Source organism: Phocoena phocoena, chromosome 1 (genome assembly GCF_963924675.1).
Source record: "Phocoena phocoena chromosome 1, mPhoPho1.1, whole genome shotgun sequence".
Classification (NCBI taxonomy): Eukaryota; Metazoa; Chordata; class Mammalia; order Artiodactyla; family Phocoenidae; genus Phocoena; species Phocoena phocoena.
The window spans coordinates 109,570,946-109,643,034 of NC_089219.1; the positions used below are offsets into that span (position 1 = coordinate 109,570,946).

Genomic DNA, 72,089 nt, shown 5'->3' on the forward strand with positions numbered 1-72,089 from the left:
GTTTCAAATACCACTTCTCCTAAAATATGGAGCAGTGAAAATGTTTGTGAGGTGGTGATGATGGTGATTATTAATTCCAATTTAGTCTAGTGTTATTCTTTTCTGAGAATTTCAAGACATTCCCCATAACCAGAGATACCCTGACATGTTACAAAACCAGTCTGATGATTATTGACTTAAAAGCTCAAACACTGGTGAGAGCTAAATACTAATTAAACTCGAAGTAATAGCCAACCATAGAAAACTGGGCAAACTTAAAAATGCTTTAAAAAGAGAAGAAACTTCCTATAAGTTTCCCTTTAAGTTTCCCCTTCAGTTTAACTTACGTCTTGTTTTCATCTTAGCACAAAAGACATGCTGGTCACCTTCCTCTGAATATTGCATCATCAAATGTTAGTGGTTTGCTTTCCCTGTCATCCTACTCTCAGGCTGAATGATTCTAGATCCTTTCACTTTTCTTCTTTTAGACTCTGTGGAATTTGACAACCTGCCTGATCTCTGGAACTGGTACTGGCCCCACCAGAGCCTTAATCTAGGGACCTTGAAAGGAGTGAGACCAGAAACCAGCAAGCCACCTCAGGCCACTTCTAAACAAGGATATAGCCAATTAATTGATGGCTAATTGCTTTAAAGTTCATATGAAGAGGACTCTGGTAGCTATGAAAGTGAAGTATTCAAGCAGTTTTGGAGGAATCCCAGTAAGCCTTTTGTCATCACAAACGACACCTGCTATTTGTCCAGGTAAGCCTCAGAGAGGTCCAAGAGCCACCTGGAATATGGGGTTTGCGAGAATGTGGCTATTACTTTGAAGAAAAAATCTACTACCTAGTTTTCAAGTCCCAAAGGTGATACAAAGAGCATCATTTGGGTGCCTCTAACACAAGATCTTGACCCTTCCCTTTCCAAGGTTTCATGACCTAATAAAATATTTTATTTCAATTAGGCTAAAATTTTTTGCATTGCTTTGGTTCAAATTAACTCAGGGAATTTTAAAAAACAAAACTGATTTGGTTTCCTGCTGAGTGAAAAATTTTAAATCTAGTTGTGAAGGGAGTTGCGGCAAAGTAGTGGTTTTAGGTTTAGTGTTTGATTCTAGACACTGCTTCCAGCCCTTGCTACAGAACCACATTGAGAAGGGAACGCCTGTAATTTAGTTACACTCCCACAGTCAATGGAATTTTTCTGAGGTTTAAGAGGTAAGCAAGAGCCTTTGACAATTAGGAAACTTTCAGAGATTTGTCCAAGGTCCTACAGAGTGAGTGATCCATCTGAGATATCATACACCCCAAGGTACGCGCAACTGTATGGTTCCTATTTTAGTTCTGAGTTTGAAGACTCAGATCTTCTACTGCTTGCTGTGTAATCGGGTAAATCACTACACAAGTCTCGGTTTCTTATCTATAAAATGGGTCGAATATGCCACATGATCCTGGGTTCACTGTTAGTTTCGTGTGGGTTTTTTGTTTTTCTTTTTCATAAGGATCCAAAAAGGAAAGGAGAATTTCTGCTTCCTCGCTCAGCGTCAGCGTCTTGAAGTGCCCCGCCCTCCCATCCACCCCCGACCCATACCCATTTCCCACACCACCCACCCCTTCCTTGACTTTGTGCGTCAGAATACTGTTCTAGTCCAGACTCTACCGCGATGTGATACGACGTCTGGCAACTCCACATCTCTGGGTTTTGGTCGCCACCCGGGACACTGGTACGGTCGGCTCTGACCCTTTCAACATGGCAGCTGGAAGTAGCTTGCAGGAAGAAGAAAGGTGTGGCACTGAAGGGTCACTTCCGCTTCCGTCGGCGCCAACGCTTTCGTTTCTCGTGCTACCGTGACTAAGATGGAAGCGCTTTTGGAGTCGCGGTGCGGACCGGCCCCTGGGCAGTTTTACCGCATCCCGCCCACTCCCGGTTCCTCTGTGGATCCGGCGTCCGCGCTCTACGGGGGTCCGATTACGCGCACCCAGTAAGCTCTCGGCGCCTTAGCCTGCGCAGGGGGAGGGACCGTGGGGCCTGGTGCGGCCGGCACGTTCTGGGAGCCGGGGAAGGCGAGGGGGGCACCCCGGGGCGCGCTAACGGCGGGGGAACTCGGGGAGGAGGGTCCCGGAGAATGAAAGGAGCCGTTGAAAGTCAGAGGCGGAACCCACAGCGCGGGAAGCGGGCTCAGGCTCTCCCCCCGCGCCGCTCCTCTCCAGACCACCCTCTCTGTCCAGGAACCCCATGGTGACCGGGACCTCGGTCCTGGGCGTCAAGTTTGAGGGCGGAGTGGTGATTGCAGCAGACATGCTGGGCTCCTACGGCTCCTTGGCTCGTTTCCGCAACATCTCTCGCATTATGCGAGTCAACAACAGCACCATGCTGGGTGCTTCCGGAGACTACGCTGATTTCCAATATTTGAAGCAAGTTCTCGGCCAAATGGTGTAAGTCATCTCGAGAATAGGAGTAGTTTCCAAGTGGGGAGGGGAATCCACTGTTTTTTATCCCCTCAGGAAGTTCTAGGGTGGAGAAACTTGAAGCTGCAGCAGAGGACAGGGAGACTTGGCGTGGAAGATTTGAGAATGTTTGCAAATAAGTAGTTTATTTTAGTTTAAATAGGGAAGATTGTGGTAACATCTTTTGGGGGTGGATGGAAACCCCGATTTCCGTTCTCCCTTTTTTCACAACCAATTGTTTTTAAGGATCGATGAGGAGCTGTTGGGAGATGGACACAGCTATAGCCCTAAAGCTATTCATTCATGGCTGACCAGGGCTACGTACAGCCGGCGCTCCAAGATGAACCCCCTGTGGAACACCATGGTCATTGGAGGCTATGCTGATGGAGAGAGGTTGACTTGAATACAAATAACTCACTTCCTTGACTACCCAAACTCTAGTGCCCGTGTAGTGTCTGTCTCTTCCCCCTGAGTGACTCCCACTTCTACCTCAGACCCCATGGTCCCTTCCTACAGCTAAGATACAGAAACCTAAGATGACCTATTGTGTCCTGTTAGCTTCCTGGGTTACGTGGACATGCTTGGTGTAGCCTATGAAGCCCCTTCGGTGGCCACCGGTTATGGTGCATACTTGGCTCAGGTAAGTAGCCAGTTGAGGGATGAGGGATAGAAGACAGAAGGCGGGGGGGTTAGTGGTTGTCTGCTTGTTCTACCCTTGAAATTCTGACATGAGGAACAGGCTAGGATCTGTACTGCTGGGCGGATGGTTTTCTTTTTGGTCCAGAGGCCATAATGACACGGTGGGGTATGTCCTGGAGGGAGTCAGTATACATGTGCTAAGAGAGGACACCCTAGAATTTCCCCTTCAAGTGGGTCTTAGCACAAGTAAGCAGAGTTCATTTTGCTGAGGCAGTAGGTGGAATGTCGCCTTTTCACTCATTTATGATTCTTTTCACACCGTGGATTTGCGACAAATCGCCTGGTATTCAGCTTGTGATATCTCCCATGTTCCCCCACCCCCGCACCCCCCCATATCCCTAGCCTCTGCTGCGAGAAGTTCTGGAGAAGAAGCCAGTGCTGAGCCAGACTGAGGCCCAAGAGCTAGTGGAACGCTGCATGCGAGTGCTGTACTATCGAGATGCCCGTTCTTATAACCGGGTGAGAAGTGTGAATAAGAAGTGATGCGGAGCTAATTGGCAGGCTTTGCAATCCCCGAGTCTCTAAACTTTGAAGCACAGAGTGCCCCATTTCTGTGTCTCCTGTTTTCACATTTGGGAAAGACCCTCCACTTGACCTTTGACATAAGGGTTGGCATTTTCATTGAGAGCTCTGCTTTCTTTCAGTTTCAAATCGCCACTGTAACTGAAAAAGGTGTTGAAATAGAGGGACCCCTGTCTGCAGAGACCAGCTGGGATATTGCCCACATGATCAGGTGACTGAAATTAAAATTACAGTAGAAGAGATAGTTGGGAGATCCTTTGGTTGCAGTAAGCTTGGTTTTTCTGGAGGTCTCAACCAAAAAATTCTCTGGGTGGCAAGGGTTTGGGCTGAGGATAGAGCTGCTTTTACGAATTGATTCCTCACTCTATGGCTTCACCATTTTATTATGATCTCTTCCTTTTTAGTGGCTTTGAATGAAATACAGAGGCATTATCCAGAACTGAAGTTGTACCCTTCTTCTAACTTTGAACTTGGCTGGTTCAAAGGTATTATTCTTTTGTAAAATAAATCCTTTGAAACACTTGCTGAGTGGTTGTACTGTTTGACTAGGTCACACCAAGAGTGAAACTGCTAAGTACTGCTGTGTGCCATCTCCCTCCCTGGTCAGAGAACCCTTTGGTTCTTGGTTCTGGTAGCATATATATAGAATGGTCTGCATGATAATACCAAAGACCCATTACTGTCTTCATCTGGGTCTGTACGGAAGGCTGCTTTGTACAGAAGTCAGACTTAATCTTTGTGTGGTAACATAATTAGCTTTTGTGTTTAACATTTCTTCAATGTTTTCACCCATGCACTAGTCTAAAATACAGACTTTCTGGTTAATGTTGGCTCTATATGTGATTTTAGTTAAAACATCATTTCAAAGATGGAAATGTAACATCTCGTAGAGCTGTATAAGGTTACTCCCAAACTGGAACTAACAAACAGCCTTGATCCCACACCTGTCCAACCTCCTCACCCTTCATGGGGAATACTAAGTAATTTCGACATTTAAGCTAAGTCTTCTACTAATTTCTAGCACTGTCAGAAGACCTCTTACAAGTATTGTGTTCACTAAGTCCTAGGTGTAGTGGTGAGTCAAATCAGTTGGGGTTATTAGCCAGTTCCATCACCAGGATGGCGTTAAACCCGAATTTAAAAAAACACCCTGGGTGATTCTGATGTATATCCTCTCTAAACCTCTTTTTGAGAAACTAGTATAGGCAGTAAACCCCAAAACTATTACAGGCATATCTTGTTTTTTATGCTTTGCAGATACTGCAGTATTGTTTTACAAACTGAAGGTCTGTGTCCACCCTGCATTGAGAAAGTCTTGGTGCCATTTTTCCAGTAGCATTTGCTTACTTTGTGTCTATGTCACATTTGGTGATTCTTGCAGTATTTCAAACTTTTTCATTATTTTATTTGAGATGGTGATCAGTGATCTTTGACGTTACTACTGCAAAAAAGATGACAACTTGCTGAAGGCTCAGGGTGGTCAGCATTTTTGGCAATAAAGTATTTTTAAATTAAGGTATATCATTTTTTAGACATACATAGTGTTATTGCACATTTAATATACTATAGTATAAACTTACATGCACTGGAAAACCAAAGAGACTGTGACTCGCTTTGCTATGATAGTTGCTTCACTGCAGTGGTCTGGACCCCAACCCACAGTATCTCCAAGGTATGCCTGTATAGAAATTCAGTGAGGTGAGAGCTGAAAGAGAAATTAAAACCCCTCCACTTGTATTACCCATGATTACAACTAGTAAATTCAAGCCAAAGAAAACTGTCAGCTTTCAATTTGAATCTTCCACACATTCAGTCTCAACACAAAGTAGTCAATAAATACTTGTTTATTGATTAAACTGAATTATAAAAAACAAAACAAAAAAAACTTCCTATACTACGAAGCCATGCGGGCAGAATCCACAAAGGTAACTTCCTGGCCAAAACCCAGCTGATCCACTGTTGGTATTATGGCCTTAAAAAAATTACCCATTGAGAAAGTCATACAGTGTGCAGAGGCCAGGAACCCAGCTCTGCTAAATCTGGGGCTGCTGCGGAGACTACCAAAGAGAAGGATTAAGTCACTGCAGATAGCGTTGACCATAGTTCTTGAACTTTCTGAAAAGCAAAGTTTTGACTCAAAAGTCCATATTCTGTCAAAATGGCATCAGGCAAAAAGCTGGGGAAGAGAAGCCCAGGTGGATCCTCAGTTCAGTTTTCAGATGCCATGGGTTCACAAAGCTGGCCAAGCTGTTTATGGAGGGGAATACTCCAGTTCACTATATTATAGTGTGCTCGGAGTTAAAAAACAAACAAAAAAAACAGATGAGGAGAAACAGGTGGTAACAAATGTCACACCTGTACCACCAGGCCCATCACATCTTGAGCATCTCCCAGTCTCTGAAAGCCTGCTCAATCAAATAGGGTCACCTAGAAAAAAACCACATTGTTTATAAATCCATTTCCCCTCATTTTTTTTAAATGTTCCACTTATGTACATTTTAAAGATGAACCATTTACAAGCCTGTGCAGGTTGCCTCCTTGGCTCACAGGAGGGAAACGTTGCAGAAAGCCTCAGGATGGACAGAAGTATAGTATAGTTGTGGGAAAGGTGGACCTGGATTTTTGCTCCTTTTCTCTGTGTGTTACAGTACGTTTCAGTTTATAGCCATTGAGTACATACAATTAAAAAAAAAATCCCTCATGCAAATTGTAGAAAAAATTTTCTTTCCTTGAAGCTGGCAGTGAAAAATAAAGATTCATGTCTTTTTCTTTGTGCACACCCCTATGTGTTTCTTCTTCATATCAGATTCTTCTCTAAGCATTAAGAGAAATAGGGGAAAGCCACAGGGTAAGCAGAATTTCAACAAGTGGTCTTTTTAAAGTTCAATACAACTTCTTGCACAATTAGCTGCTGGCTGGCGGACATGTGATCCCTTGAACAGGTATGCTGTCCACTTAACAGGAGGAAGTTCAACAAAGCAGGGACTGCCCCCATGGATTGCAGGATGAAGACCCATACACTGGGAATGGCTTCCACCCTAAGGTTCTGTGTGATCACCTCAGTACCTCTTGCTTGCTAATGACCCATGTATGATCCTTTGTCCAGAGTGACGGTGTGAGAATGGGGAAGGGGGCCAAGGATCACAGGTGCAAAGAATATTGGTTTTGTTGTGTTTTTGTCGGAGGGAGGGTGGTGAGGGAAAAAATCTACTCATCATTCTGGACGATTAAAGGTGGTTTCATGCATTTTTAAAGCCACAATTTTATATTTAAGAGTTGCTGTAGAAACCAACATCTCTGGAGAGGGAAGGAAAGAAAGGAGAAGGAAGAGAGAGTTCAGTGGGATTTTTTTTCCATTTTCATTTTTATATAAAAGTGTTAAGACCACAATGAAAAAACTTTTTTATCCATATATATATATAATAAACCAGTTTGTGAGCTACAATTTTTGTCTTTCCCATCTTCAGAAATGTTCTCACATTGACAATGGTTGGATAGCATCATGCCCAAAGACACTGGCCACACAGTAAAACAAACAAAACCCAGATGTACTATGATACAGTTGAGGTAAAAGGGGAAACAAAAGATTTAACATTCGCCCACGAAAGATTTTTTTTTTTCCTTTTTCTTGATTTTGTCAGAAAAATACCAAGCACAGTGATTTAAATTTAAAAAAAAGTCACAAAAACCTGTTTTTAGCAGAAGTGAATGACCAATGGGGCCAGGACCAGCTCATCGGCTCAGACGTGATCACTATCGGTTTTCCTAATAATCCACAAATCCACAAGGATGTATATAAGTCAACATCAGGGGGGAGTGGTGGCATAAAATTAAAAAATATAACCCAAATACCCCCACCTGGTATACCCCCCTTTACCTCTACCCTCCCTAACACTTTCCCACCCCCACTCCACACCCCCTCATGACCCCAACACTTAAATCTCCATCAGATCTAGGTCAGCTTCTTCAAAGCCATAGAAGGACTCGGTCTCACTTTCACCCTCAAAGAGCTGGTGAAGGCTTTCAGGCTCAACTGTCTCTTCAGGAGATGACCTGGGTCGGGGAGTGGAAGCTGAGGCCTCCTCAGACTGTTCCCCACTCAGCTTCAGTTGCTCCTCTAGGGAGGCAATTAGCTCCTCCTGCATGTCAGCATTTCTTGTAGGTGAGTTAATGTTGCCATCAGGGCCAGGCAGAACGCTGGCCACAAGGAAGGACCGCTGAACTAGCTCTGGACAGTCCCCAATGACACCAAGCACCTCAGCCAGCCAGACCAGCAGCAGCTGAAGCAGGACATCAGAATCACACGCACTGTCTGCCATTTCCCGAGCCTGCTCCTTCCACTTTTTGTGCAGGAAGTTCTTGACAGTTCGTTTGATGCATACATCTAATGGCTGGATTTTGGAGCTACAGCCTGCTGGGACAACTGCAGGCAAAGTGCTAGAGGCACTAAGCATGGCCAGCACCTCTTCTGACAGGTGAGTGCGATGACAGTCCATCACAAGCATGCCTTTGCTGCGCTGGCAAGCTGTGTGCTTCTGCCACACTCGGGTTGACCACAGCTCCATGATCTCATCGTCACTGTAGCCACTCTCCTTCGCCTCTAGCAAGATGGAGTCTGGCACATTAGCAGGCTGATCCATCTGTCCTCGGTAGAAAACCAGGGTAGGGAGGACAGTGCCATCTGCCAGAATGGCCAGCACCACATCACACCAAGGCTCCCCTGTGCCCACTGTCTGCAGGGCATTTTCCTTTCGGTCGTCACTGCTCAGTACCTCCGTATCCAGGAACAAGGAGATCTCATCAATAGCCACAATCATAGACAAGGGTAAGTCCTGGTTGTGAATCTGCCGTTGTACAAATTCAATGAAGAGTCCTGCATTCTCTGCCACATCCTTAGGTAGAGTGTGGGCCACAGCTCGCCGAGCGTGGGGAGTCAGGTGGTGCCGTAGCATGAAACGCACAGCCCACTCATAAGAGATCTTAAACCCCCCCTCCAAAGAACGTCCTATTTTGGTGGCCTTCTGGAACAAGGTCTCCTCATTTACAGGTAGCTGTTGCTCTCGCTGGGTCAGCACCCACTCAGCCAGTTTCTCTTCTGCCTCTAAGCTCAGATATTTGCCCTCCAGATTCTCCCCCTGTGAGGCCTGGAAGCGCCGAAGCCAACGCCGGATGCGTCGTTGGGGGTTTCGGAAGTGTTCAGCTGCCTGTTCCGTATTGCAGCACAGGGCAAACAGTACCACTCGAAGCTTCTTCACAGAAAGCTGCTCCTTCTTGCCAATCACACTGCTACTACCACCCCCTGATGCTGGCTCAGGCTCCTGGGTGACTGGGCTCCCTTCATCCTGGTCATCGACATTCAGACATTCCGCCCCCTCCGTAGCCAAGGGTGGAAGGGCTAAAGGCTGGGGATGAGTGGGGGTTGGTGGTGGGGTTGCAGTTGAGGCTGGTGACGGGAGTGCCTGGGCCATGGGAGCTGGTAGCTCTTCAGGCTCAGCTGGGGTGGCCCCCGCAGATTTCACAGTGGCAGCTTTAATAGAGGGGAAGGAAGGAGGAGGGTACAAATTCTTCAAGTTCCGGTCGTGCACTCGGTCACGAGTCTGGCCATGCCTAAAAGGTTAGCAACGAGAGGAGGAAAAAGCTCAGTTAAACTAGAAAAATGAAATAATAATAGTAATAGTAGTAATAATAAAGACCAAACATACTATAAAATAGAAATTAAACCATCAAGCGAGTTTCTGTTACCTTGAGTGAGATATCCAAGTGAGTCCTATGGGAAATAAAGACAATAAAAAAATGTTAGCTCAGTGAAGAAACAAACCCTCCGAAGAGTTCTTTAGATTTCAACCAAAAAAGCAAACCTGCTGCCTTCCCAGTCTTATATAAATTTCAGGTTAGAATGCTTCCAATTTGGTGAAGTGTATCTAAACAGTGAATGGGTCAGGCCAGGTAGAGATGCACCAGACTCATGGTATGACCTGTATCCTTAGCTTTTTTCCCTAATCCCCATCTCTCCTACTTACCCCGTGGCAGGATGCTACTGGATCTGTGAGAGGGGTTGAATACCAAATGCTTAGCCATGGCATCTCCAACAGAAGTAACAAAGGTACATGAAGTGCAGGCCAGCTTGATTCCACTAAGAAAGAGAGTCAAGAGTATATAAGACAAATGTAGCAGTGACACTAGAAAGAGTTAAGCTTTGAGGCTTAATAAAGAAAAAGAGTGTCCCTCCTTTCTACTCTCTGTCAAATTAATTCATATATCCACCCCCCAAAATATTAAAAGGGATTTAATGTAAAAACTTGAAAAATTAACAGACCATCAATAAGTTTTTTGTTACCTCACAGAATTTTTAAACAAAGCCAAATACTTGGGGCTCTTCCGTGGAACATGATTGCTGAGGAAGACAAACAAAAAGTGGTATGAGTTACGTGGTTCTGCTTGCTAAACTAGAGATCACCAGCGACTGACAATGCCCCAACAAAAGAAATGCCTCTTCACTCAATCCTAACCTCAACCCAAGCCTGTTTTCCTATCACATTAATATTTCCTATTAATATGCAAACGAATCATGGGGGTGGGGGGAAATCTATTAAAAGGCACATTCTGGTTGGGGGTGGCGTGGTGGTGACCAGGGTCAGATGCTACATTTCTAAGAAGCTCCAAATGAGTGCTGCTGGTCCTTGGACCACATTTTGGGTAGCAAGGTCCTACAAAATCAGAGCACAGACCATCAAAGCCAAATGGAGCCGGGTCTGGCCTCTTACCTGCTAGGACAGGTGGGCAAACAGCTCTAAAAGTTGAAGAAGGAAACCCCAGAAGCAGGGGAGGGAATGCACTGAGTTCTGGAGAACCTGAAATCCCAGATAGGAACATTGGTTTAATCCTGACTTACTTGATCATGTGGTTGGCATAAGCTCGAGAACAGCAGGTACTATAGCGACATAGAGAGCAGTGAACATAAGTAGGGAAATGGTTAGGGAAATCTGGGATCTCAAAGCTGCACTCCAGACATGTCTGCCGGCCCATGACACTCCTGTCAAGAAACAAGGAAAATTCTTATTACTGCCTCAGGGGTTCCTAAATTGTAGGCGATTTAGACAACAGATACTGCCTAAAAGGCTACCAGATTACACTAGCTATCAGGAATAACTGTGCCCACCCGGCCCCCAGCCTCCAGAAGAAGGCACTGACATTTTCCTAACAGCTCTCTTCTGGACGTTGCGCTGGACAGGGGGATAAAGGAAGACGGGCAGAGGGTCCGCTGAGGAGGCCAGTGGTGCTGCCTCCTGCAAGGTGCTGGGAGGGACATCACTGGAGGGTACAGGAACAGTGCGTGGCTGCCCTCGGGAAGCCCGGATTGTCACCTGTGAGTCAAGGGAAGGGATAATTAGACACTACCCACGTTAAACCTCAGAACGCGGAAAATCTCTATTCCTCCCCTTCTTGGATCTGTAAATAGAATGTCAACAAACCCTTTACCTTGGTGCCTGGTTTCAAACCTTCCAGCTGCTTGGGTTTACGGAAGGTTTTATGGTGCTGAAGTTTGTGTTCAATTTTGTCCTTGGCAAAGAGAAACTGCAGCCGGCATTTGTTGCAATGATAAACATTCCTCTTCTGAAGGGGGAATAAAAAGAGACAGAATCCTTTAAAGGTTCCCAATGAATTTTCTTCCCTGAGGAGAAGGTACATCATTGCCAATCGTATTCTTCCCACCCTTCTGCTGGTAATTTAACAGAGGAAAAAAGAGAAATACACAACATAACACCAAACCTAGTATTTTTTTATCTTTTTATATAACTTTATTTATTTTGAAGTAAAGTTACAAACCTATTATTGGGTGGTGAGAATCATCACCTCCCATGCTCCCAGAGAAAGGCAGACTCAAAGTCAGAATAACTAGGTCCTCAAAGCATCTCCCGCTGACTTGCTTTAACAATTTGGCTGAGTGGCTTACGCTTCACTTGCCCCTACTACTTTATCTTTACAGTGTGGATGGACAGTGCTACTACTTCTGGATATTCTTATTTCTTTTTAAATACAATAAATATGTACGTGGTAAAAAAAAAAAAAATCATACTTTTATTCTGTACTCCTTCATGTGGTAAGCTTGCCTTCAACTCCAACCGTCAGTCCCTCTCCATAGAAACAACTTGTTACCAAGTCTCTTGGGTATTCTTTCACAGATAGTCTATGCATATAACCATATAGCAAACACATACATCTCCAATCACCACCTGTTTTCCTTTCTCTTTCTTTAACAAAAATGATAGTCCTTTCTACACAGTGCTGTTTTTTTCCTCTTAACACATCAATGCATAAAGATATGCCTCCCTCCAAGGCCATTTTGAGGATTCAATCTGCCCAGTATTGAAATACGACATGTCTATGATTTTCTTCCCTAGGATAGCAAGGCTCTCTCTGTAACCTCAGCTGAGTTACAGGTGATAATTTCCATGCTACTATATGGAAATGCATTAGTGGTGGATTATCAGCACTCACTAGTGTGAGCCTAAGAAGTGCCTGCTTACAAGTAAGAGTGAGGGCACATGTGCACACACGTGAATGTTATGCACAGGTACACCCACCCATCTTGTTCTCTCTTCTGTTCCCTATGTACCTTCACTCTTCTCCTCCAGTGGCTCCTTTCCTGCAGTATTTTAAAACAAAGGCATACCTATTCCATCTTAAAAACAAAACACAAAAGCAACAACAAATTCTCCCTTGCTACCTCTTTTCCTGGATCTACCACCCTTGGTCTTCCCCTTCATAAACAAATTTACTTATTTTATTTATTTATTTTTTTGGCTGTGTTGGGTCTTCATTGCTGTGCACGGGCTTTCTCTAATTGTGGCGAGCGGGGGCTACTCTTCGTTGTGGCGCGCAGGCTTCTCATTGTGGTGGCTTCTCTTATTGTGGGGGCTTCTCTTATTGTGGAGCACGGGCTCTAGGCATGCGGGCGGCTTCAGTAGTTACAGCACTCGAGCTCAGTAGTTGTGGCTCATGGGCTTAGTTGCTCCGCGGCATGTGGGATCTTCCCGGACCATGGCTCAAACCTGTGTCCCCTGCATTGGCAGGTGGATTCTCAACCACTGTGCCACCGGGGAAGCCCTAACAAATTTATTTTTTAATTAATTAATTTTTTTCATAAACAAATTTCTTTAAATAAGTTGTCTCCATTTCCTTATCTCTCATCATTTGTCCCACTGAAATCTGACTTCCACCTTGCTAACCAACAAAACGGCTAAATTAAATGCTGGCCTCTAAAGTTTCTACCTTGCTGATACCTTCCTGTAACACCTGACCACACTCTTTTCTTCAAAATACTTTTGTCCCCTCAGCTTCCTTGACACCAAGACTCTTCTTGTTTTCCTTCCAGGACTATGGTCCTGGCCTTGTGGATAGAGACTTCAATGGTCCTAAGCCTCACCTTATTCTCAATTTGGGGTGGGGGATGGGGGTGCAGCATAGCACTTACAAGTTTAAAATCCACTGATTTATATAATGATGATTCCTAAGTACCTTTCACAATCCAGGCTTTTCTCCCAGGCCTCAGACCTGTATATCCAACTACCTATTTAAAAGTCAGTTATACTTGATGTCCATAGATACTGCTAAGTCAAGAATATCCAAACTTGGGACTTCCCTGGTGGTCCAGTGGTTAAGACTCCATGCTTCCATTGCAGGGAGTGTGGGTCTGATCCCTGGTCAGGAACGAATAAGATCCGGTGTGCCACATGGCATGGCCAAAATTTTAAAAAATAATAGTAATAAAAAAGAATATCCAAACTTATAATCCTCCCCTCAAAAATTATTTTCTCCACTGTTCCTATCTCAATAAACAGTCCCACCATTCATCCAATTACCGAAGACAGAATCCTGGGTACTAGTCTTAACTACTCTCTCACTACCTTCACCTAAATCCATTTCTAAATCATAGATATCACTTATCTTCTCAATATCTCTATCCTCTTTGTCCTCATTTCAAAAGCTAGTAGCCACTATCATCTCTCATCTCAACTACTGAAAAAGCCTCTGGCTTGTCTCCCTAACTCTAGTCTCAACCTCCTTCAATTCATTCTCCTTAGAGCAGCCAGTGCAATCATAACTAAAAGCAAATTTGAACACATCAGTCCAGGACTAAAAATCTCTTTAATGGCTTCCCAACAACTTATTATAATAAAAGTTGAAATTCCTTTTATATGGCTTACAAGATTCTCCATGATCTGTTCCCTAACTTCCAACCTCCCCCTGTACCCTACACACGCCAACCACACTGAACTTCAATTCCTTGAATTTCCCTGTCTTTGACAGCATTCTGTCCTTCTATCCCACTTCATCTGGCTCATCCTTACTCATCCTTCAGGTCTTGAACACCCCCTTTCCTAGAAGCCTTACTAGGCTCCCAGAATAGGTACATTCTTTTTTAAACCTTGTATTTCCCCTAACACAACATTCTTCTTGCTTTATTGTACTGTTTAATTGTCCTGTTTAACCACTAAATCTCTAGCATCTAGCCCAGTGCCTGGCACACATCACTGGAATTCAATAAATTTTTCAAACACATGTATATTATCTTCTCTACCAAAATTATTTGCTTAGCTCAGTCCTGGCCCCTGTATCCATAATTAAAAAATACGAACACGGAAATTGCTTGGTGCCTGGTACCTGGTGCCTCATGTAATGCTGTTGGAATGCATTGCCATTTTTGAAGACCTTCAAGCAATAAGGGCAGAGCAGGTGCCGAGTATCCTCATGGATCATCCGAAAATGGACATCTACCTCAGAGTAGAGTGAAGAGCGATACTGACACACCTGAGTCACATAAGAAGGAAAATAAGCTAAGAGTGAAGTGGACAACTGAGGCCTTAAAAAAGAGGTAGCAACAAAAATGTTAAGATACGAAAAAAAATTTTTTCCTAAATGTATAGAAATCAGATTATTTTTCTGACATCTTTTGCAGGGCTATGTTGGTGATAAATTCAGCCGTGAAATAAGATAAAAATGGGAAAGACAGGAAAGTCTGAGAACAGTCCATATTCTGACAAAGAGGAGTAGAGTTTTTTTTCTATCTCCAAAGGGCACATTCAGGAGACAGACACTCCCTTAGTACCGGTATATGTATGTTCCCAGACTGGGTTCCTCGGCTGCGTACATGCAGATATTCCTTTATGTTTTTCTCCTGCATGGGAAACCCTGAAAATAGAACCTGTGTTCACTATTTCTTCTGTATTTCCTCAGTGTTCCTAAAACTGAGTGTGTGCAATAGGTACTGGGCAATGTTCATTAGTGGATTCTTTGTATTTAGCCTGAGAGCAAAATGGCTAAATCTCCCTGGAGAAAAAGGCAATACCTGGCAAACATAAGGCATCTCTCCAGGCTTATGAGTATCCTTCATATGCTGGAGAAACAGTGGCTCACTCTCAAACGCCCACTCACAGATCTTGCACTTGGCTGTAAGAAGAAAAATAATCAATAAATCCACCTGAAAATAAGACCAAAGTCATGCTGACTCATAATCTTTTTCTCTGACTCCTGTATCTTCATTTTCAATAGTCAGTAAATTATGAAGTCTCTTCTAGTCTTTCTTTAAAATGGTTCTGTCTCAACATTTTTGCTGCTGATTAAAACTATCCTTCTGTCTCTAGCTCAGACTTCTTTACCAAAGTTCCATTCTAGATTTTGAACTCTTTACGAAACATAATATTCTACCATCTACTCTAACTTAATTCAGCATCCTCCTGCTTCCCATCATTTCCTTTCTCACATCCCACCTCCTCCTGAACTCAAAACTTTGGCATTATCTGATTCCAAACCCGTGTTCTGTCACCATTATTTCAAAATGCATCAAGGAATTGTCACTTCTGCATTCTCACAGGCAGAAACTTGGTAGAAGCCCATATGATTTCTTACTGCTAATCAGCTGGCTTCTTAATACCTCCTATCTCTCCAATACAGTATCTATTCTTTATATACCATTGCCAAATGAATTCTTTTAAAATACTACATTACTTCATCCCTCTGCTCAAGGATAGACAATGATTATCTCCTGTGAATAATTCAACATTTATTGAACGTTTACTAAATGAGAACAAAGAAGGATTTGTCCTTAAAAGACTGACAATATGAACAGAACTTCTTGACTTACAAGTTACTGTGTTATTTCAGTATTAACTAATCTGAGATAATTAAACTTTAAAATTAGCCATTTTATCAAGCTTTTATAAGGCTGCAGTTCTAAATTTTTGGCAAAAGTTTTGTTACATATTTTGAATTATACAGGCAAAATAATGATAGTTATTTGCATTTTTATTACCATTACTGAAATTATTTTCAAGTTTTTGCAAACATGAAAATTGTAAATTTGAAGCTCTAAGCGCTTATTTATTGGACAATGTCTAACCCCTGCCCCGTACCCCCAAATGAGTGAAGCTGATATAAAAAACAAAAACCAGGGGTCTGAATCTGGGGTCCAGGGAAGAGGTCTCAGGGAACCCAGGTAGCCCCTGAAATTGTCTGCAAAAGAGTAAAATGTGTATTTTTCTGGGAAGTTTTGTGTTTATTCTCAAAGGTGTCTGCAACCCATTTAGGACCACTTCCTAGAGGTACATTAGATACAAGAACAAGATAAAGAAATTAAAAATTCTGCCTAGAATGAGGAAAAGCTGATATACGAGCTGAACCTTGAACGAGTGGTTTGCCAGACAGAGGAGACGAGAGAAGAACGTGAGCAAAGGCATGGTATTGCATGGCATGTTTGGGAAAGAGTAACTAGTGGCATGACAATATTTTCTCCTGTTTTCTTCCCCCTCACCTCTCAATTCAATTTGTTAATCTTTTTTTCTTTTCTAGAACACTTTTAAGCATTGGTGTTTCCCAACCTTCTGTCCAGGCTTTTCTTATTCTCTATGTTTTCCCTGGGCAATCTCTTTTACCCTCAAAGGCTTTTCCTACAACCTATACATCCGCTCTATTCTTATAGGTGTCACACATCAACATTTATTAAGCAATTTTTAATGCATAAACACCATACTAAGATTTATATATATTATCTCATACAAAGAAAATCAGTGAGAAACGAACCAAAGGCATCAGTGGATTTAAGAGATCTCTAGTAACCTTTCACACCTATTGGAGTTGATGTCAAAAAAGATTTAAGAGGAAGAATTAACTGATTTTCCAAAGTGGCTATCCTAACACTGTCCCTCCCAGCACTATCACTCTCATCTCCCTAACACCTACCATAGTCTCCTGCCTTGAGAAAACAGGCATGAACTACTACAGCTTTTGCTTCCTGTTTTCCAAATTTGGAAGGACAGATTCCTTATGCCTTTCTAAGGCTCATCCGATCTCATCATTCCACGTATCCCATGACTTTATCAAGCAAGTGGTTCTCCCTTTCTTCAGTCTTTTTCCATAGAACCCTCCTGACACCTGAACACGATTAATCACCCTGAAGCATCCTTCCCTCAACCCTATCTCTTCCTTAGTCTATTGTCTTTAAACAAGTGTGAAGAAAAACATAATGCTATTAAAAATTGTACTGTTACCATAATTAAATATAATAATCCATTGATGTTTTGGAGACAATTCAGGAAACTTGAAAATGAAGATACATAATATTAAACATTTATGATGAATTCTGTTATGTCTTGACAAACATACTATGGCTATGTATTTTAAAATGTCCTTACTTTTCAGAGATACATAATGAAGTATTTAGGAGTGAAATATCATTATGTCTATAATTTAGTTTAAAAACACTTCAGAAAATAAAAGGAAAAGAAATTTTCAAAACTAAAAGGAAAACAATTGGTCTCAAAATATTAACACAAAAAAAATAAGCTACTTTCAACGAAGGATCTGCCATGGATGCAAAAAAAAAGGGAGTTATTAAAAAAAAAGGGGGGGGGGGAATTACAAAAGAATCCAAGAATAAGATTGATATATACTAAAGTACAGAAACGGTATTTACCTGTTTGGATCAACAATTTCTCAGGTTTTTCATCAGTGTAAATTTTAAGTCATAAGATACTCAAAAATTAATAGTCAAGGATAAAAGAGTGGTAAGCCAAGAGAAGAAGATTGATGAGGTGCTGCACTGTTTCCCATTAGGAAAAATTTATCTTTTTATGTACAGTACATATATTAAGTGGAATAACAAAAACACACCCCACCAGATTCTGTATAAAAGTAGATGTTTTCACTGGGGATTCAGATGAGTTATCTGGGCTTCCCATGACTGACAGTGAAGAATTTTGGGTCCTAACCTAGACCAAGTTGGCTACTCTGCCACTACACTGTAGTGTTCTGATGTTTGATTCCAGTATCTACTCTACTCACAAATGATTAGCCCAAAGTTCCACAGTCTAATATGGTAGCCACCAGTAACATGTGGCTAGGGAAGACATGAAATGTGGTGAGCCCAAACTGAGATTTGCTGTGGTGTAATAATACACACCATATTTACAAAGAAAAGAAAAAAAAGAATGGTAAATATTTCATTAATTTTAAAGTTCTGATTACATACCGAGATGATTTTATTTTGGCTATTCTGAGTTAAATAAAATACACTATTAAAATTAATTTCGCCTTTAAAAAATTTTTATTTCAAATGACTACTAAAAATTTTAAATTACATATGTAACTCATTATATTTCTGTGGACCAGCACTAGTCTGAGCCACTCATGGCAATCCCATTTCCCTTGACAATATGGCCAAGGCTAAGAGATATAAAGGGAAAACAATTCTGTCTTGTAAGAAACAGACTTAGAAAAGACACAGGAAGATATGGTCTCTTCTTCATCTGCACAATTTTACATCCGACTGTATTCCTGAGACTAACGCAACCATCCTGCTATGAGTCAGAGCCAAGAGAACTGTTGAAAAGTAGAAGACTCGCATTCTGGGCTTGAAGCTTACTCCACCTTGAGTCTTTTCAGTTAAATCATATAATAATAGATGTCCTTAACACTTAATCCATCTTTAGTCAAGATTTTTAATTTGCAGCAAAAATTTCTGTCTTTATATGTTTCCTATCACCTAAAATCTTTTCTTACTACTTTCCATCCATCTAAATCCTTCTTGTATTTAAAGACCCTAAAAGTTTACGCATTATTTTCTGTGAAATCCACGAGGATCTTTTCCCTTCTCTGAACTATTTCACCTATCACTGGTACCATACAATGCATATGTTTACAGCAAATATATTGTCTTGTTCTCACATTTTCCTATAGTTAAATAATTTTTGTCTCTTCAACAAAACTAGAAATCCCTTAAAGGACAAAAGAAATATTCTACAAGACTGCAGTCAAATCCTCACAATTTCACCTTATTAGAAGTGTATGCTCTTAAGCAAATGACTAAATGTTTCTGGGCTTGTATTCAGCCTGTTTCTCATCCGTAAGATGTACAGTGTAGCTAACACTCCAACTCATCTTATATCTCATGAAAGCACTGTCTTAATGGTAAAGTATTCTATAACATTATCTTTTATCCTTCATAAAACCTACGAGGGTACTAACTAAAATGGAGACCCAAATACAGATGCCTGCTTCTTCTATAAAAGGATCTAGGTAATAAACTCTTTACATATACCTCTCTACAGTGGTCCTGAAAGAAAGCCCCTTAATTTAGAATCAAGCACTGAACTCGACTCATGCTTGAACAGAATAGAAGTCAGGCTTGTAAGATAATAGGGTAAGTGAGGTAAGAAACTGACTACGAATATGCAAAGAACTTCCTCGACACTGTTACCCACATATAAACAAACATAATGGGCTCCCACCAGTGCCATTCACTGAATGAAAAATGAAGTATACCCCTAGAGTTTAAGAATTTCCAAACTTACTAGTTGATTCATAGGGACTATGAACATTTTCCAAGTGGCACTGGAGCTGGAAGGGAGTGGAAAACTGACGATAACAGTGCTGGCAGATAGTATGACCATCCACCTCACCGTTCTGCTGATCAAGTTCTACGTGATGTTTCATATGGTTCATAAATCTGTAGCACGGCACAAAGGAAAAGTACAGACAACATAAAAAATCAGAAGCCTTGGAGAAATGTACCAGCGAAATCACAGAACAGACATTACATGTTTCCCCCTCCACCCTCCCACCCAACTTCCTCTTTTTGGGACATCTTCTGAGCCCAGAAATTAAGAGAGATCTCGAAAGTTTTCTGGGGAAGGAGATGCACTGGTCTCACTCTACCCAAAGTTATCTTTTATTTATTACCACAATATCTCCTTCTACAGTACTAGTTATTGATTTAATGATAATCCTTAGCAAGAAAGGATAGTAATTAGGGCCATTCTCCAAACAGAGACTTAAACATGTAAGAAGCTTTCGGACTTCACTTGTCCAAGGTGAGCTCCAAGGCTCTTCAACACTCACCGAATGTTGTTTTTTAGCCTTTTGGTACAATGTGGGCATCGGAAAGATGTGGCGACCTTAGGGAAGTTTGTGAGCTGGGCTACTTTGCCACCATCCCGTCCATAGTAGAAGTCATCTACTAGCATAATGAGCTTGGTCTGGACGGCATCACCCACATTCTCATTTGGCTCTGGTACTTTGGTAGGTGGTGACAGAGCAGGAATAGGTGTAGAAGAGGGAGTGGAAGCAACAGGAGTTGTTTTCTCAGGGGATGGGGGCTTTGCTGCTGATGGGACACTGGGTTCTGAATCCAAAGACTTTCCTTTCTTCTGGTATTCAACCATTTCTGGGCAACAGTACTATAAAGAAAGAAGACATCTGATCATCCTGGTTCTCCTGGGGGCTGAGATGTGCTAACTCCTCAACTTCACTAACATTTCTCTGTAAGTGTCTGGTCCTAGGTATTCTCAACCAGCTTTCACCCTGCAGTTTTCTAAAATGCTTCCAGGTTTCACTCTTTTTCGTGTGTGTGTGTGTATTTACAGCTATATGCCACTCCAAACACCATACTTTGTACTTCTTCCTGTCTTAGATCCTTTAACCACTCACTAGCATAACCTGGCTCTGAGCTCCCTGGTAGGAAGAAGTCTCAACCTTTGCATCTGGACTAATACCAAAAAATGAAAAGACTAGAATTAGAAATTGGTTAATAGCTCCTGATTCATCCAATGACACAATAAATAGAAAATGGACTGAGGCCAAGTTGGCCTGTCCTCCTGTGCAGTTCAAAATCTACGAACTAAGGAATGAAGGTCACATATGTTCTGACCTATTTGAGGGTCTTTAAATATATCCTATCACATTTCTGAGTTCATTCTAAAACAGGCCGAAAGAGAGTAACCCTTTAAAAAGCTTCCAAGCCATTTCAGAGTCCTTGCTTCACAAGCTCCCAACACTATACTACAGGAGGTATACAGTGAGTGGTAGCCATTTAAGCTGAATCTCCATCACAGGTGATCACTTACACACATGTGACCCCTCAAAGCTTCAGTAACACGGAATTGAGCATTACACCGTGGACATATCTTCCGTCCACCATCCTGGAGGTCAAACACTGGGATGGAAGAGGTCACTGGAAGTGAGAACATCAATAAGATTAATAAGATGATACTGGAAAAAGACTACTGGCCTTTTGGAAAAAGGTTAAACACTTCCTGAAGGGTATATTAAGGTTGGTAAGCAAGCATGAGAAACTGCTATGAGGTTCATTCCTTCTACCATTCTTCTAACTGTAGGCCAGGGGTCAGCAAATCACAGCTAGTAGACCAAATCCAGCCAGCTGCCAGTTTCTGTTTGGCTCATGAACTAAGAACAGCTTTTACATTTTTTGTTGTGGTGGTGGTTATATAAGATTTTTCTTTAATTGTGGTAACAGATACTTAACATAAAGTTTCCTCTTAACCATTTTTAAGTGTTCAGTTCAGTTAAGAACATTCACATTTTTGTGCAAGCAATCTCCAAAACTCTTTTCATCTTGCAAAACTTGAAACTCTACACCCATTAAATAATTCCCCATTGCCCCCTCCTCCTAGACCCTAGCAATCGCCATTCTCTCTTGTCTCTGTGAGTCTGACTACTCTAGGTACCTCATGTAAGTGGATTCACAGAGTATTTGTCCTCTTGTATCTGGCTTATTTCACTTAGCATAATGTCCTCAAGGTTAATCAGTGTTGTAGCATGTGTCAGAATTTCTTTCCTTTTTAAGGCTGAACAATATACCATTGTATGTATATACCGTATTTTGTTTATCCATTCATCAGCTGATGGACATCTGGGATGCTTCTACCTTTAGGCTATTGTGAAATGTTGCTGTGAACATGGGGGTACGAATATCTGTTTGGGTCCCTGTTTTCAATTCTTCTGGGTATATACTTCAAAGTGGAATGCTGGAACATATGGTAATTTCATGTGTCATTTTTTGAGGGACCATCACCCCATTTTACATTCCCACCCACAACGTACGAGGGCTCCAATTTCTCTGCATCCTCACCAACACTTATTATTTTCTGTTTTTTGGATAAGAGCTATCCTAATGGGTGTGAAGCGGTATCTTATTGTAATTTTGATGTGCATTTCCGTAATGATTAGTGAGTGAGGTTTAGCATCTTTTTGGGTGTTTAACGGCCATCTGTGTATCTCGAGAAATCTCTATTCAGATCCTTGGCCCATTTTTTAATTGGATTGTTTGTTCTTTTGTTGTTGGTTGAGCTGTAGAAGTTCTTTATATATTCTGGATATTAAGCCCTTATCAGATATATGATTTAAAGTACTCTTAAAAAATTTTCTCCCATTTAGTGGGTTACCTTTTCACTCTCCCTAACGCTAACCCTTTGATGCCCTAAAGTTTTAAATTTTGATGTAGTCCCATTTATTTTTCCTTTTGTTGCTTATGCTTTTGGTATCATATGCAAGAAAGCACTGCCAAACCCAGTGTCATAAAGCTTTTCCCCTATGCTTTCTTCTAAGAGTTTTATGGTTTTAGTTCTTTTGTTTAGGTCTTTAATTCATTGAGTTAGTTTTTGTAATATGGTGCATGGTAAAGGGTCCAACTTCATTTTTTTTGCACGGGGATATCCAGTTTTCTCAACACCATTTGTTAAAGGTTTTTGTATTTTTAAAGGGTTGAAATAAAAGCAAAAGAAATGATCTTCTGACACATGAAAATTAAACTCAAAATTCAGAATCCATAAATAGTTTTAGTGGAGTAGATTATTTACATATTGTCTGTGGCTGCTTTTGTACCACAATGGCAGAGTTAAGTAGTTGTGACAGAGACCATATTGTACATAAAACCTAAAATATTTACTATCTGGTCCTTTACAGAAAAAGTCTGTCAAGCTCTGCTCCAGACCGTTGAAAATCCTTATGCTCATATCCTTCTACATCTGAAAACCTCTCTACTAAATATCAACTTTAAAATCTTGTTCAGGGACTTTCCTGGTGGTGCAGTGGTTAAGAATCTGCCTGCCAATGCAGGGGACACGGGTTCGATCCCTGGTCTGGGAAGATCCCACATGCCGCAGAGCAACTAAGCCTGTGCGCCACAACTACTGAGCCTGCGCTCTAGAGCCCGCAAGCCATAACTACTGAAGCCCATGAGCCTAGAGCCCGTGCTCCGCAACAAGAGAAACCACTGCAATGAGAAGACTGCGTACCGCAATGAAGATAGCCCCCACTCGCCGCAGCTAGTGAAAGCCCGCGTGCAGCAATGAAGACCCAATGCGGCCAAAAATAAATAAATTAAATTAAAAAATAAAATAAAATCTTGTTCAGAAATCCACCTCCTCCATGAACTATCTTTTGATTATCCCACTGATCTCTGATCAACCAATCCATTTTACTAATCTCCAAAGAACAATTAACACAAAACTTCTGGCTGATTCAGTTACACTTTTCACAAGTGGCAATCCTCTTTACTACACTAAAGTTTCTGTGAGAACACACTATAGCAACTATACCTTATTTTATTTCTCTATTTCATAGTATAGAGTTCTGATACAACAAATACTTTATTAATGTTTTTGAATGACTGGCTGCCCAGAGTCTTTCTGGTTATCGTACCTTTCATTGAAGACTCAGGCCCGCTGGTTCTCTGAGAGCCATGCGCAGAGCTGTTGTTGGATACCACCATTGGCCCAGGACTCTGGCCCAGGGAAGGGATGGTGTTAAGGGTATTCACCAGTTTGGCCACTTCATTGCTATTTTCACCTGTAACCCCAGGTCGCTTCACAGTGACAAAGCTGGCAATGCTCACTGCAGGTGGAGAGGGGAAGGAGGGAGCTTTGTTGGCCAAGTGATAATCATCTGTTCTCCACCCACCACCCATCCCAGCTCTGCCATCTCCTCTTCCCAAGCCTCACCTAGTTTGGGATTCTGAGTCTGGTTGGATTGGCCTGGAGGCTGAACAGCAAGGTGCCCCAATGAGGTCGGCTGTGTGGCAGTGGGAGTGGTAGAAGTGCTGGGAGTGGACTTGGTCTGCTGGGACTGGGACTGTGGGACGGTGCTTCGAATGGTTAGAGTGGCTGGGATGACGGTGGTGAAGGTGTTGGTGGTGGGCCGCACAGGCATTGTGGAGCCTGGCCTCACAGGGGTCATCTGAGAGAACACTTGTGGGACTCCAACTGTCGGCTTAACAAACTGGGTACCTGGGGCTTCAAAAGAGAGACAAAAATACCAAAACTTGGTCAACGAGCTCACCTGTAATACATTCTCCATGTCTTTACTGGAAATATTGGAATAGGAAAAGATTATCTCCCCAAACTGATTGGTGACTGTCAGGTTCCCAAGGGAAGCATATATTCTAATGTGTAAGACAACAGGTATCACAAACTGATAAAACAAGTTAGCCTTAGTAATCAGCCCTGAAAACATTAAAAGAAGAGTCCCATCAACTCCTCCCAAAACACCTTACCACACTGCCTTTTCTATTCCAAGAATACTATCATGAGTAGCTTGACCTTTGTTATTGGAAGAGAATAATAGGTATAGAGTGGGAAGCAGTATGGGTATATATAGGCCAAAGGGCAGAGCTGGCTCTGAAAAAAGTGATCTTTCTCAGAATACTAAAGGAGTCTTTCATTCTCTTATACAAACTCAAATAGAAGACAGACTATGCCATTCTACTAGGATGTCCCAAAGGTGAGTCTCCTGGCTCAACTATAGACAATTTCACTGACAAACATTTAAGAAATATCAGAACTAGATAGGATAGGCTCATGAGACTGAAGGCCAAAAACCCCTATGGGCTCTCAGAACAACAACAAAAACTTAGGAAGACAAGCTACAGAGATACCTTTACTACAACTAAATTAAGATACCCTTTTTTGGCCTGAATTGTAGTAAACTTATAGACACTAAATATGGAACTGGGGGAAAATTACAAGATTTTTAAAAATTATCTTTCAATTTGGTTTCTTAAAAAAAAACAACTAGCCATTGTCAATATTTATCCTCAAAGGATATGTATGCCATTTGTTTAATTTATATTCCAAATCTATGCTATAAAAGTAAAGCAAAATAAGTTTATAATCCCACCATGTAAGTGAGTAGACTTATAAGGAATACAGAATTTGGGAGTTTGCATTAATAATAGTTCTTCAGGATAACAAACTTAATAGCTGAATAAAACAGCAGAAACAGAAAAATAACTATATAAACCCTGTTTTACTGCCTTATGAAGGGTGGTAAAAGGTTAAAAAAATAAAACTGCCACCCTGGCCAAAGGTTAGAGTTTTTTAAAAATGGGGCTTAAATCAGTATGATTTTTGTAGTTTTAGATTTCCGTTAAATACACTTTTTAAATGACCTTGAATATTTTGAGACAACAAAAACAAGTCTTCTGGATGCTGGTTTATTCCAAATGGGTAGACATTTTTCCTTACCTGGGACTAGTGTAATTGGTCTAACTGTTTGGCCTTGCTGTACGTTCAGCACAATCCCAACCTGATTCATTGCATTTTGTACAGGCCGGACATTTCTTACAGGAAATCCCTGCATTAAAAAGCAAAATGATCTTTAACATGGAGATCAGCTAACACTAGCAGAGACTGCATTAAGACCTATATCCAAAAAAATGCCCACACCCTTACCTAATGATTCTCTCTCTAGAACTAGAGCTTTTAAATGACTGAGATGGAGAAATTTTGGACTTCTGGCAAACTTCTGAGTGGCAAATATTAAAACTGGAGAATGAGCTTTGGTACATATGAACAAAAATGAAAACCTACTTCTTGTCTTAAGAGAACCTCAGCTTAAAAAGCTCCTCCACAGGGGCTTCCCTGGCGGCGCAGTGGTTGAGAGTCCGCCTGCCGATGCAGGGGACACGGGTTCGTGCCTCGGTCCGGGAAGATCCCACATGCCGCGGAGCGGCTAGGCCCATGAGCCATGGCCGCTGAGCCTGCGCATCCGGAGCGCCTGTGCTCCTCAACGGGAGAGGCCACAACAGTGAGAGGCCCGCATACCGCAAAAAAAAAAAAAAAAAAACTCATCCACAAACTGGCCCCTCAACTGCTAAAGGCATAGAATGCAAAAAAATGACACTAACAGTATTCACTGGAGTGATTCAACATACAAACAACTGTACGAAACTGTTCCCAAAGTCCACTTCAAAGGCCATACACCTCTGGGAAATTTGTTAGACAAGGCAGAAAAAAGCATTTGCCTTTACATTCCATACCAGCATTAGGCTTTCAACTCCAATTCACATTTATATCAAATAAGTCATCTTCCTTCTCTTCCAAAGATCTCCCGGCACTTCACCAATCTTGCATGTATATTTCCATAAGTCAACTAACTCACCCCATTTTAAGAAAAATAGCCCAAGCAAAGGGTGAGAATCCTTGAGGACCAAGTGTTAAGGCTTCCTAATGCAAGCTTCCCACTCTTTCCTGCCTAGACCTCAATCAAATTACTTAATAGCCCTCCAGGGGTATAAAGAGGAGATTACCCAGCTGTACACTATGTTGGGCTTTCTGCTAAAGTCAGCATCAAATTAAAAACTAGCAAATGAGAAAGCCAAATCAAAAGATAGGACTTAGAACCACTTCTAATGATGATAAAGACTCTTAAGTCAGAGCCTTCAAAGGTTCCCATAGTCTTTCTATCCTCTACCATGTCTGAATTCAGTAGAATTCAGAGTCCTACTTACCTGTGTAGTGATGAATATTGGTTGTGAGGCCACAGGGGAACTAGTCACATGATTGGCATTCTGCATGACCTGGACAGGCCTCAATACTGGTTGAGTAACCATTGTACCCAGACCTGAGGTTGGATTCTGGGTTAGGATGAGCGGCTGTCCACCTTGTTGGACCAAAGAATTGCCAGCTAAAGGGAAGAGGAAAAAAAAAACAATGTAAGAGAAAATAAACCCACCATTATAAGCAACACAATGGTCTTAGATAAGAAATGGTGTCCCCATATATCAAGATATCCAAGACTGTCACTCACCTCAGGTTTAATGTCAGCAAACTTACCAAATATTTAAGCTTCACCCAAAGCTACAACTAACAGAAAAATACACAGGAAGGGAAAGTTCACTAAAATCTCCCCCATATATCTTAACTAGGGATGTCTTAACACACACAGTAAGACTTCTACATGGCTATCACTTTGACTCTGATGATTTAAGTGACCACAAATAATCTCCCCATACCAAATCAGCAAAACAAAGTAAGATATAAGTTCCTTCCCCACATTTTAACTAGGTAAAAACCTATTTTATCAGAATGTAATTTGTTGTTAGCTAAGCCACCTTATATTTTAAAAAGAGGTATATTCATCTACAAACATTAATTCAGCAAGTACACAGAATCTAAAAAATGGGATCTCTTCCTAGCGCATCAAATCTCAGAAATGCAACAGATTCTCTAAACATCCATTGTCTTTAATAGGTATGGGAACACAGAGACTGACAGGTTACCTTCTTTATGTCATCAGAACTGATAAAGAAAAGACCTGGCCAAAACTAATCAACACCAAGTAAAACTGATATGACTTAAGAAGATTCATTCATTAATAAATAGTAACAAATATCATAAATATTAAAACACTGGATAATTTTTTGGAAATATTTTAAATTCTTTTTCATGTGTGTTAAGAGTAATTTTGTAATGTTTTTAAGTCCTGTATTTGCTACAATTGGCTAAAAAATCATTTATACTAAGTTTCCTGATTTACAAAGAATACTCCAAAACAGAAATTCTATTTCAGAGAGCCAAAACATTGGGTTTGCCAAAAAGCACGTTCTTTTTTTCTGTAAGATGGCTCTAGTAGCACTTAGTTGTCTTTAACTTCATTCAAAACAATTTTGTTAGATTGTATTGGGACAGGTGCCATAGCGTGCATTTAAAAAAAACTTATCAAGATTGTTGACTTTTTGTGTAGCCATTTTAATACTGAAGATGGAAGAAAAAAATTTACATTTTTGGCAATATTATGCTTTATTATTTCAAGAAAGGTAAAAATGCTGATATGCAAAAAAAGATTTGTGCAGTGTATGGAGAAGGTGCCGTGACTGACCAAACGTTGTCAAAACTGGTTTGCGAAGTTTCGTGCTGGAGATTTCTCGCTGGACAACGCTCCACGGCTGGGTAGCCCAGTTGAAGTTGACGGCGATCAAATCCAGACATTAGCTTAGAACAATCACCGTTATATCACGTGGGAGATAGGTGACATACTCAAAATATCTAAATCAAGCACTGAAAATCACTTGCACCAGCTTGGTTATGTTAATCGCTTTGATGTTTGGGTTCCACATAAGTTAGGTGAAAAAAACATTCCTGACCTTATTTCTGCATGTGATTCTCTACTTAAATGCAACAAAAATATTCCGTTTTTAAAACGGAAGAATTGTGATGGGCGATGAAAAGTGGATATTGTACAATAATGTGGAACGGAAGAGATCGTGGGGCAAGCAAAATGAACCAGCACCAACCACAGCAAAGGCCGGTCTTCATCCCAAGAAGGTGATGTTGTGTATATGGTGGGATTGGAAGGGAGTCCTCTGTTATCAGCTCCTTCTGGAAATCCAAACGATTAATTCCAACAAGTACTGCTCCCAATTAGACCAAATGAAAGCAGCACTCGACAAAAAGTATCCAGAATTAGTCAACAGAAAATGCATAGTCTTCCATCAGGATAACACAAGACTGCGTTTCTTTGATGACCAGGCAAAAACTGTTACAGCTTGGCTGGGGAGTTGTGATTCATCCACTGTATTCACCAGACATTGCACCTTCGGATTTCCATTTATTTCAGTCTTTACAAAATTCTCCGAATGGAAAAAATTTCAATTCCCTGGAAGACTGTAAAAGGTACCTGGAACAGTTCTTTGCTCAAAAAGATAAAAAGTTTTGGGAAGATGGAATTATGAAGTTGCCTGAAAAATGGCAGAAGGTAGTGGAACAAAATGGTGAATATGTTGTTCAATAATGTTCTTGGTGAAAATGAAAAATGTGTCTTTTATTTTTATTTTGAAACCAAAGGAACTTTTTGGCCAACCCAATACCTAAATCAAAGATTCAAGCAAAATACTGCAACTTTTTTACCTCAAATCACCAGAATGGGATGGACTCCCCTGAAGCTTTAAGTTCCACTTGACAAATGGTGTCACTACAGTTAGCTACAGAGCTAGACCACCAAAGTGGGTATACAGGTGGCTATTAATGGGCCAACCTTGGATTGTCCCATGTTCTCCCAGAAACTGACAGTCCATCAGTGGACTAGACCCTCATAGTTACTGGGCCAGCAGACTAGTAATTATAGATGTTGACAGATAAAAAATTCCAAATTCTAGCTATGCTAATTATACTGGCAATTTATTGACTCTCTCTCTATATATTTTTAACTTAAATATTTTATTATGGAGATGTTCAAATACATATAAAAATAGAACACTATAATAAATCTCTATGTACCTATACCAGCTTCAATAATTATCAACTTAATCAATCTTGTTTCATCTATACTTCCCATTCTCTTACCAGCTCCCATATTATGTTGATACAAGCTTCAGATCATATCACTTCATCTATAAATATTTCAGCATATATCTCTAAAAGATAAGGACTTTAAAAAAAGAGGAAATATCAACACCATTATCACTCCTAAAAAATATTATAATAATTCTGTAAATAGAGTGGATAATACTGTATGATATAATTGAAGTTTGCTGAGAGAACAGAACTTAAATGTTCTCACTACCCCCTATCCCTACCCCCAAAAGAGGATAAATATGTGAGGTGATGGATGTGTTAATTAACTAGATAGTGGGAATCCTTGCACAATGCATACATATACCAAATCACCACAATGTACACATTAAATATCTTACAATTTTATTTGTCAATTATACCTCAATAAAGTTAAATATATACAACAATTCTTGGGAGCTTCCTTGGCAGTCCAGTGGTTAGGACTCTGCACTTCCACTGCAGGGGGCACGGGTTCCATCCCTGCTGGGGGAACTAAGATCCCACATGCCGCACTGTGCGGCAATAAATGAATGAATGAATGAATGAACAATTCTTTAATATCAAATACCCAGTTAGAATTCAAATTGACAATTACATTTTTTTGTTTGAATTATGTTACAAAAGGGTTCATAAAGTATAACTGATGACATACCTCTTCAATCTCTTTTAATATATAGGTTCCCCATCCATCTCTTTTTTACTCCTCTGCAATTTACGGTTGAAAATATTGACTAAGCAAAAACATGTATTTTCTATTCACTATTTTAACTGCTAGGGTAAAAGAAAATAAATTATCTGTTATTTATCTAAGCCTAAGAATTCTTAAGATAATCACTGACTCAACATTTCAACTAAATATAGGAAGGGAAGGATGGAAAATTTTTTGCATTTATGTGAAATCAACCAGCACTAGCAAGTCTCAAAAGACAGGCCTTGTTCCCATGAAATCTGCACATACTCTACTACTATAAAGAATGCTAACACAAGCATTTTCTGCAAATATTCTCTCTGACATCAGGGTCATGTCTGAATTTTGGTGGATTGTTAGGACCTTTCCAAAAATAAAGTGCAAACAAAAAAGTAGGTTTCTAAGCCTAGACTAGGTTTACAATTCAACTGAAAGCAAAAACCAGCATACGGCAAGTCACACTGGGTAAATTAAAGTCACACAGTAAATATTTATTTAATGTATTCTATAAATTCATTCTTATAATTCTAATGAATTATAATAATTCCAATTCTAACAAATGAGTTGTTTTTAATGATTTCTGCATTCTTATTAAGTCTTTCCTAAAAGAAATTCTGACAATTCAAAGGTCTTATGAAGTTCTATTTCCAGAGAATGAAAGAGGAAGTTAGAACCCTGAGACTTAAAAAAGCCTTTAAAAACGGGCTTCCCTGGTGGCACAGTGGTTGAGAGTCCGCCTGCCGATGCAGGGGACACGGGTTCGTGCCCCAATCCGGGAAGATCCCACATGCCGCAGAGTGGCTGGACCCGTGAGCCATGGCCGCTGAGCCTGCGCGTCCGGAGCCTGTGCTCCGCAACGGGAGAGGCCACAACAGTGAGAGGCCCGCGTACCACAAAAAAAAAAAAAAAAAGCCTTTAAAAGAATTATCTGACCAATCCCCTACCTGTAAGTTTGTTTTCCAATAAACTAGGTACCACAGCCATAAACTGATTAAATAATAGAAGATTTAGCAGCTTCTCTCACAACATGTTCTGTTTGTTTTACAAATCTGAAGGTCTTGATTTTTTTTTCTTCATTCTTTTACGTTCACTTACACAGCCTTAAACCCCAGAGATAAGAGGGCTAAATGGAGTTGAAATGGGCCAAACAGGAATTGAAAATCATAGTTACAGTAAAAAATGTATAACATTAAATTCGTATCATTCACAGCTCAGAATTAAGCAGTGGTTCATTTCACTTCATAATGTTCCTTTCCAATGCAAACGTATGATCAGTCAGAACTATAGGAATAATTTCTAAATGCTGAGTGGTGGATTCTGAAGAACAGCAAAAATAGTAAAAATGTTCTAAAATTTTATTCCTAACACTCTGTTAAAGAAAAAAGCCTTATTGAGATATAATTCACATACCATACATATTTTATCACCCATTTAAAGTGTACAATTTAGAGGCTTTTAGTATATTCACAAGGTTTGTGCAATCATCACCACTATTTAATTCCAGAACATTTTCAGCACCTCAAGAAGAAACCTTACACCCATTAGCAGTTATTCCCCATTCTCCTCCCCCCAGCCCTGGCAACGAACAATCTAACTTTCTGTCTCTACAGATTTGTCTATTATGGGCATTTCATAACAATGGGGTCATATATGTGGCCTTTTTGATATCTATCTATCTATCTATCTATCTACCTACCTATCTATCTATTTTTGGCTGTGTTGGGTCTTCGTTGCTGCATGCAGGCTTTCTTTAGTTGCAGCGAGTGGGGGCTACTCTTCGTTGCAGTGCGCGGGTTTCTCATTGCAGTGGCTTCTCTTGTTGCAGAGCATGGGCTCTGGGTGCACGGGCTTCAGTAGTTCTGGCACTCAGGCTCAGTAGTTGTGGCTCTTGGGATCTAGAGCGCAGGCTCTGTAGTTGTGGCGTACGGGCTTAGTTGCTCCATGGCATGTGGGATCTTCCCGGACCAGGGATCAAACCCGTGTCCCCTGCATTGGCAGGCAGATTCTTAACTACCGCGCCACCAGGGAAGTCCCACATTTTGCTTATTCATTCAACATCTTAGGTTGTTTCCAATTCTGGGCTATAATGAAGAACGCTGGCACTTCAAGAGTATCTGATTTTAGAAAGTCACACAATTGTGTGCTTATCTACGCATAAAAGAAGTTTTGAGCCCCCCCTTTTTTTTTGGCCACACTGCATGGCCTATAGGATCTTAGCTCCCCAACCAGGGATTGAACCCGGGCCCTCGGCAGTGAAAGCACAGAGTCCTAACCACTGGACCACCAGGGAACTCCCAGCATGAAAGAATTTTTGGATGAACACACAAGACATACGTAACTGTGGTTACCAGTTTTTTTTTTTTTTTTTTCGGTATGCGGGCCGAGACACTGTTGTGGCCTCTCCCATTGCGGAGCACAGGCTCTGGACGTGCAGGCTCAGCGGCCATGGCTCACGGGCCTAGCTGCTTCGCGGCGTGTGGGATCTTCCCAGACCGGTGCACGAACCCGTGTCCCCTGCATCCTCAGGTGGACTCTCAACCACTGTGCCACCAGGGAAGCTCCCCACTTTTTTTTTAAACCACGAACACAGGTTAACATTTTAATTTGAATACTAGGGCTTTCTAAAGTAAATAAAATCCATTTTCATATTTCAAAAAATTTTTGTACACAGGCCACAGGAATCAAGGGTCCATTCAAAGAGAGTAGGTCACATCAGTGTGTCATGAGATGCTCATCATGGGCCTTGGAATGCTGGGATCAAAGAAAAATTCAGCTAAACTGGTGGCTAATAGCCACTTTGACAGCTTATTTTAAGAGAAACATAGGAAAGTATGTTTCCTACATACTTTCCTACAGTGGGAAGGCCACAAGTTTTGCAGTCTAAATAATTCAAATCCAGTTTAGTCGCTTACTATTTGACCTTAAGTACATTATTTAGACTCTCCACGCCTTGGTTTCTGCATCTGTAAAAATGAGAAAATCTCTAGATAGAGGTTCCTCATCTTTATATACATGAGGGTCACTATAGGTTTAAAAAAATTCTAAGGATTTTTCATGTGATAAAAATTATTTTTTCAGGGACTTCCCTGGTAGTCCAGTGGTTAAGACTCTGAGCTCCCAACGCAGGGGGCCTGGGTTCAGTCTCTGGTCGGGGAACTAAGATCCCACATACTGCAACTAGGCCTGCAAGATGCAACTACTGAGCCCACGTGCTCTAGAGCCCGCGCGTTGCAACTAGGGAGCCCGCGCACCACAACTTCCCACATACTGCAACTAAGCCTGCACACTGCACCGAAGAGCCTGTGAGCTGCAACAAAGACCCAGCACAGCCAAAATAAATAAATAAAAAAATTTTTATTTTTTCAGTATCCACTTATGTAGAGCAATCTATTATGGCAATTTGACGCTAACAAATTTTAAATGCCTGACCCAGCAATCTCACTTTACGTTACAGATATGCTTACACAGTGGGCACAGGTACAATGTCTGAGAATGTTCACTGCAGCACTGTTTGTAATCACAAAAAAATGGGATTGTAGTAAATGTCCAACAATAAGGGAGGTAAATGGTTATATCCAACACTAAGAACACCAGGTGCACCTCTAATGGAAATGTAAATGGATACACCATTTCTAGATGGCCAATCCAGGAAAAATATTGATCAAAATCCTTAAAGATTGTGATAACCTTTGATCCAACAATCTGACATTTAGAAATGTATTCTCAGAACTATGGATGTGAGAAAAGACAAGAGAGACAAGAGAGACAGAGATGTTCACAATAGCCCTTTAAAGTAGTAGTACACGGCTTTACAACCTATTGCTAATAACAGTTAGCCAAACAATGGGAAATAGTCATCAAAATGTTACAAAAAGATTTATTAAAATGAGAAGATATTCACTACATATTGAGGGAAAAAAACAAGTACAATCTGTATGGATCTATTTTTATAAAAAGTGAATCACTGCACATAGCATATAAATGTACCTAAAAGTACATATGTACAGAGTAAGTTACAAATGGTTATCTCCAGGTAGTGAGATTACAGTTAAAAATTGCTTTTTTTTTTACTGTCCACTTTTTCTACAATGCATATATTATTCTTGTATTAATAAAGCTAAAGGAATTAAATAAGTCCTTTATAGCAATGCAATGATTCTATGAAGGTGCTTATTCTACACATGAATCTTGAGACATAACTTGCCAGTAACTCACTTTCAGAATGTAAAAACAGTCATCAGAAATGAAACAGAAACCAATACTATATAACTTCTCTAGTCAATAAACTCACTAAAAACCACTTCTCTTTCACCATTTCTTCAGGTAGACAACAACCCTATCCTATTTTTCATACCCAGGAACCAATAACCAAATGAATCTGCCAAAGAAAATATGGAACAAAGCTGCCCTCGGAGAATTCTTAGCAGACTAGTGGGGCTCTTCTAATTAAAAAACATAAACAATCAAACAACCCCCCCCACACATCTCTTTAATAGTTAGGAATTTGGGGTTTACATTTTCTTTCCTAGAAATTATCAGCAAAAAGACTCAGCTGTCCTCTGACTTGAAACACTAGCATCGATTCAGCACTAAATCAGAAGGAACAGCACCACTTACTTCCGTAACAGAGAATCAGGACTAAACTCACTCCAACACCAGCAGAACCACATCAGTACCTAAAACTGAACAGGTACAGCTGTTCCTAAGACCTTTTTTAGTCTCTCACCCCTCTAGCCCAGGAAGAAGTTCCCAATAATCCCACTTACCATTGTTGTTGGCAATTAGTGTGACAAGAGTCTTCTTTGTACTGTCGCTGTTCTGTGCCCCGCTGCTACTAACGGTGGTGGATGTAGAGAGGTGCCCAGCAACAGAAGCATGGGCAGCGATGGGCACTGGAGCCGAGACAGGCTGCTGGCTCACAGAAACTGTGGGGAAGGGGAGGCACAGTCACTTGGAGACAGGGACAGATGACACTAAAGGATACTGTTCTAATCTTCCCTTTTCATCTTACTGTGGGTCTCTATAGCCAAAAACTTTCCTGCTTTATTCGTAAATCCAACTGTTCATCTGATTTCTCCTATGTGTCCCTCACACCACAAATTAGACACAATGCCTTCTTCTTAGCCTCACATTTCCTGGTAAATTAAGTTAGATTATGAGCTCACTGAACCCGGATTTTACTGTTTTGCTTATATAGCACAAGCAAACCTCTAGAACTCAAAGGCTTATTATCTCCACTACTGGTATTCATAACCATGCATTAGTAAGCCGTCCACAAGACCCTGAACTGTCCTGTTTCAGCCCAAACCAATGCCATCTTCAGTTCTCAAGGCAGGAAAGATAAAAAAAATTAAAAGAGCAACAGATACAATTTAGAGGGGAAAAGAACTACCACTCAGTTTCTGAATTCAGGGCAATCTAGAATTTGACCCTGCAACATCACCTTTTTGAAAGAGAAGCTAACAAGCCTAAGTTTGTAAACTGTCCATGGAGGCAGACACGAAGCGAATTCTGCTCAGCTCACAAAGGAAACCAAGTTCAAGTAAAACAAACAAAAAACCCCCCAAGACTATGGGAACCTGTTTTTGACTGGGTATATAAATGAGCACTGACACACACCTTTGCATTCTTGTTCATACATCATTTGGTAAGAGGATTGCTTATGTGTTTGATAAACATTGGTTAATCCAATTCTCAATGTTTTCAATTTATTAAATATGTGTTTCTAGCTTTATGTACAAGGAAACCAAAGCACTTACAGACCAGAGCATGGCGGAAAAAGGTAGCACCAGTGCCACAGTGAAGCAACCCTGGATTCTTGAAGTCTTCTTCCACCTCACACTTTAACAAAAATGCCATTCAATTCAGTCAATGTAACAATGATCTAAGAGCAAAAGAATTTTTGTTACCTGTAGTAGTTTTATCCACTGAATTATAATCCTCAACTACAGAATCCTCAATGACATCACTGATTTTCTGCCATGGCTCCAACTCCTCCTCCTCACATTCCATAAAGAGGTCGGTGTCCGCCATGCTACAAGAAGAAGAAGATTGAATAAGATATTGACCTCAGAATGGGAGAAATAGTTTTATATAAAATATGGAATCAGATTCCTGAATCTATTGGTAACCTATTCCCTTGTGCTCCCTCCACCATTTCCCCTAACCTCCCCCCATTTCCAAGGTTCCAGAAGTATAACTTTTATTCTTGAAAAAAAAAATTAATGTGGAAGAGTCCACAGCAAATTATTTAATAATTAGGGTTATGAAAATTTAATCTATAATACCCAGGGCTGGGATTAGGGTGAGGCGAATCATGCGAGTGGAGGGTCAGATCCTGCTTTATTTAAAATTGATATTTTGCTCATTATGAAATTTTTTGCAATAATATTGAGCTTTAAAAAATGATACATTTGCTGTTTGAGCAAAGTACCCTAGGAACTTGTTTGGAAAACCGAGAATTTTTGAAGAAAGCGCTAACCATTCTGTCTCTAGACTGCTGTTCTACTGATTCTGGACTTGAGCTGCAACATTTCCAGCCTCCAGCCAACCCTGCTTGCTTCAGACTGGCCCCCACAATCCTAACTGGCAAGAGCCAGTTCCTTAATATCTATCCTGTTGTTACCGTTCTGAACTCAGTGGTTTTTGTATACTGATAGACTCCTTGGTTTGTCTCAAGTCTGAAGTCAAGGGGAGATTCTGTCAGCAACCAAGACCTCTCTGTTCAGTCCTTAATGGGTTTTTCCTCAATTGCATGGCTTGTCCCTATATTTGTGCTACTAAATGTATAAAGGTATATAGTTATACCACCCTCTAAATTTTCTCCAATCATTTAATATATTGTGCAATGTAAAATACATTGCATCCTTAAAGCTGTCTGTCCATTTATCTTTGTTTCAAGAATCTGAACAAAGGGCCAGGATATACTTGAGCTCTGTGTTTGGTGAAATTTAAATGTAAATAAAATAAAAATAATAGCATAAAAATGATACATTAAAATAGTATTTTATCTTGATTACTGAGCTTTTTTGCACTTAAGTGAGAACCTCACTTGTCACAATCTAATTCCAACCCTGCTACTACCTTAACTCCATGATTTTGGGAGTCAGCCTTTAATTTGAAAACACTGCTTAAACACTGCTTAAACTACATTCATCTTTATAATGCAAATAAAGAGTTATTATTACTATGCTGCTCTCCAGTATTAGTTGACTAAAAGTCAATTTCTTTGTCTTGGAATGGAAGTAGCATTACTGCTCAATGTTCAAACAAAACTTTTAAGGCAAGGACTCTCGTGCCCTTAGTATCTCAGAAATTTTTTCACCACACCCCAAAAGCAAAACCAAAACAAAACAACCAACCTAACCTTTGTGTTTAGTTAGGTCCCTACAATTTGATAGTATTACTTTGCAAGATGCCCAACAGATGGCGTTGTCCCCTTGAAAATTTAAAATATTCCAGCAATGCCACAGTAAGTTGGCTAGTCAAGTGCCCACAGTTTTTGTTTTTGTTTTTTTAACATCTTTATTGGGGTATAATTGCTTTACAGTGGTGTGTTAGTTTCTGCTTTATAACAAAGTGAATCAGTTATACATATACATATGTTCCCATATCTCTTCCCTCTTGCGTCTCCCTCCCTCCCACCCTCCCTATCCTACCCCTCCAGGCGGTCACAAAGCACCGAGCTAATATTAATATGCCTGTGCTATGCGGCTGCTTCCCACTAGCTATCTACCTTACGTTTGGTAGTGTATATATGTCCATGCCTCTCTCTCGCTTTGTCACAGCTTACCCTTCCCCCTCCCCATATCCTCAAGTCCGTTCTCCAGTAGGTCTGTGTCTTTATTCCTGTCTTACCCCTAGGTTCTTCATGACATTTTTTTCTTAAATTCCATATGTATGTGTTAGCATACGGTATTTGTCTTTCTCTTTCTGACTTACTTCACTCTGTATGACAGACTCTAGGTCTATCCACCTCATTACAAATAGCTCAATTTCATTTCTTTTTATGGCTGAGTAATATTCCATTGTATATCAAAACTACAATGAGATATCATCTCACATCAGTCAGAATGGCCATCATCAAAAAATCTAGAAACAATAAATGCTGGAGACGGTGTGGAGAAAAGGGAACACTCCTGCACTGCTGGTGGGAATGTGAATTGGTTCAGCCACTATGGAGAACAGCATGGAGGTTCCTTAAAAAACTACAAATAGAACTACCATATGACCCAGCTAATCCCACTACTGGGCATATACCCTGAGAAAACCATAAATCAAATAGAGTCATGTACCAAAATGTTCATTGCAGCTCTATTTACAATAGCCCGGAAATGGAAACAACCTAAGTGCCCATCATCGGATGAACGGATAAAGGAGATGTGCCCACAGTTTTAATGGGTAAAGTGCTTCATTTGATTCTAATTGGTCTCTAATATTCTATTTTAATTATTTCTGTGTTCCCAAACCAAAACCACAAAGGAAAGAAGGTATGAGCAGGGTAAGAAAAAGCTCTAAAGTGTCAACTTAAATTTTCTTAGTTTTGTATTTAATTTACATATACAAAAGACAATGCTAGCCAGAAACCGAATTAAAAAGAAGCCAAATCCATATCAAAGGCATTCTTTGGGTCAAGACTACACAACACACTTTTGTATTTTCCAGTCTAGTTCCACTGAAAGAGGTAACATTCTAAACAACTCTTTTCTAACTGCTTAATTTTATACTATTGTTCTTTGTTTGCTGTGTAACTTTCTTAGAGCCCACAGCCAACGGACAATTAATGCATACTATCAAACATCCAGCAGAATGAATATAAACTGTGGATAACCTCTACGGACGGTTTTCAAGGACCTTCTTTTAGCTGTGACCAGCTGCAAGCAAACTCTCCATACATACGCTGAGCAATCTGTAGAAAACTTTCCTTGGGAATAAGCAGAGCTATCTGAATTTAAGTTGTGGTTTTCAATGTCATGCTTATGGATATTTTAATAGCACATCCAAAGGCTGGTCTTTACCTCAACTATTTATAGTATCATAAAAGACTTAGTTCACGTTTTATCCTGTCAAACAATGAAGACTAATAAAAATAATGAAAGATTCTTCCATCTGACGGGAGTCAAATTATGTTATTCCTACCATGAACAAGGTATTCTAAGAAACAGAGTAGAAAAGGCAGATGTGAAACGATGGCAAAGAAGAATGTTTATGTCCTAACTACTTTTGACCAAGTGAGAAAGAAAAATAACTCCTCAGATATAAGCTCTGCCAAGACAACCAATGTAAATTAAAAGATTCAAAATGGAAAGAAAATTACACTTAGAAAATATTTTTCAAGGTTTTTACAATGGAGAAGACAGTTAACCAACAAGGTCTGACAACTCAAAAATAATAAATCTGCTGACTGAGCATATTTTATGACTCACAGCAAAACATCTCTGAAAGACACTGAAACCAAGTTTTCCAAACAGTCCTTGTTTCTGATCTAGCCTCTTCTATCTCAGAATGTGATCATTCCTTTCATTTCAGCACCTATAGCTCAGGGTCAAAGAATTAACTCTGTTGAAAAGATGGGCCATACCACAATAGAGGTATCAACCTGAATTAAATTCCTTATAAACTTTAAAATTAAAAAATGCAAATTTAGCACCCTTCAGTAGTTTTCCAGCTATCAAAAAGGAATCTTCATTAATATAATGAAATGCTATATTTAATATCTCTACCAAGATGCTCAAGGAACACCATCTTTCTCTGCGGTATTCCAAGTGATCCATGGCCTATAACCACCTTTCAACTATATTTGATCAAAGAAGATAGGAATTACTAAATAGGTAAATCTTCCCAAACTATCAGTCTACTCATGTTTAACTTCTTTCTACACCAAATCTTCAACTTAATTTCTCACAAGAAAAAGAAAAATCTGGAATTTTCCCCTCTCTACCCTATTATTTTGCTATAAAGGATAAATGTACTCATAGGCTTGGAATACATCTCACATGCAAAAACAAACAATGACTTCCTTGGTGGTCCAGTGGTTAAGAATCCGCCTGCCAATGCAGGGGACACGGGTTCGAGTCCTGGTCCAGGAAGATCCCACATGCCGCGGATCAACTAAGCCTGTGCGCCTCAACTACTGAGCCTGCGCTCTAGAACCCATGAGCCACAACTACTGAGCCCACGTGCCACAACTACTGAAGCCCGTGTACCTAAAGCCCGTGCTCCGCAACAAGGAAGTCACCGCAATGAGGAGCCCACGCGCTGCAACGAAGAGTAGCCCCTGCTCACAGCAACTAGGGAAAGCCTGAACGCAGCAACGAAGACCCAACACAGCCAAAAATAAAATGAATAAAATAAATAAATTTATTAAGAAAAAAAAAGAATCCAGCTTCCAATGTAGGGGACGCAGGTTTGATCCCTGGACAGGGTACTAAGATCCCACATGCCACAAGGCAACTAAGCCCGCAGCTGCAACTACTAAGCCCTCATGCTCTACAGCCCATGCACCACAACTACTGAGGCTGCACACTCTAGAGCCCGCACACCACAACTAGAGAGAAACTTGCAGGCCACAAGGAAAGATCCCACGAACCGCAACTAAGACCAGATGCAGCCGAATAAATAAATAACAAAACCAAAAATCTTACACTGAGCTTCAATCCTTACTCAGTTTTGGGACATTTTCATTTCTTCTGAAAAAGTGCCAGGTAAAAACCTGAATTTCAGAAATTAAAAGCCAGCACATAGGGAACACCATGCTACATCAAGAGGAAAACTTGCACAGGTAGTAAATTTGAGAATCATATACTGTAACCAAGTAAAGGGGCAAACTTTCATATTACAACTATGAACCTCTGAATCAAGACTGTAGTGATTCCTTTTCTGCTATTCCTAAAATGAGATATCAATTTTAATTATATACAAGAGTAGGGAATTCCCTGGCAGTCCAGTGGTTAGGACTCCATGCTTCCACTTCAGGGGGCCTGGGTTTGATCCTTGATTGGGGCCAAAAAAAAAAAATTATATACAAGAGTAGACATGGGGATTCCCAGGTGGCGCAGTGGTTGAGAGTCCACCTGCCGATGCAGGGGACACGGGCTTGTGCCCCGGTCCGGGAAGATCCCACATGCCGCGAAGTGGCTGGGCCCGTGAGCCATGGCCACTGAGCCTGCGCATCCAGAGCCTGTGCTCCGCAGTGGGAAAGGCCACAACAGTGAGAGACCCGCATACCGCAAAAAAAAAAAAAAAAAAAAGTAGACATGTATCCATCACCCAGCTTCAAAAATTATCAACCAATCTTGTTTCATCTATGTCCTCTCTTCTTCATATTATTTTGAAACTAATCTCTAATATCATATTTATAAATATTTTATTATGTAGCTCTAAAAGATAAGGACTTGAAAAGATCATGTACCAAAAAAATCATAGAGAATTCCTTGGTCAGCCAGTGGTTAGGACACAGTGCTTTCACTGCTGGGGCCGGGTCTGATCCCTGGTTGGGGAACTGAGATCCCGCAAGCTGCATGGCCAAATTTTAAAATAAATAAATAAATCATAGTACCATTAATATGCCTAAAAGATTTATAGTCTCAATATCAAATATCTAGTCAACACTGAAATCTCAAATTCTCTCAAACGCCTTATTTCTTTTTAAATTTATTTTATATTGGAATATAGCTAATATACAATACTGTGTTAGTTTCAGGTGTACAGCAGTGGTTCAGTTATACATATTCATATATCCATTTCTTTTCAGATTCTTTTCCCATATAGGTTATTATAGAATACTGAGTAGTTTCCTGTGCTATATAGTAGGTCTTTGTTGATTATCTGTTTTATATATAGTAGTGTGTGTATGTTAATCCCAAACTCCTAATTTATCCCTCCCCCTACCTTTCTCCTTTGGTAACCATAAATTTGTTCTTGAAGTCTGTGAGTCTGCTTCTGTTTTGTAAGTAAGTTCATTTGTATCATTTTTTAGATTCCACAAATAAGTGATATCACATATTTGTCTTTCTCTGACTTACTTCACTTAGTATGATAATCTCCCGGTCCATGCATGTTGCTGCAAATGGCATTATTTCATTCTTTTTTATGGCTGAGTAATATTCCATTGTATACATGTACCACATCTTCTTTACCCATTCCTCTGCTGATAGACATTTAGGTTGCTTCGATGTCTTAACTAAATACCATATTTCTTAAAGTCTGTTTGGTTCAGATTCAAATAAGGTCCACATATTATGATTATTTGATAAGTTTCTTAGGTCTCTCTCTTTTTTTTTTTTGCAGTACGCGGGCCTCTCACTGTTGTGGCCTCTCCCGTTGTGGAGCACAGGCTCCAGATGCGCAGGCTCAGTGGCCATGGCTCAGGGGCCTAGCCGCTCCGTGGCATGTGGGATCTTCCCAGACCAGGGCACGAACCTGTGTTCCCTGCATCGGCAGGTGGACTCTCAACCACTGCACCACCAGGGAAGCCCAGGTCTCTTTTAATTTACAGATCTTCCTTCATCTTTTTCCCCCCACCTTGTAATTTATCAGTTGAAGAACCAGGTCACCTCTTGCAATTTCTACAGTCTGGATATTGTTGATTACATACACATGGCATTTAATATATGCCTCTGGCCTCTGTATATCCTGAAATTGACAGCTGGATCTACAGACATGATTAGATACAAGTTTAACATTTTTTTTACCCCAAGACTACTCACAAGGGCAGGATTTTCTTCCAACAGGAATCCTTCCATCCAGGCTCTATGCCTTGATCTAGTCATTCTAAATCTATCATTCCCTTTTCATTTATTAACTGAAACACCTTGATTTAAAAAAAAAAACAAAACATATCTACTATTTGGTTACCCAGTGGTGCAGTTCATATAGTAAAAGTCTCGACTCTTTCCATCTTGCTTCTTTCCCTTTATTTACCAGTTTTCAAAATAATGATCTGTTTTACTAGCACTTCCTCAAAGTGACCAATGAGGTTGTTCTTTTTTTAAAAATTAATTAATTAATTAATTTTATTTTTGGCTATGTTGGGTCTTTGTTGCTGCACGCAGGCTTTCTCTAGTTGCGGTGAGCCGGGGCTACTCTTTGTCGCGGTGCACAGACTTCTTGCGATGGCTTCTCTTGTTGCAGAGCACAGGCTCTGGATGCACAGGCTTCAGTAGCTGTGGCACGCAGGCTCAGTAGTTGTGGCTCGTGGACTATAGAGCGCAGGCTCAGCAGTTGTGGCAGACGGGCTTAGTTGCTCCGTGGCATGTGGGATCCTCCTGGACCAGGGCTCGAACCCGTGTCCCCTGCATTGGCAGGCGGATTCTTAACCACTGCGCCACCAGGGAAGTCCAATAAGCTTGTTCTTAAACTATCATTATATCACATCATATGACACATCAATTTAAACATATTTGATATGTTTTGATCCACTGCAGTTATCCTTATTGATACTCAAAGTGTCCTAGTTTGGCTACTGGGAACTTCTCAGTTAGCTCCTGAGTCCTTCTGACACAACCCTTGTGTTTGATAAAATCCTGGCTGTAAGTTTCAGGTTCATCTCATACATTCTTGCCCCTGATTCAGCCATTTCTCGAAGGAGCCCTGATTCCTTTTGGTGTGGAATGATATTCCAAGATCACAGTCTAGATGCTAGTGACTTCTCTGCTGATTAAAAAAAAAAAAAAATTATTTGGCTGCGTCGGGTCTTAGTTGCAGCACGCGGGATCTTTTGTTGCGGCACATGGGCTTCTCTCTAGTTGCGGCGTGAGGGCTCTAGAGTGTGTGGGCTCAGTAGTTGCGGCACACGGGCTCTCTAGCTGTGATGCACGCAGGCTCTAGAGTGCACAGGCTTAGCTGCTCTGCAGCATGTGGGATCTTAGTTCCCGGACCAGGGATCGAACCCACATCCCATGCATTGGAAGGCGGACTCTTAACCACTGGACCACCAGGGATGTCCCTCTGCTCATTTTAAACATAAAATTATCTCCATATCAACCCCCAACTATTAGTCAGCTACCTTCAATTTCGCTTCTATGTCATTTGGCAGAAAAATTCCAAATCTACAAATAAGACTTGTCTTAGAAACTTAAAACAAACTTCTATTTTCTCCTGAGATTCTTACTGGAGATGTTTCAATCTTTTAAACTTTACTAACTAATTCTCATTACTTCCACTCTTTTTCCAACCTTTCCCTATAAATTCTATATGCAGAATTTACATATAGTTAAAAAAAATTTTTTTAAGATCAAAGATTAACAAAGAGGACACAGCACGTAGTTTAACCAAGCCCTTTAGCAAGTAACTTTTTTTGAGGCTGCCTTCATTACCTTAACATAATCATCTATGTTTTGTTGCATTTTTCAGTAGTTTGTTCATTTTTTATTACTGAGTAGTGCTCCATTTATGGATAAACTATCCATCCACATGTTGACAGATAGTTGTTTTCAATTTTTCAGGCTATTATGAATAAACCTGCTATGAACATTTGGGCACAAGTCTTTGTATGTGCATATGTTTTCATTATTTTGGATAAATAACTAGGAGAGGAATTTCTGGGCCACAGGATAAGTGTATGTTTAACTTCCAAAGAAATGGCGAATTTTCCAAACACTAGCCTAAGTAGCTTCTGACTTACCCAATTTACAAGTCCTGCAGAGATGGTCTTGTAACTTACTATCTATCTATCTATTTATTGTCATGCCACAGGGCATGCAAGATCTTAGTTCCCTGACCAGGGATCGAATCCACGCCCCCTGCATTGGAAGCATGGAGTCTTAACCACTGGACTGCCAGGGAAGTCCCCGTAACATACTTTATAATGTGGGGTTGCTTAGCTCCTATGACTCTTAGTTTGGGGCCCTCAGCTGATACTCTGAAACAACAGGAATATTCATATTTACCTAACATATAAGATACTCAATTTAACATTCTTCCCTTAACTACTAGACTGAAATATTTGAGAGGGCAGGAACCATGTCTTTCTTATTTATTAAACTGAAGTACAACTGATTTACAATGTTGTGTCAGTAAAGTGATTCAGTTATACATACATATATATAAAATATATATGGATGTAATATACATATGTATAATATATATATATTCTTTTTCAGATTCTTTTCCCTTACAGGTTATTACAAAATATTGAATATAGTCCCCAGTAACTATTTTTTTAAAGACTGTCTTTTCTTGAATGCCAAGACGTAAACAGATCACCTCAAAAATATCAAATTTATCAACTACTCCTAACAAAAACTTTACCCATAACACATAGCTAATAAGGTTCTTTTCCAAGCAAACTGGGAGATGGGAGGGGGATGAGATAAAGCAAAAGACCCACACCTTACAAATGAAGAGCTCATTTCTAGCTTCAACAAAATTTCCAATAGAGCTAAAAAATGTCATCATATTCCAGTGTTCTCCAACATATACTAAGCACAGTCCAAGCTGTGCAGCATATCTGCAGAAGGGAACTGTGTTCAAAGTCTGTACATAGGTTATATAAAGGGAAACCTAGATCATTAAGGAATCCACATATGCCAGTGGCTTTTATCCAACTCAGTAATACTCAAACAGGGATAATCTGCCCCCAGAAGACATATGGCAATGTCTGGAGACATTTTTGGTAGTCATAACTAGGGGTGGGGTTGGGGAAGGGTGCTACTGGCATCTATCTAGTGGCAAGTGGCCAGGGGTGCTACTAAACATCCTACAATGCACGAGACAGACGGGGACATATCTGGCACAAAATGTTAATAGTGCCAAGACTGAGAAACCCTGATCAAACTGAATCCATGTTCTGAAGGGGAAAATTTTTTTAAAAATCATCCAACGTCCTATGCATAAAGAACTCTCATTTCTCTTTTTTTAAATTGAAATATAGTTGACTTACAATGTTATGTTAATTTTCTCATTTCTTTTTAAAATAATTTATCCTCTCTGCAACAGAAAAGATGAGAACAAGATCCCTATGAATTGTTCAAACGGTTACATCTTAACACAGTAAAAACATTTTTATAAAACTCATATACAACTAGTTTGTTTCACCCTATAATGATCTACCTGTGAAACTTGTTCCTGCCTAGGTACATAATTTCTCCTTATAAAACTTTAGCATTATGATGTTAGTTCTGTAAATTTATGGTTACTATCAGTATTAACTGGTAAATAATCTTGGTGAAAATAATTTCCCAAAGTCCCAAAATCTCCATTTCTAAAATTTCTGGTTTTCACCCCTTTACTATTCCTCTGTGGGTTGCTTTTGCTAAATATATCAGCTCTTATTGCCTCTTCAACTTTCCAATCATTTTCTCAGAGGGCAGTGAACCAAAATGACACGATGCAAACTTATTTCTGTGGTCCTTCTCAAAGTCCTATTGTTATGCTTAAACTTAAAATTACGGAAGTAGCTCTATGTCTCAAAGCCAAAAGTTATGACAGTAATAAGTTTAAACAGAAAAATGTTAGCCAATAATACAAACTCTGTCGTCAGTGGCTTATTCTTTTGTAAACAAACAAAAGCTATTAACAATAATGTTTAACCTGAATCAAACCAAGCACTTATATTTTAACTTCCAGTTTTTAGGAAATACAGCAGTAGAGGAATAAGTTAAGTAGCACCTCAAGGAAATAATGAGATAAATCCAAAAAGTGGGACATTTTAAAAGGAAATAAGACAAGTGCAGAATATGGAATATTTTATAAAACTACTAACAGTTTAAAAATGTCAATTTCACACACCCATGTATATATACGTGCATGCCCACACACAGAGTGAGAAGACTAAACCAGACTGAAAGAAACTAAAGCAATGTAACAAAATGCAACATGTAAACCTTTACTGGATTCTGGTTCATAAAAAAGCTATAAATGACATATTGGGGAGAACCGGAACATTTGAATATAGACTAGATACAAGACGATATTTGGAAATTATTTTTAATTTTCTTAGAAAGAATAGTGGTATTAGAGTTATGTAGGAGAACATATTTATTCTTAGCAAATGCATGGAAGTATCATGACTGTGACTTTCAGGTGGTTCAGCAAATATATATTTTGGCATTTTCTTACAGACATCAAATATGCCAACATGAAAAATGGTTGTGTCGGGACTTCCCTGGTGGCACTGTTGGTTAAGAATCCGCCTGCCAATCCAGAGGATGTGGGCTCCAGCCCTGGTCCGGAAAGATCCCACATGCCGCGGAGCAACTAAGCCTGTGTACTACAACTACTGAGCCTGTGCTCTAGAGCCTACGAGCCATAAGTACTGAAGCCCGTGCGCCTAGAGCCTGTGCTCCGCAACAAGAGACGCCCCCGCTCCGCAGTGAAGAGTAGCCCCCGCTCACCACAACTAGAGAAAGCCCGCACGCAGCAACGAAGACCCAACGCAGCCAAAAATAAATGGATAAATTTATGAAAAAAAATCGTTGTGTCTAGGTGGTGGGTTCATTGTAGATACTCCTTGTAGTATTCTTTCACCTTTTTTACATGCATGAAATTTTCTTAAAATAAAAAGTTGGGGGGATCAGAGGAACAAGGTCTGGGAATCTAACATAAAATATGGTGGCTATAGTTGATAACACTATAATTGATATTTGCTAAAAGAGTAGAATGTTCACATACACACAAGATAAATATGTGAGGTGATGGATGTGTTAATTAACTGAATGGGGGGAATCCTTTCACAATATTTATGTATATGAAATCACCATGATGTACAGTTTAACATCATACAATTTTATACGTCAATTACACCTCAATAAAGCTGAAATTTGAAAAAGAAAAGAAAACAAGTAATGGGGAATAACTACCTACTCATATCTTGGTTGTGATATTTTGTTCTACTATATTCTGCCATTTTCTTTTTGCCATTTACTAAATCAAACTGGTAGCCTCATGGGTTGAATTTTCTGTTAACTTGTTCTCATTTCTAGGAGCAATCTTCACATAGATTATAATATACACATTTCTAAAGATGTTGCACCATAATTAAATGTCAGAAAAAATAAATCGAAGTTGAGTTATACAGGTTACCAAGGAGGTACTGTAAGATGAGATGAACACTGCCGTCTTCCATGAATCAACGCATCATGATTATCTGACATCTTGGTAACCTATCTGGTTTCTGTATTTTGTAGCAGTAATTACACTGGTAACATGATTTTCGTGCACTCAGTAGGTTTTACTCAACACTGCAACTCACACGGGACTGTTAGTGATTCCCACAGTCTTTAAGTCTTTGGCATTCATTTTTCCATCCATAATATGGGTGTACCAGATACATACCTTTCTAGGGAGGACTGAATTGTATCTTAAATGCTGGCAAATATGGTAGTCTACCTTATACTCAGGTCCTATAAAATCAGCTAGTCAGTAAAAGCCTAAATAACTGAAAAGCAAGATACAAAGAGACTCTTTATACAATCTTATTTAAAAGCAGCAAAAAGAATCCCTCAGTTACAACTGTCAGTCTACCTCTGAAGTATTTAATGGGCAGAAATGTCTACCTATCTTCACCTCAAATAAGATTAGGAAAACATGTTTTCTACCAAAACTCTCCAGACAGATTTGGCTCTTGAAGCGCTGAATTCCTTTAATTTGTCTGGTTCTTTTACAGCTCTAAAGTAAACTCCAGGAATGAAGAATTCAGTATCTAACATTTTCAATTCACTGCTAGCGCATACCCACTCATACATAAATCAAGATAAAAAGAACATTTGGAACAGAAAAAATGTCTTAAACAACAAATTTAAGAATACTCTTGCTCCTGAGTTAGAAATAAACAATAATAATCCTCAAAAAAATCTGTATTCAAGTTACTTCAATTTTTGACTTTAAAAGGGATTAATTCCAGAAAACCTACAGGGCTGAATACTTAGTATGGCTATAAAACTAATTATTGTTAAACTTGTAATAAGAAGCATTTATTTACCCAGTCTTCCGTATGGCCCATTTTGTCGCTCACAGTAACTGCTGTAGAACCTCACATATAATATTCACAATGGGTTCTTAAATAGTCTTAATAATCTGCCTAATATTCTCAAACATAAAATACTTTCCACTTATCTGAGAGCAAATCTCCTATCAAGAAGAACCCAAATATATTCATTATGGGTTCTTTACTAAAACAACAACTAAAGTGAGCAGTTAAGTTTCCTTTTATTCCCCCCCCCCCCCCCCCGCGGTATGCGGGCCTCTCACTGTTGTGGCCTCTCCCGTTGCGGAGCACAGGCTCCAGATGCGCAGGCTCAGCGGCCATGGCTCACGGGCCCAGCCGCTCCGCGGCATGTGGGATCCTCCCAGACCGGGGCACGAACCCGTGTCCCCTGCATCGGCAGGCGGACTCTCAACCACTGCGCCACCAGGGAAGCCCTAAGTTTCCTATTTTTAAAGGGTACAATATTCAGTTCTTCTCCCAAGAAAAGTTCTTCTTCACTGACAGTTGTATGTTGTCTAAATTCCATTTCTACTCAATTTCATTTAACTCTGCCAAATACTAGCAAAACATTAGTCCTTTCTCCTCTCCTCTGGAGTTACATGTAAAAATACGTTTTTGTGGATATGGCTTATTATCACAAACCAGACTGCCAAAGAATCTATCAAAGTCTTACCATACTGATATTATGACAAAGACACCACCAGCTCTAGGGTTTGTAATTTAAATCTGAAATCTCCACTTTCAACCAAAAGACATATATGGAGAATAAAGACTGAAACATTATCTGGAATACATTTTATTTTACTATGATCTAATAACAGGCATTATGCACTTTACATTCATTATCACAATTAATTCTCACTATATACCCTAAGTAATACATTTTATAGATAAGGTCAAAACGAGGTTTAGAGAGTTCAAGTAACTTGCCCTAGGTTACAGCTAGTTTGAATCCTGGCTGGGATATTTACTAAGCTTTTTTTGCTCTGGAATTCTTCCCCAAGTCATTGCCTCTTCCATTATTAACTCCAACATTTCTGAATTCTCCGGAAGTTTCTATAGGGAGACAGATTTGGATGATTTAAGGAGAAGGACAGGAAAGACCCAGTTTTTGGTCTCGGGACCCCTTTACATTCTTAAAATTATTAAGGATCCCAAAGAGCTTTTTTTTATGTGGACTTTACCTTTTGATATTTACATTAGAAATTAAAACGTAAAAAATGTAAATACTTATCAGTATATTCAAAAACAAACCCATTACCTGTTAACTTAAATAACATTTTCAATTAAAAATTACTATTTTTCCCCCAAAGAGTGAAATAACGTTGTTTTACATTTTTGCAAATCTTTCATGTCTAGGTTAATAGAAGAGTTTGATTCTCATAACTGCTTCTGCATTCAGTCTGTGGTTCTATGTTGTTTTGGTTAAGTATATAGCAAAGATCTGCTGTCACACAGATAGAAAAAGGGAAAAGTATTCTAAAAACCTTTTCAGATAGCTTGTATATTGATAGTACTAAAACTAGACAAATGATAGTTTCTTAAAGGATAACTGCATCTTGGAATCTGAAACCCTGTCAATGAATGTTATGTTAAAATCCATTGATGTACCTTAAATTTTGAAATGATTTCTTACTCATGGTGACTTTCAAACTTCATGCAATGGTCATTTGGAAAATACAGATTTACTGAAATCTTTATCTTCCAACTATTGACACATTTCATCATACAATATAAAAAAACATAGTCATTAAAACTGACGTTATAAGAAAAGTCTTTCAAGTACCAGGAAGTTGTTGAGGTATCAACTTTTTAAAAATTCTAATTTTCACTCTCAAATTTTTATCACTGGGAACAAATACTATCGTTTTCCTTGAAGTGACAAGCTCACACTTTTTTCAAGAAAATATCTACAAACACTCAAGTGTTAAAAACTGTAGTTTATCAGTCGTTCTTTCAAGTAAAAATGCTGTTCCAGGAAACAAGTAACTCACAACTAAAACCTCAGCAGGCGGTGTTAAGTGCTTCAAGCACACTTCCCATTTGGTCATAGATTCTTATAAATTAAAAAGACATGTACTAAAGGGCTGAAATTTAATAAAACTAATTATTTTTACTGCTTCATCAAGGACATTCTCAAGTAAGTATAGAGTTTCCTGCAGTAGTTTTATCAAGTGTTGCTTTTGGATAAGTGCAAATGTCAGTGAAAAAGATAAACAGTGTCTCAGTATCACTTTGAAAACAGTTATGACCTCGAAGCTCTCCTGAATGGGCCTGAGGGGATTCCCAGGGGTCAGCAGACCACATTCTGGGAACTGCTTTTCTAGATTATACCACTGGTTCAAGGTGGGGGTGGAAACTAACAAAATTCTGTTCATCCCAAGAGTCTTCATTCTGTTAGTTCCTTTAGTTTGAGACACATCAGCATAGCTGGTACGGTATAACCATAATATACGAAAGGGGAAGGAAATCAAGGGCATAGATTGCCACTTAATTGTTCGAAGATTATAGTCTGAGCACCTTTATGCTGGATCAAAAACTCAATATGGTGGTTACCCTAATCAGTCTCAGCTGAAGGACTGCAGATTAAAAATGTAGAGATGATACCCCTCTCCCCATCCCATCCAAAAAAGCTTGGAGATGAGGCCCCCCAAACCGCACTTTTAGCGATCTGCAAGGTACTTTTTATGCACCCCGAAGTTAAGAACGATTGTGCTTAAGTAGTTCAAAGTCCAATTCCCATTTCCAAAAGCAAGGGGTCTCAAAATTCAACGTCGTTCGCCAAGAAGCAGCCCCCCCGGCCCCGCCGTTTCCCTTCATCTAGATGGGAAAATTCCTTTGAAAGTAAAATTGTACTTCTGTGGGGTTTTGAGCTGCGGTGGGAGGTCTCTAAAAGAGTGTAGAGGGCTGGGCCACAGTCTGCAACAGAACGACGGCTGTTCCGATAGGACACCTGTATCTCAATTTCCATCTCGAAAAAGAGATCTGGGCTAAACGACTTACTCTTTCCAGCTCTACCTTTTTCTGAGCTGAAAATATCCAAGACAATGAGAGAAACGTCCAGTATTATTAACAATTTGAGAGAATCCCGCGTCTGACAGAAGAGGAAATCAGGAAAACTCGCAGAATGAAGAGAAAGCAGGTGGATCAACATCACTCCTTTTCAGAAGGTGCTAAGAATCTAGAGAAAATAGTCCCTGGGATAAACATGGCGCCCACCGCGGCAGGATATAACCATACGAAAATAAAGCTTTTTCCGCCACATCCCATTTTATAAATCACGGCGCCACCCCAAAATTTTAGAGCCGGGGGAGGAGACTTTGTAAACCGCGGTGCACTAAGGCTTCGGGTGTACTATACGACCGAGCGGGGATTACATAACACAAGGGAGAGACTAAGCAATCACTCATTCTCCTCCTCGCGCTCAAAAAGAGCGCCCCACTCGTTCCCCGGCGGGGGTGGCGCGGGGACGGCCGAGCACCATCCCCACCCCCGGGGGACGTCGGCCCACGGCCCCTCCCGCCCGCCTCCCCAGCGCGGCCTCGCCCTCCCCTCCCGCCGCGCCCCACCGTCTCGCCGCCGCCCGCGCCCCCGCCTCTTCCCCAGCGGGCCGCCGCCCGCGCCCGCGCCCGCCCACTCCTCCGAGACGCCTCGCGCCGGGTGTGCGTGTGGACGTCGGGTGTGTGCGGGGCCGTGGACCGCGAGTGCGCGCGCGCGCGCCGCTGCAGGCGCCGGGGGCGGCCGGCAGGCAGACAAGGGCCTGCCCGGCCCGCCGCGCGGCTCCCGGGGCGCACGCACTCACACACGCGCTCGCGCGCCGCACCCCACGCCCGCCGCCGCGGGCCGCGCCGCCACTCGAGGGGGGCGGGGGCGCGCGCCACCGGGCCCCCGCCCCCACCCCTCGCGCTCCCGCCCCATCCCCCTCTCATTGTCTCGCCTCGGAACGCCTCGCCGAGCGAAAAGATAACGGAACCCCCGGGAGAAGGGGGGTGGGGAGAGAGAAAGCTCGCTCACTCACTCACCTCCCGTGGTCGTCGCCGCCGGTAGTCTGACCCGAGGAAGGCGCCGTCGCCTTAAAGGGACCTTGCACCCGGCGCCGGGAGAAGGGGGTGGGAGCAGGGGAGGGGACGGGGGCTTGGGGGGAGACGGAGAAGAGGGAACCGTTGAAAGCGCGTCTCCCGAGGGTGAAAGGAAACCTCCCTCGGGTTCGAGTGATTTGGGGTGGATTTTTTTCCCGAGGGGGGCGGGGGGGCCCCGAGGGAGGGGGGCGGGGGGGGCCAAGGAATGCGGCTCCGTGTACGGGAGCTGGCGCGGGGGAGAGAGACGCCGACTCCCCCCACCGACCCTCTCGCCCCGCGGAGGGATACGGCTCGTCACTTCCGCCCTCCCCCTTTCGTGGTTTTTCAATTGGTTGAAGCGCGTGGCACGTCATGTGCTGTGCTCATCCTAACCCCTGCCCGGGCTTCTTTTCTAGTCAAGTTTGTCAGGGCCTGCAAATAAATAAATAAATAAATAAATAATTTTAAAAAATGAAATGAAAAATAATTAGCCTAGAAGCAATATCTAAATTTTGGTGAGAAAGATGGGATTTGCAAAGAAAATACTTCCCTGGACTTTCCAAGGAAATTTTGGGCATCTCCACACTTTCCACTCAAGGCTTATACCTAATCAAAAGGGGAACCTCATTCCACAGGCCAGATGGTGAGGCCCAATGGCACCAACGACTGATATTGGAACAAAGGCATCAAAATGGCACTCGTTCTTCTTCAAGAGACATTCGGTCAGGTAGCTTTAAGTGAAGAACTTTTAAAAGCCATTTTTACCCTGAACCCTTCTGGATTCTGGAAGGAAGTCACACATGATTGCTTATTAAGGTAGTTCATGTATGGAAACTTTTTTGAGATGAATAGACTCAGCAGAGATCTTCAATTCAAAGAAACTGTAGACTCCACAATTGTGCTTTTTGCTCCAATCAAGGCTGAGACGGACTGGCACAAAGAAATTGCTCTGTCCATTAAAGACTATCCTCCTGTTATTTTTCCTCAAACAAAAACTAACCTCTTTTCCAAGTAACTAAGAAAGTTTTTCCTTTATTACCTCCTGAAGTGATGATAAAATTTTAGTATTTTCCTTAGATATTTGAGGATATTGTTGCTCTTTAAGCAATACGCAAATATTTGCTCCAAACCAAATGCTAAGTCAAGGTACTTGGTGCAAGACTGGGGAGATGCACAACCACATTTATTCCTTCTCTAGGTACACACTCCAAACCACCAGACGATGAAAATAGGCAGTGGAGGTAAGCATTCCAAATTGTGCACCCGTGGGCATGCACATACCACCACCCATTTTCATCATCCCATTTCATACATCTCAAAAACACGAGAAGGATTTCAACTAGTCATTCTTAGGAAGAACTTTATTGCTTGAATTGGAAGAACCACTGAGCCTTCTGAAAATTCTTCTGAAACCGTTCCAGACCCGATCTGGAAAAGCCCATGCTGGGATTATGGAATCAATCATCCAAAGACATTCTGCATGAAGCTCTAATCCTGTTTTATGCTTTCCTGCAATAATTCAATTCATTATAATGTCATTTACCTCTGAAATATTCTTGGTGAAAAATATTTTGGCATGCTCTAAGTGCCAGCTTATGCTCTCTGCCAATGAGCTCTAGCCCAGCAGATTGTACCATCTACCACTGACCAATCACCATTAGCATGCCATACTGAAAATGCATCATGCATGTATTCATTTATTCAACAAATATTTATTGAGTACTTGCTATATGCCAGGCACTGTTCTAGATGCTGGGAATGCAAGGACAAAGAAAACAAAGTCCCTGAATTCATGAAACTTATACTCTAGTGAGGAGAGACATACAATATACACATAAATTGTTCCAATATCTATTACAGAATAACAAATGGTCCCAAAACTTGGTGGGTTAGCACAACAATTTTATTATTATCTCTCACGGTTCTGGGAGGTGATTAGACTAAGCTAAACAGTTCTCACTTGGAGTCTCATGCAGTGGCTGAGGATGAAGTCATCTCAAAGGCTTCCTCAAAAGTCTAGAAGTTGATGATGACTGTTGGCTTGGACTGAAGCTGGGACTGTTGGTCAAAACAGTGAGCTGTTGGCCTCTCCATGTGGCCTAGGCTTCCTCATATTATAGTGACTGAGTTCCAAGGTTTAGTGCCCCAAGAGGACCAGGCAGAAGTTGTCTGGCTTTTTGTGACCTAGCCTCAGATGTCACATAGCATCACCTCCACCACAGTTACAGGCCCACTTCGATTCAAGAGGGATGGGAAACATCTCTCAAAGGGAGTAGTAGAAACATCACATTGTAAGAAAAGTATGTGGAATGTGAAATCTTGTTGTGGTCATCTTGGAGAATACAATCTGCCACACAAATAAATGAATATATAATATGTGATATGGTGATAGGTGCTATGGTGGGGAAAAGGGCAGGACAGGGAATTGGGAGTGTGGTACAGGGGTAGAGGGTGGTTGGAGAAGGCTTTGTCATTAAGGTGACGTTTGAGAACAGACCTGAAGAAGGTGAAGCCAAGTTCAGGTTTTACTGTTAGTGAAAGTGAAGTCCCCGGAGGATTTTGAGCCAAGGAGTGACATGACCTGAGAAACATCTTTAAAGGAACACTCTGGCCGCTTGGAGAGAATAACTGGTAGGGGCAAGGTTAGCAAGCTAATGCAATTTTCAGGTGAGAGATGATGGTGGCCTGGACCACGGTGGGAGCTGTGGAGCTGCTGAGTGAGTTCTGCAATATGTTGTTTACTTCTCTGTGACCTATTTTTGTGTAGTTGAGTTTGTGCCCTGGGAGACAGTTTTGACCCATAATGGCTAACAAAATGTGTGTGAGTGATGGTGCTATGCCTGCCACAAAAAAATAAAGGAAGGATATCCTGCTGAATGTTAAAATGGGAGTTTTGCAGGGATTGGAGGCATCTTTGAGGAAAGAATTCAGGAAACAAGGGTAAAGATCAACAGATAATCAGGGAATGGAATAAGTTCTTTGACACTATAAAAGGTATCCTAACTATGCCACAGCCTGGGAGGATTGATCAACAGTTGAATGACTGATAGCTGGAAGAAATCGGGGGCCGAGATGTCTATAAGTTCAGAGCATTTGAAGAAAACTCTACCACCTTGCAACACCAGAGCAACATCTCAAAAAAGGCTTTATAGCTAGCGTTCCCATTTCCAGAAATGTATTCTCCTAGCTGAAGAGGGAGAGCCTGTAGTCATCTGGACAGTCTTGGAACATTTTGTTGTCATCTGCTAACACACAAGTTTCTAGAGTGAAATAATAGAACTGATACTTGTGGTCTCCTGTATTTGAACCATCTTGATGATGATGGGAGAACCAAAGCAGCAGAACAAATAACCTGGATTAAATCCCTAGAAATCAATTCACATGTACCTCTATAACATATTGGGCTGGGGTCTGAAAGCCAATCCAGTGTGGTATATTGAAGAAATTGGGACCCTAATACTGCTGCTAAAAAGCTACCCAAGTCTTCGGTAGCCAACTTAGAAAAACTGAATCCTCTCCATATGGGTTTCTAAGAAAGAAGGTCAAAAGTTAATGGAAGTCCCAAGTTGGGCATTTCACAGTTAGGTAGCAGGAGAGTGTTTCTTTTCAACAGTTTATAGAAACACTTATTTGCTTCCTTGGCTTATGGTTTCTGCCACGAGCTGAAAATTGGAACCACCTGTAACTTGGAGAGTGTCAAGGCAGAGACACAAATGATTTCAACATGTCTTCTGAAGTAGTGAGCCATGGGTGCTCCTCTGCTGTCACTTTGTTAATGTACAGACCCAATCTCTGACTCCTTCATAGGGGCCAATGCCAGGTTTCCTTAAAAATGAGCATCCCGCTCTTACAGAACACACTTAGGGTCATCAAAACCAAGAGCTCAAAGGGAGCTACTCATTTTGGAAAAGCTAGAAAAACAGTGGAAACATTTTCACCACCTGAGCATCTCCCAGCTCAAAAAGGTTGACAACTGATTGCACTGAGCCCGGGAGCCTGAAGAAGTCAACATGTGGAGTGGGAAGGAGACATGGAAATGCCTAGCTTACAGGGAATTCATCATGAAATAAAGGACAAGTGAAGATCTATGTTTGACCAGTGTCAAATAAAAAATGGGGAACTTGGAGGCTGTTGTAGATTGTATTTAAGAATATTGTTTGTTAACTCCTTATGTTTAGAGGAGCTGAGGACTCTCCTAGAGGCTCAGAAAATTCTAGGGAGGTGAGAAATAGCTGGAGGAAGTTTTCAGCCTGGGTTTCTCAAAGAAGAATTCCTCATTAGCTTTCAGCAAGAAGCAATTGAAGGTCTCTGTCTTCAAAATATATTTTTCAAGAAATGCATGAGCAGCAATCTCATCTGTCATCAAGACTTCTCAGTGAGTTGCTATATGATTTCATGGAAGATAATAATTTAGTTAAACTTTGAATTAAATTAATATTATTTAAGAGATACTCAGAAGCAAACCTATACTTGTTTCATCTAGGTTGTTGCTCTGGAGTTGAGCAGGTATGATTATCAAGTAATTAAACTGATTCCATAAAACTTCATGGAAAAATGAATTGGATTATTTTATGGACACACTTGTTTATGTGGCTTGTTCATTATAAGAGATTGCAAAATTTTTTTCGTCTAGGATACATTCTTTTTCTAATTTAGCGGTGTTTGTATTTTACTGTAGTCATTAATAATTTCCAGAACACAACTGTGGACATTAAACAACGAGTCATTCTTTTGAAGGACGTGAGGATTAATATCATTGTTTTACAGATGAGGAGACTGAGGTATCCTCCAGAATTAAATTAAAAATTTTTCTGGTGTAGTTAAGTGGTCAGATCCTTTTGGGTCTCTTCTTATTGTTGAGTATATACAGTAAGAGTTAGAGGTAGCAAGGAGGCCATCTCCTGTGATAGCCAAGGGTTCATTTTTTAATGCCGTTTCTATTGCCTGAAACATAAAGGTAATAAAATCCGAAAATGTGAGAGTGCCAAGATTCACCAATTTAAAATCATTTAATAGGAGGAAAATGATTTAACCTTCATTCATCCAGGAAATAGTTCTCGCTTCTAGGTTTGTGTGTAAATGCATTGGTGTGTAAGTACTATGAGTCAAGTGCGAATATGAGTTTCCTCTTTCCTATGCACCTGCTTCCTGGCAGCCTCTGATCTCTGCTTCTCCTATTCAGAGAACTTATTCCTAGTCTAGAGAAGTGAATCTTATCCTTTTCCGCATTATGAACCCCTTGAAAATCTCTATGAAAGATATGGATAATCTGCCCCAGAAAGATGCACATTTGTGCATATACACAAAATTTTGCAAACACTTTCAGGCTGAAAGTCCATTCATGTGCCTGTGCATGAACCCCAGGGAAAGAACCTCAGGCCTGGGCTCATTGGACAAGATGCTTCACTCCCTGTGTTCCCAAAGAAATGATAGCCTCTCAATAATCATATGAACATGTGTGCCCAAAGACCTAGAGATTCTTCTCATTCTGACAAGTGGCTTATTATTATTAATTACTATTGTTACTATTATAATTTTATTTCTTCCTTTACCTTTGCCCAAAATGTTATTCAATATCTGTGAAAGTCCAGTAACCTCTAAGACGTGAAAGATTATCAGATAGTCTAGCTACCTCAGCCAGTTGAATTGATACCTTTGGAATTGAGGAAGTTATCTCTGACTCTCCAACACTGCAAATATAGTGACCCTCATGGGATGCCTGGCCCCATTTACCTGATTCATTGGCTGTGACTCATTGAATATTCATGTACTCTCTGCATTTCCCAGCCTTGAGGTAGGGCTTCAAGATTGAGTCCTGACAAATGGGAATGTGAGTGTGATTGGTGACTCCCAGCCCACTTAAAGCACTTAAAGGTTGATGTGGCTCTTCTCTTCCCATTTAGAGAAACGGTAGGACCACAAGATGGAAACAGCCTAGATCCCTGAGTCACCCCAGGGAGGAGAGCTGAACTAGTGAGTTTCCCAAAATACATTGGACTTAACCAGAACAACAACAAAAAACCTTTATTGTGCTAAGTCATTGAGATTCCAGGATTAATTTGTTAATTCAGCATGGCCTAACTATACTGAGAAATACATTGGTATAAAGACTGGATTTAAAAAAAAGAAAGAAATTACCCCAGAACACTTTTTTTTTTTTTTGCAGTATGCGGGCCTCTCACTGTTGTGGCCTCTCGCATTGCAGAGCACAGGCTCCGGACGCGCAGGCTCGGCGGCCATGGCTCACGGGCCCAGCCGCTCTGCGGCATGTGGGATCCTCCCGGACCGGGACACGAACCCGTGTACCCTGCATCGGCAGGCGGACTCTCAACCACTGCGCCACCAGGGAAGCTCCCCCCAGAACACTTTTATGGCTAAGAATGGGAATCATTATGGTTAACTGGATAGAGCTTGATATTACCTACATTGCAGGGTTATTGTATAATAGATATGATAGTATATAAAATACCTAGGAGGGCACCTGGCTTATATTAGTTACTCCATAAATAGTGGCTTTTATTATTAGTTCTTTTAAAAAAATATTTATGTTTTTTATCTATTTGGCTGCACTGGGTCTCAGTTGTGGCATGCAAACTCTTAGTTGCAGCCTGTGGGATCTATTTCCCTGACCAGGGATTGAACCTGGGCCCCTTGCGTTGGGAACGTGGAGTCTTAGCCACTGGACCACCAGGGACATCCCTATTATTAGTTCTTAAGATATCCTATAGCATACTATAAGTATCTTATGGGACATGATAAAACTGGACTACACTCATGGATGATAGGATCCCTATTCTGATTCTTTTCCAGATTCTCCCCTTAAGGTATCTCTCCTAAATAGTTTGGGTGTTGGGCTCAAGCATCTTTTATAAAATTACTGGAACTAATAACTTCCAAGAAATAAGCTGTATATTGTCTTTAATCCACCGACATTGAGTCAAATCCTTTTATTTCTTCCACACGTTAATTAAGAAAACAGCATAACAGGTAACATAATATCGCCAAGTGCTAATTCATGTGATCCAGACAATGAAAGAATATGACATATAAAATTATGCTGTGTGAGACAGTACTTTCTAGAAAGAAAAAGGAAAGCTCTATGCAGGCTCAAGTCTTCAGTGAAAACTTCTTGAAAGGAGTAGGGCTCAGATCTTGTCTTGAAGCACAGGTAGGATGTGGATAAGTAAGAGAAAGGAAGAAAAACATTCTAAGTGGGCAACAGAATGATCAAGGTACTGATCAAACCCATAAAGGATAAATATCAGGTTGAAACATATAACATTACTGGGGCTTTTTTTGTAGGTACAAAACAATCAAATATTGGCAATTTCATATTGTTCAACCTAATAAAAGTGGCATTTGTGGAGTGATACACTGGAAATTTTAACTGTATTTGTAATGTTTTATTTTTTGTCCTGAGTGGTAGGTACATAGGTTCCTTATATGACTTCTTACTTCTTGTGGTTCTTAAGTATTTCACAATTATTAAAATAATTTGATGAAAAGCAAAAGAGAAAGTAAAGTCTCATCAAATAATTTAAATGACTCCTTTAGGTAACACTCATTCTGTTGATGAAGATAACACTCAGTTTTCTCAGCATTCTCAGACTTTCATCCTCTTCCCCAGCTTTTCTCCAAGTATATCAGGGGACAGCATAGCTTATGCAAACACATGACAAAGGAGAGAATCCAGAGATCCCCCAAGTGTTCTTTGACTCCTCTGGCCTTTGGGGCAATGTCCCTCTCCACCTGGCCACTGCTTGCCCTGCTGGTGTTTGCAGCTGAAATTTGTGGTTCAAGACCATGTGGATATAAGGGACCTGGCCTCCCTTAGGGTGCTCAGGCCTCGTGGCTCGTCCTCTACTTCCCCTCAGCTCTCTGACTCTACGGGTCCTTCTCCCATTTGTCTATGAGGCTCATCTGGCCGTGGTCCCAGGGTGGCAGAGGGGGGTGTTCCCTTTGCAGTCTTCACTACAGTGTCACCTTGCCCCTTAAGGTCACCCCTCCAGCCAGCTCCTCAGTCAGACATTCAGCCACTATGGCTCTCACTGTGGCTTTCCCAGGAAAGCTACACCTCAAGGCCTCCTGCCTGACTACACCTTTACCTGGTGTGACAGAGGAGAATACAGCGTTCTGGGCCTCCTCACAGGGGCCCAAATAGGATCAGTCCCTGTTATTCCCTCCAAATATATGATACACCTCTGTCATCTCTACACAGAAGCCTGGAGAGGAGAAATTGGGACACACATCTGACAGTTTTCCCCTTCCCCCTATTTCTCGATTCCCCTTCTTCTTCCCAGTATCCCCCCAGGGCCCAAAACACAGGCTTGCCTGCCTTCATCTTCATCATGTCCTTCTACCACTGAGCACAGGCAACATGACCTGGCAGTCATACCCTTTGGGAGAACTCCCTGGGTTAAGTTCCGCAAGCTGGGCTCTTCAGGGAGGTACAGGAATTTTTTTTTTAAAGGGAATTTAGGAAATCCTCTTTCAAGCCACTAACCTGGCTTAGAAAGTTCTTGTCTTGCTATAAAATCCTATGTTGAATGTCAGAAGCCAAATATCTCAGTATTTTTTCCCCATTCCTTCTGTAACAAATCCTTATTTCCCCCCCGGGGCGGATGGATGTCAAGGGCCAACTAAGGATAAAGTCATTTTCTCAGAAAGGGAAAAAGGAAAGCATGCTATTTTTCAAAAGAGTACTTTTCTGGGCTTCCCTGGTTGCGCAGTGGTTGAGAGTCTGCCTGCCGATGCAGGGGATGCGGTTTCGTGCCCCGGTCTGGGAAGATCCCACATGCCGCGGAGCGGTTGGGCCCGTAAGCCATGGCCGCTGGACCTGCGCGTCCGGAGCCTGTGCTCCGCAACGCGAGCGGCCGCAACAGTGAGAGGCCCGCGTACTGAATAAAAAAAAAAAGATTACTTTTCTAATTGCACTAAAATTCTTCCCATCCCCTGTTCCTCTCCTTCATAGAGCTCCAACCCCGACATGGGTCATGCCCCATGACCCCGACAGGTCAAACGCCAAGGTTTACTGCCAGGGTTGATACTCAGAATGTTGAACAACTAGCTGAATAGCAACCCTGACCCATGATGAACATGTAGAGGAAATAACAACCAGTTAAGTAAGTTCGCAGTGTTTGCTCTTCTTCTCTCCCAAAGCATATCTGTGCACAGCTTTGTAAACAATTTACCCAGGGGCTCCCCTTCCTCCATCCACATTTGCAATGACCCCCCCCTTGCCTGGTAAACAAGATCTGTGGAGTGTGTCTGGTGCACTTCAGATGCCAATTAACAAGGCATGACTTCAAGGAACATAAACTATTTCACTGATATCACAATCGCCTTTTAGGCAAGAGGTCTTTGGAGGAAAACACTCAGATCCAATATTCAGGGAGTCAGTGAAACAAAATGAAAGGAGAGACGGGCAGCGGGTAAAGAGTCCTGCCAGGCACTAACTAGCACATTACTTACCCTTGTCTAAGCTCAGTTTCTTCAACTATGAGGTAGGGTTATTAGGAGAATTCACTGACCTAATGCATGTTATTTGCTTAGCACAGAAAAGTGTTGATAAATAAATGTTGATAAATATAAGTGTTAATAATAATTCTTTTTATTATTATTTTATTGTTGTTATTACTGGGCCAGTGGCCCACTATTGACAATGAAAAGTGTTTCCCTACCATCAGCACCTTCACCTGCATATTCACGTGGGCCTTCTGATCCAAATGCTGAACAAATGAAAATGGCAGGAATGAAGTGAGTGTGTGTAATGGGGGCAAAGATAGAAAATTCAGTCACAGACCACAGCCCTGATTAGCCCAAAAGAGAGCTTCCCCTACTGAGAAGGGACAAAGTCAAATTCAATCACTTCAGGCTTTCATATGACCTAAATAGGATGATAAAAAATTTTTAATAAATAATTAGGGAAAAGAGAAAAATGTTTATTTTATTTTTTTTAATGTTTATTTTAAAGTAAACATAAATAAAAATAAAATAGATCCACAGGAGTACTTGAGTACATGGTATTCCAGCAACCCAAGCTTCCAGGACTGCACTGCAGACAGTGCTTTCAGACACATGTGGAATGTGTCCATGGCCCTGGGGTCACAGGGTAATAGAGGAGCCATAGAGAAAAGAGGAGCTTGGCGGAATTGCCTTCATATTTTAAGCTATAGCTTTCTTTGCTGAAATAATAGCTTTCAGAATTATTCACAAACCATTAATAGCACATGTTGAGATGGGAAGATGATAAGCAAGAAGGATAATTAATTCTGGTCTATTCATTAAATAAAATACTGTCTAAGTATAGAGGAATAAATTAGATGACTTTTCAAACCTTTCTAATCAAAGCCTCCTAAAATAATCCCATTGTCTAGTGCAGTGGTTTTCAAACATTTTTTGACCATAACACAGAGTAAGAAATGTATTCTACATCTAGACTCGGTACATGCAAACAGACAGTATTCTCTCTTAATACTGGTTTCACGAAAGAATATATATACTATTTTTATAAATTTCTTTATTTTACTTTTGGCTGCGTTGGGTCTTCATTGCTGCGTGCAGGCTTTCTCTAGTTGCGGCGAGCGGGGCCTACTCTTCCTTGAGGTGCGGAGGCTTCTCACTGTGGTGGTTTCTCTTGTTGTGGAGCACAGGCTCTAGGCGCGCGGGCTTCAGTAGTTGTAGCACGCAGGCTCAGTAGTTGTGGTTCGCGGGCTCTAGAGCACAGGCTCAGTAATTGTGGCTCACGGGCTCTAGGCACGCAGGCTCCACCGCATGTGGGATCTTCCTGGACCAGGGCTCAAACCCATGTCCCCTGCATTGGCAGGCAGAGTCTTAACCACTGTGCCACCAGGGAAGCTCCCATGAAAGAATATTGATCCTTAGTTATGTAATATTTTTCTATTGTTTTATGCCGGCTCCTTCCTTTCTTTTCCTTCCTTTCTTCCCTTGTCCCTTCTTCCCTTTCCTTCTTCTTCCCTTCCTCCCTCCTTAATACTCCTTGCCAAACTGATTTTGCCACTCATAATCTGAAAAATACAGGCCTATTGGGTTTTCCTAATCATTAAATATTTCTGCAGGTGAGTTTACCCATCCAGAATATGGACAGAATTCAGCCAACTTCCCAGAAGAGCAGTTTCTAGGTTTGACTTTTGTCTCTAGGATTTAAGAAGTCATTCCCAGGGGACCTTGTTTTGTCTATAGCTGAACATAAGGATTTGGGAGGGGGCGGGGAGGAAGGGGACAGATGAGAATCAATAGAAAGAACTGCAAGGTCCGAAGACAAGAACCATTTGTCTAGTGCAATCTATTTTACTATATATTAATTAAAAAAAAAAAAAAAACTCATCTTAAATATTTAGCATCATCGTGCACCTTTTACAATTAACCCAACAAACCAAGCTCTGGCTTGGAGGCGCAATTATTTATTTTCACGGAAGAGTGACCTCTTTTTTAAAATCCAGGACCCCCGCAGCGCCCCAGCCCTTCTCTGGCCTCCAACTTTTCCCTCCAGTTTGGTGGAAGGTTACATTAGAAGAAAATAGTCCCTATAGTGTAGAAACTTTTCAGGGGAAAAGAGGGCGTTTGACGTGTGGGTGGGTGGGCAGCGCCGGCCGGTGCAGCTGGTGCGGCGAACACCCGGGGCTGGGTGGCACGCGGACGCGGAGGCTCCAGCGGCGGGGGCAGGACGGGGCAGGAGGGACCCGGAGGCGGGGGCGGGGGTGGGAAGAAAGCTCTGAAGTCCAGCAAAGGACAGAGGCGGCCTGCGCTCCTTTGCTGCGCACCCGCCGCCCGGGAGGGGGCGCTGGCTGCCGGGGAGTTGAGGATGGGGCCTTGGTCTCCCGAACCCTAGAGTCGGCTTGGGTTGTCAAGAACCGTCTTTTTTATTGATCATTTCTTTTTGTCATGATGCTCCCTTGGCCTCAGACTGCGTGAAGGGAGCCATATTAAGAGTGCAGAAGAAGAGGTGACCTGGAGGAAAAATTAAAATGCGATATAAAAAAAGAGTTTTTCTTACTTCCTTTCTCTCTCAAATTAATTTAGATGTAAATTACATTTTGAAAGGTCCCAAGATCAGTCTCCAAGGCTGTGTCCTCTACCCTCACCAGATACATAGAATAAGATTTTGATGTGATAGTAATTTTGCCAGTGGAGGCCGCCTCCCCAAACCATCACCCTGGTAAGTAATGAACAATTTCCATGGGTTATGACTTTGAGGTTTTGTTTTACTTCATTCTAATAGATGTCCCGTCTAAAAGTGGGTAAGATTATACCTAACTCAGCCCAGGTTTAATTCGGATTATTTTTGAAAACTCTTGATGGGTAGGTAATTTACCTAGTTTCTCCTTATTCAGATTTAGGAAATATTGCTTTATTGCTACATGCATTTTAAGTGTCTTTTGCCATGCTGTTCTTAGTGTGGGTAGAATGTCTCTCTCTTTTCCCCGTTGGTACTGTCAACAAACATTCGAGGAGTGCTTAGCTCAGAATACTGTTGGGTATTACAGATTAAACAATCTGACATACCTGTCAATTTCATCAGAAACAGCATTTATGTATACGTATAGTCTGTACCATGCTACATACTAGAAATCTTTGTGAAATGTAAACTCCTTATATGTAGAGACCCTATTTTATTCTGCAGTGAAATGGAGCCGATCTCCTTGCAGTGTTGTGTATTTTAAAGGATCTAGGATTTAATAGGGACTATTAAATGATAGCCATTAGTATTATTTACCTTGATATCCTCCAAAGTGCTTTGCTCATGGCAAACACTCAATAAATATTGGTTGAATGAATGAACATGGCATGTTCCTTACTATGCACATAGGGAAAATACCAGGATACCCTGTAGCACAATGACTTCATTTCACCAATGAAGCTTAGTGTGGAGGTGTCTATCCTACAGCCCTTTTACCAGATGCAGGCTCTCTTGACCTTGGAATGTGGATCACTTAAAATTTTCGGGGGAAAAAAAGTGTACTTACTTAACTAATAGGCCCTAACCTCTTGTCAGTATGGAGCTTGAGAAGTTTGCTTAAATATGGAAAAGCTAAGCTTACTTGACACAAATCAGGGGGAAAAAAAGGCTTCTACATGTTATTCAAGTTATTCATGTCAAAAGTGATTAGTGGGCCCCAGCTCCCATTACATCATTCATTAGGAGAGTGTGGGCTGGGAGCTCTGCAAGTCACATGATTTGATGGAGGAATTAAGACTGAATTTTCTTTTGTGTTTCTGCCCTTAACCATATTCAGTGGTAAGCATGTTTGGAAAAGGTTAAAGCAGAACATGGAGATCTAGTTTATTTTAATGCTGTCAGACTGCTAAGCGGTGGAAACTTGTTGAAGAGATTTACCAAGCTGTTTCCTTAGATTAAAGACTTTAGTGAATTAATTAAAAGGGTTCTGAGAGATACAACATGCCAGACCCCTACTGGCTCATAAAATTGTTCTTTCTGATTGATGTGACGTGACAGCTGAGCACAGTGCATGTAAAGCTGCAGGAGAATAAAACAAGAGTAGTGCTGATATGTTCAAAGACATGTAAGAGTTCCACGTGAATTGGCTGTGACCACGGAGTCAGCTGGACACCGTGCTTATTTCCTTTGGCTCAAGCACCTGAGCTCAGTAGAAGCACAGATTTGGCAAGGTGCTGAACTATTGGGTGAAAATGAAGTCACAGCTTCAGAAGAGCTTCACAGATTGTGATGTGTAGGTATTATGTTTCATGTTTTAGTCATTGCTTTTAGGATGCACGCTTGAAGATGGTCCTCAATTATGGAGTCATGTCTGCGCCACTTGGTTTCCCGAGTGACTGACTGAGCTGAAGGTGAACTACGTTTTTAAGGAGACAGATATCCAAGACAAGTAGATGAATTGCAGAAGTATTCTAAAATTTTTAGCCAAATTCTAGGCAATGTTGGGTCTAACTGGTTTAGAAAATACATTCTTTTTTAGCCAGCAGTGTCAACAATATCAACCAACACTGAAGCTGAGAGCCGTCAGCGTTAATACATACCTGCAGTCAGAATTTGAATGTGCCTTGGCCAAATACATTTATTCATTCAACGCATATTTATTAAGTGCTAGGCCTTGGAGATACCTCAGTTCTTATATTGTCTAATAGTGTTGTTCAATAGGAATATAATGTGAGCCACGTATGTAATTTAAAATTTTCTAGTAGCCATATTAAGACATTTAAGAGAAACCAATGAAATTAATTTTAATAAGATATTTTATTTCCACCAAATATAGCTAAACTATAATTTTAATATGTAATTAATATAGGAGTTATTAATACAATATTTTACATTCTTTATTTTGAATTGTTTTTCTAATTCAGTGTGTATTTTACGCTTAGAGCACATCTCACATTGCACTAGACACATTTCAGCTGCTCAAATGCCACTAGTGATTACCGTATTGGGCAGTGCAGGTCTAGAGGGAAATACAGATGAGTAAAAAGGTAATTTCAATAAGATGTAATAAAGGCAATGATGAGAGAAGTATAAGGTACAACGAGGACATATAAAAAGGGCTTAGTTCCTTCAGTTCTTCCGCCTAAAAATCCCATACTTCTCTCTGCTCCTCTGCATTCTTCCTGCCACCACTCTAATCCAAGCCAGCATCATCTCTCTCCTTGACTTCCGTAACAGCATCCAAAATTGTCTACCTGCATCCGCCCATGGCCCTCTCTGCAGCTAGAGTGATCTTTTAAAAATGCCCATCCAGGTGCTTCCAGTGGTGCAGTGGTTGAGAGTCCGCCTGCCGATGCAGGGGACACGGGTTCATGCCCCGGTACGGGAAGATCCCACATGCCGCGGAGCGGCTGGGCCCGTGAGCCACGGCCGCTGAGCCTGCGCGTCCAGAGCCTGTGCTCCGCAACGGGAGAGGCCACAACAGTGAGAGGCCCACGTACCGCAAAAAAAAAAAAAAAAAAATTAAAAAAAAATCAAATAAAAATGCCCATCTGATTATATCACTCCCCTGATTCAAACCTTAACTAGATGATGAATTGAGCAAATGTGAAATGATGGACGTAAAGCACCTGGCACAAGACTTCTGCTCACTAAGTTTACTCCTCCCCACGTCTCCCTTCACTTTCTTGTTTCTGCCTTCCTCTTCCCTCTCTGGCTCTGGAAAAAGCATCTGCCTCCCACCCCCTCCTTCCTCTTATCACCACTTATCAGTTTCTTATCATCTGAATTTTTTCCCCCTTGCTTTCCCCTTTCTTCTTTCTTGTCTCTCCTTCATGCTTTAGTTTATTACAACCTAGAATTTAAATAGGTTTAAAATTTTGTGCTGTAGGGAGTTCCCTGGTGGCCTAGTGGTTAGGATTCTGGGCTTTCACTGTCATGGCCTGGGTTCAATCCCTGGTGTTGGAACTGAGATCCCATTCCATAAGCTGCACAGAGCCGCCGACAAAATCAAACAAACAAAATCTGTGCTGTAATTGTGTACTTCTGTGGTTCAAGTTCTTCATTTTTTATTTTTTAAGAAGATGTTGGGGGTAGGAGTTTATTAATTATTTACTTTTGCTGTGTTGGGTCTCTGTTTCTGTGCGAGGGCTTTCTCTAGTTGTGGCAAGCGGGGGCCACTCTTCATCGCGGTGCGCGGGCCTCTCACTATCGCGGTCTCTCTTGTTGCAGAGCACAGGCTCCAGATGCGCAGGCTCAGTAGTTGTGGCTCAGGGGCCTAGTTGCTCTGCAGCATGTGGGATCCTCCCAGACCAGGGCTCAAGCCCGTGTCCCCTGCATTTGCAGGCAGATTCTCAACCACTGCGCCACCAGGGAAGCCCCAAGTTCTTCATTTTAAAAGTCAGAAAAGCTTGACCTTGTATCAGGATTAAATTAAAATGCTTTTTACTTCCGCATGGTCTTCAGTTAACTCTTCTTATAGAGAGCTTCTATAGAAAAGTACGTATTAGCTTCTTTAGGGAGGAAAACAATCCCCTTTCATGTTCTGTAGAGGAGAAAATGGTGCAGCTGTTTACACAGCATCCTCCTCTAGTGATGTGAAACATGTCAGAAGAACCCAGGTACCTGCCCATAGCTGTGCCTCTCTTAGGTGGATCGCTGCTGCCTCTTGGCAGTAGGGCAGTGAGGCAAGTTAATTATTCAGTGTCAGTGGAAGTAAATAAATAAATGAATCACCTAATTAAATAAACCTTCAGGGTGCTGAAAGCTGGCAGTTTCCCTAACTGCACGCTTTCTCTGGAGGATCAGTTCTCTTGTTTGAAGGAACAGCCCATCCAGGCATATGGGCTCTTCCCTTGTACTTCTGAGAAACTGGATTTACGACCATCTGTGTACTCATCTTTCTGTTTACGTCTCTGACATAGACAACTCTGCCAGTTGCCAACACTCTTTCTACCTCCACTGAGAACAAGGAGAGATCCTGCCACTGCAGAAGGAAGAAAGTAAGTTATAATTCAAGAAGGACTTCCTGCTGTCAAGGCATAATCAACACCAACACAAAACAAGTGAGGGAGTATCTTAGCCTAGAAAAGATGTTTCTGTTATAGAAAAGACACCCCCGCCCCCGCTCATCCCAGGCCTGGCCTGAGGGAGGCCCTGCCCCTGGAAAGGCTTGGGCATTCAGAGTCAGAATCAGCAAGCATTTGTTGAATAGATAGATACTACATAATACAAGGCAGCTCCATGTACATCTTTCTACTACACCATTTTAATATTTTAATTTAAGAGAAACCCTTCAGCTTTTTCCCAAATGGAATTTTATCCTGAAATGAGATCCTGCCGCATGAGGACCAGCTACAGAAATACTTTAGTATTAAGGGACCTCCACAACCTGAAACATTTTTCCTAACTTTGACCACTGTTCCATGCGCTTCCAGAGGCTGTACCACATTCTATCCTAACAGCTTGTTCTTAACCTCCCACTACAAAGATTTACTGAGAATTTCTTTCTGAACAGAATTGCTCTCATGAAATAAATAGTAGAAGCATGTTGTATTTATTAGGATAAGTACTATAACAGATCCAAATAAAGAAAATGGCTCACATACAGTAGTTTATTTCTTGCTTCTAGGGTGGCAGAGCAGCCCTCCTCCATGTAGCCGTTTAGGAACCCAGGTTAATGACGGCCTGCAGAAGGCACGGAGGAGACACATGGGAGGTTTTATGGGCCTTGAAGGAGGGTTCATCCGCCTAAATGGGCTCCACTGATGGGTGTCAGTTTGCAAACAGTTTGTTACTGATGCCTGACAAGATAAGTACGGAAATGGAGAGTAAGCCTTTAGAAATTTTTATAGCAATTTTGATAGAGTAATTTTATGTCTGCTGAATTTAATAAAAAATTGGGGCTTAATTTATATCTTCGTGGTTTTTTTTGTTTTTTTTTTTGCGGTACGCGGGCCTCTCACTGTTGTAGCCTCTCCCGTCGCGGAGCACAGGCTCCGGAAGCACAGGCTCAGCGGCCATGGCTCACGGGCCCAGCTGCTCCACGGCATGTGGGATCTTCCCGGACCGGGGCACGAACCCGTGTCCCCTGCATCGGCAGGCGGACTCTCAACCACTGCGCCACCAGGGACGCCCTATATCTTCATTTTTGAATTTCGTTTTTTCATTAACTTATTGCTAGTGTATTTTATCAAAAGTTCTGGTCCACAATGGATTAGAAAGAAAAAAAATCTTGTCTTTTTTGCCACATATGTTATGAGAAGCACTAGTGTACAATCCTTCCCTCCGTGTACCTTCTGCTAGAACTTAGTCTCATGGTCATGTCTAACTGTAGTGGAGGTTGGGAACGTGGTCTAGCTGTATGCAAAGGGAGAAGGGGAGAAGGCAGATGTTGGTGAGCACTAGAAGACTCTGGCACATGTAGCTCACACACCTGGAAACACAACTTGAAGTTTGAAACGGAGAGAGAGGACTGAGCCCCCAGGATGAGGGTGAGCTATGGGGAATGTATCCATCCTACTTTCGTCCAGGCTGGAGACCACTGATGGCTATTGGCATTAGTTACAATTCAGAAGGATTTGGCTGCTAAGGTCAGAAGGAAAAATGTTGTCTTTATTTGCTAGGCTCATTTCTCTCACACTCGAACTTTTCTTTCCATTCTCCCTGCCATGCCTTACTTAGTTCGTTATTTCTTAAACTATCGAAATAGCCTCCTAACAGAGGCCCCTACATCTATCTTTACCCACCTCAGCCCCATCTAACATGTGAGTCTCACTGTGTTATGCTTCAGTAGTTTCCCTGTCACTCACAAGCCTGAGTTAACTTTTGTCATAAAAATCCCACGAGGGCATTCACATTCCAGTCCCTTCCCACCTCTTAGGCCTCATCTCCTGGCACTGTGCTCTGGGCATTCTGTGCCCAGCCTTACCGACTTCCTCTATTCCTGGCACACTCCATGCACTAACATGCCTCCTTGCCTTGGACGTGCAGCCTTCCTGGGCCCACTCCCACCTGTCCTTCAGCTCTCAGTTTAATGTTACTTCATCTGTGAAACCTTCCTTGATTCTCTTCAGCTTGGTGATGCACCCCTTCCTTCAGGAAAATCATAATTGTTTGGTAAAAAATAGCTATTGCTCTAAAAAATGTATTTCTCCCCATCTTAGACTATAAGCTAAATGAGGCCCAAGAACATGTGTTCTCATTTATGTATCTCAAGTGCCTCCTATGATTTCTGTTAAAGAGTTGGTACTCAGTGAAGATTTGTCAAGTGAATGAATGAATGGTTTTCGACCTTTGGACAATTCAAGGATGAACCTTTGGACCATTTAAGCTCCTGCTTGTCTGCCCCCTGTCTAAGAATAAAGGGTTTGAGGAAGATAGGACAAGAAGTTGACACAAAAACGGAAGAAACAAAAGTTAGATCTCAGAAAGACTGTCAAATGAGAGGA

The 72,089-nt window shown here is 41.2% G+C and overlaps 2 protein-coding genes across 7 annotated transcripts; one reads left to right on the forward strand and one right to left on the reverse strand.

Annotated features, from left to right (window-relative positions):
* The first annotated feature begins 1,799 nt into the window (after positions 1–1,799).
* PSMB4 (proteasome 20S subunit beta 4) lies at positions 1,800–4,167 on the forward strand. Its single transcript, XM_065878234.1, has 7 exons — positions 1,800–1,960; positions 2,208–2,414; positions 2,673–2,819; positions 2,985–3,066; positions 3,468–3,584; positions 3,770–3,858; positions 4,052–4,167. The coding sequence occupies exons 1-7, from the start codon at positions 1,836–1,838 to the stop codon at positions 4,062–4,064; spliced, it is 780 nt and encodes a 259-aa protein (XP_065734306.1). The 5' UTR covers positions 1,800–1,835; the 3' UTR covers positions 4,065–4,167.
* A 3,415-nt stretch (positions 4,168–7,582) lies between these two features.
* Positions 7,583–36,272, reverse strand: POGZ (pogo transposable element derived with ZNF domain). Of its 6 annotated transcripts, none has more exons than XM_065876867.1 (18): positions 36,149–36,272; positions 35,006–35,164; positions 26,728–26,903; positions 25,463–25,571; positions 23,942–24,232; positions 23,643–23,834; positions 21,047–21,153; positions 20,043–20,380; positions 19,496–19,650; positions 14,998–15,098; positions 14,313–14,459; positions 11,127–11,261; positions 10,839–11,011; positions 10,540–10,680; positions 9,985–10,041; positions 9,668–9,780; positions 9,390–9,414; positions 7,583–9,254 (listed from the first exon to the last, which is right to left on the reverse strand). In XM_065876867.1, exons 1-18 carry the CDS (start codon positions 36,270–36,272, stop codon positions 7,583–7,585), a joined length of 4,215 nt encoding a protein of 1,404 aa, XP_065732939.1. The 6 variants fall into 6 exon arrangements, with proteins under 6 accessions (XP_065732939.1, XP_065732930.1, XP_065732948.1 ...); XM_065876858.1 differs by having other exon boundaries at positions 23,643–23,861; XM_065876876.1 differs by lacking the exon at positions 35,006–35,164.
* Positions 36,273–72,089: the final 35,817 nt, after the last annotated feature.

Coding starts and splice junctions, on each gene's coding strand:
- PSMB4 (XM_065878234.1), top strand. CDS start 1,836: ATGGAAGCGCTTTTGGAGTCGCGGTGCGGACCGGCCCCTGGGCAGTTT. Junction 1,961..2,207: donor GGTCCGATTACGCGCACCCA/GTAAGCTCTCGG, acceptor CTCTCTGTCCAG/GAACCCCATGGTGACCGGGA. Junction 2,415..2,672: donor CAAGTTCTCGGCCAAATGGT/GTAAGTCATCTC, acceptor ATTGTTTTTAAG/GATCGATGAGGAGCTGTTGG.
- POGZ (XM_065876858.1), bottom strand. CDS start 36,272: ATGGCGGACACCGACCTCTTTATGGAATGTGAGGAGGAGGAGTTGGAG. Junction 26,904..35,005: donor ACTAATTGCCAACAACAATG/GTAAGTGGGATT, acceptor TCTTCCCTTTAG/CTGGCAATTCTTTGGTCCAA. Junction 20,381..21,046: donor CTTTGAGGGGTCACATGTGT/GTAAGTGATCAC, acceptor CTTTCTTTATAG/TACTGTTGCCCAGAAATGGT.